Below are 72,089 nucleotides of genomic sequence, written 5' to 3' on the forward strand. Positions count from 1 at the left end.
ATCTTGCTGGAGAATTCCCCTATATAAATTCATGCGATTGCTACTGTTTCATTCTCAATCAAAATTGACATTTTTTTGTACTTCGATAATTAGGAACATGTTTGCACTCCCGTGTTTCTGTTTGCTTAATAAACATTTCATCGGTCAAACCAGGTCAACTTCAACTTCCGGGTCAAATCATCTGCTTTCTAATGCTCTACAGAAAATTCTTTTTGATAATTAGTCAATATTTTCACATTTTATATAGTTTCATATAGTTAATTTTCCAATTAAGGGGTACATCATGTATAATAGCTATAGCCCAGAATTGTGCATTCCAAATGTGTGTAGGATGAAATAAGAGCTATGGTTTTGCCCTTGAGGGAGGCATTCAGTTTAAATCTGGTTTGTTATTTAAATGGTGAAGAGAATAAACATGGTTAACTTTAGATGTTGCATTTGTTGAGAATTTTCTGTCAACAAGTCAACTCTTTCACGGTTAAGCGTTAATATGGCAGTGAACTGCTCGTGGTTCATGTCGCTTGTAAACAAGGAAAACAACTTTCCATCAAACATATCTCGTAAATCTTATGGCTAGAAAAGGAAATTTCTTAATGGTAAGTCCTGTCAATTAACCACTTCGGTTGTCCCAATTGATAATAAAGGTCAAGAATAAGTATGTTCCTCGTCCAAGGGAATTTTTCAAAAGTGATGCAGCAATGCGGTATTCTTCTTTTCTTTTTTAAGGCTCCATTATATTGATTGATATGATTATAGACTGAGAAAAAAATGTTACATTTAAAGTTTTGATATTATGTATACATAATGTATACAAACACCTGATACTTTAAATTCGATTCCATTCAACACAATAAAAATGAAATGGTTAAAGCTGTACATATTCTATGTAACACTGGTGCACTATTGGAATACTAAGCTGATATCGAGATACAGACATTAATACCGTGTATCTAAAACATGTGTTGCATTGATAATATCGTTGTATAAATAAAGGCCAATAAAACGCGAATAAATCATCTGGAAAGAAAAACCCTTCTAATTGATATGAACAAATAGGGCACGCATCAACAAAACATTGTTTTTACAATATGTCAACGACTTAAAACATTCGTATGCCACTGAAAACATTTCGATGAAATAGTAGAAATAAAATTGACAATTTTGCTTTAATAAGTAAATGTCCACATCGTGTCGTTTCAGGGAGTAAATGAAGTCCCACTCCCCCTCTCCCAATGGACGGAAATAGGATGTTGCGTTTGTTGCATTTGCTCACAGTGAGTGTGAGATGTTCAATCTTAATTCGACCATCACGTTGTATTAGTATTTTTTCACATGTTCACTTCAAAGCCAAGTAATTTAGTAAACGATAAAACTTAGCAACTGTGGGTCGGCTAATATTATAAGCTAGTGCCTGTTATGAATGTGAAATTCATATTTAATATTACGGTCTGTGTAAGCAATAATATTGTAGATGAATATCACTGTTTATAGTAGTGTTCTGTTGCGCAGAAGGAAATGTCATGCAAAATAATCATACTACAACGTGCCTGTAGTTTCGTTCCAGTGAGTGTTAACCTAGGGTGCTTTGTACCCATTGTGATTACTATTCAAACTTAATAGAGAAGTGCTGAATGTATGATTAATCTTGCTAGCGATGACTGACTCTTCTTAACTGTCGCTACTTGATGAACATGAACAGTTATTTTTCCCCCATGTTTTTTTTGTGTTAAGCTTGACTACGGTGGAAAAGTATTGCCATCTTGTGCCAGTGTAGTCATGTCAAGGTTCAAATTTACATGATCATAAACGTTTCCCCTCTTAACTATGGCAAGCAGTCGCGGATTCGTAGAAAATAATAATTTTGCTTCCTGTGTTCAAGGGCAAATTTATCTCGTTACTGTTTATTTTTTTGAATAAAAAATCATTGTGATGTGTCAATCATGCGTAAACAATTTATGTTTAATTTGTTTCTCTTTGGTCACGTGACCTGATCAAAAAATGGCGCCGACCATATCTAGACAATAATGATAGCCATGGGATGGGTCACCTGACCATTAAATCGACGTCTTAGTACAACGTAACAAGTGTACGCAAGGTATCTCTGAGGAACTGTGTTGGATCTATCTACTGGAAGTACAACATCTATGTGGCATTCAAACCACGTACGACTCTATGGCACACGTTAGTCTCGCTCACCCAAGGTTAAGACTTTACATGAACAACACTGCGGGGTGATATACAAGGTACCCAGGAGAAGGAACATCGTAAATCTGTGAGGGACATCGGCAGAACTGTAGAAATGGCTTTAGCTGAACACTCACGCAGTTATAATCATAACATCGACTGTGATTCTGTTTCCATTATTGATGATACATTCCCACGTGGTTTCCCGAGGAAGATCAGGGAGGCTATAAACATGAGACGATACAATCCTAGGATCAACAGAGACGGGGGGGGGGGGGGGGGGGCATCGAATTACCTAACATCTACAATCAATTGATCATACCGCCACCTAGTGGTCAGCTAGAACTATGGAATTTGTCATTCTGATGAGGATAGTGTGCCTAGACAGATCGAAAGGCTCAATGCTAAAGAATTTTGAACTGTTTGTGTGATATTGCCTAAATTAGCGTTTTAATTCTTAGTTTTCATTAGTCTCAAATTTGAAATGTCCTGTAGTAAATTCTATGACGTTTAATACAATCAGATGTTCCTTAAAAGTCTTAATAAATACATGTAAATAAATAATAAATAATAAGTTTATTGCCAGAAATTAAAGGTTTACATAGTACTCTAATCTTATCTACAAATGTACAAATATATCAACATTAACCTAACAAGTCAAATGTACCATAAAATAGAACAATGTACAGGATTTCTGGCTAGGGCCACAAAAATAGTTCTTAGGAACTAGTCGAGCTTGAGGCCCCAAAGAAAAACTCATTGTGATTATGCGGTGCGTTGTGTCTGGCTGACAGCTTGGAAATTAATATAAAGTCATTTGACAAAAGAGAATGAAATAAGAACATAAACAATACAAAAATCAATTTGAAAGAAGGTGTTGTTTTAAATGCTGTTTAAAGTCGGTTGTATTACTAGTTTTTTTTTCCAAAGAGTCAGGCAGAGAGTTCTAATGTTTTGTTGCGGTGTATTTGAGGCTATGTTGGTTTATGGAGAGGTTTACTTTTGGAATATAGAAATTGTCGTTCGTGGCAAGTCGTGTTGGGTAGTTGTCGGGCAGTTCGTCAAGGTAGTGATTGATATCATGTACAAAGTAATTATTGTTTAAGTCAAATATAAGTAAACGTGTTTAATTTACAATGCTTGTAGATATCTGAAATGTTGAGTTGCTGGAAAAGAGGAGCGGTGTTGCAACAGAGACCCGAAAACGTGATGAGGCGCACTAGCGTTTTTGGTATTTTGAGAATGTGTAGCAGAAAAGTTGAATACGTGTCCCCCCCCCAAAAAAAAAAAGAAGAAGAAAATCTCAATGCAATAGCAAATGCGTGGTAGTATCATATAATTAAATTACACTTGCTGTTACGCAGCTGAGCAACACTTGTTAATCAAGGATAAGAAGATCGTCTGTGTTAGGTGACGCTCACACTCGATAAGAGTGAAATATAGGTATTCGGATAAGAGGAAAGTGGCATTTTCTTTTCAAGGTGTAACATTCATAGCTTCAAGTGTTGGATTAACTCGCGCTGTCAAATAATGAGTTGTACAAGTCAGTCAGTGTGTCTATATCGTTTTGCACTTTCAAGTTTGGTGGTCAAAAGTATATACTGATTTGCATGAACTTGCTCGGTGAAATGGTTTGAAAAAAAAGACTACTTTATTAATCAATACCACACTCAAAGTTACATTCGTTGATGAAATGAGTTGATACTGATACGGCAGCCATCTTGCTTGTTGTCTGGCCAGTCCTATCTCTTCTGGTCAGATGGCAAATGGATTCTCCTGACATATACCATGTAAACGCCCGACCCCCTTAGCGCCACCACAAGAAACTAATTTAAAACAGTGCACTTTTGTTTTTCCTACAACGTAGCAGCCTTGTGTGACGAGTGTATAATTGGTTACAGGAAATGAAATAATATATTGCAAGTAAATTAGTGATTGAATGTACACTAAAACTGAAATAAAATTCAAGATAATTATATATTGTGACATTCTTAGCTTACTCTAGGGCATTACTATTCATGAGCTTGTGTATGAATATTAAGTAGATTGTGTATGAATATTAAGTAGAAGAATGTATTCATTATCCTTGGCATGTAATTTTAGTGTTGGACTCATAGCAATATCATTTAAGTTAGCAGTGTTTTGTCATGTACTCTGCGGATCTGGTTGTCTTTGCTGGTCATGCCAAACAGCTTTCAACCCGCTGGCATGACCAGAACTAAAATTGGACAATGTTACATTTACCAAATCTACGAAAATGTATGTTAATAAGGATATTTTTAAGGGACCGGTCAGTTTCTTCGGCCAGGGGGTGGATAAGGAGGGGGGGGGTCACCCTGTTTTTGAAATTGGCAGTAGGAGGGGGGGGGGCGTCATGCTGTTTTCAAAATTGTGGATGGGGGGGGGGGGTCATTATGTTTTGGATTGTGATGGAAGAAAAAAAATCCTTTTTCTAAAATGGCATATATCCTTGTCTGAAATGTGGTACATGTAAATATTTGTTATTCTCCCTGTTTCTTCCATGAATTCTTTAGTATTTATTACTTATTAGTTCAAGCAGAACTATAAATATACATATACATGTATTACCTAGCTACCACACTAGTTACCGAACATGTCATGTAAATGCTTGGCTGTTTGACAATCAGTGCTTCACTTATATTGCACTTTGGGGCAAAAGTGAACTTGAAGGTTTCGTAATGGTATTCTTCATAGATAGTTCATAAAAGAAGTTAATCTAAAATGATCCCTACTCGTCACTGTGAACTTGTCAGAAGGGATAAATACACTTTCTATTTTGGACACTATATGTTATTGACACTACAAATCACTACATCTCATCAGATTCCAGTTTCTATTATACACTAGGTATGACCACCTAAAGTTCTCTAACATACCGGTGGCTTTACTATACATGCAATATTAATGCCACTATGCCAATGTTACTGACCCCCTAGCCCCCCCCCCCCCACTACATGAGGTGTACACATCCCAGTCTCAAAGCTCCTCCCCTAACTCTTACTGTCAAGATGCTATCAAACTTAATATTTAAAAAAATATTTTTTTCTTTTTACATGCTGGTGCTGTCTTGAAAAGCTTGGAAATTATTGCCTGAAAGGGCCTGAATAGTCTCAAAATTGACTTTTCAGAATAAAAAACCTCCAGGGCTTCTAGGGGGAGACCCAAGAGATATACATATTCCCTGCTCAAGCTTTCCCATATCTTACACTGTCAAGATGCTATTAAACTCTTTTTGGAATATATTTACCCTATGTAGTAAATAATCATAATTATGATAGTGCTAACCCGGGATCTTATAAAATAGATGCAAGGCAGTCAAGCAGTCCACACTGAGTCATGATCAAAACAATACCTGTCATGTAAATATTGTAGATATATATATGGGGGGGGGGGGGTCATCATGTTTTAGAATTAAGTGAGGGGGGGGGGGTGTCAGCCTGTTTTTGGTTTTAAAGATAGGAGGGTCAGTGACTTTTTGCCGGCCCAATTTAAGAATCCACATCCCCTCAGGCTGAAGAAACTAACCGGTCCCTAAGATAGTAGGTAGTAGTTTATTTGTTATTTACATCACCCCATGACAACATGTACATCAAAACCATCGACTCTGGATCGCCATTTGTCCCTGGAACCCATGTGACAAGCGCCCTCAACATAAACAATCATGTAACGTTTGTTTATTACAACGGGCCATTATTTATTTATTTGTTTACCACTTGATTACCTAAAACACATTTGCTGTAAATTCATCACCATCATATACACATTATTCACGCCCCCCCCTCTCTCTCTCTCTCTCTCTCTCTCTCTCTCTCTCTCTCTCTCTCTCTCTCTCTCTCTCTCTCTCTCTCTCTCTCTCTCTCTCTCTCTCTCTCTCTCTCTCTCTCTCTCTCTCGCCCTCACATGGTGAACACGGAGAAAGAAGCGCTCCTCAGAAACTCTTTGGTTTCGTGGATTCTGTGAGTTATAATTACTTAATTTTGTTTTCTTCATACTGTCTAGACCTTCTGTAAGGTTTTGGCTATGTTTTGAGGCTATTTCTGGCCTATCTTTATTGTGATTACTTCGGATTTCGTTTCTCGGCTGGCTGGGTTGGAAAGCCATACCAATATGGCGTCCGCCCAATCGGCACCTTCGGCTGTTGTTACCGAAGACTTTGAAGTCCTCTTTTCAAACTTGTCAATGAGACATGGCATAAAGATGAATAGTATATATGGATATTCTGTTGATGATTATATTGAAGGTGTTGCTGATTTATTGGGTCCAACTGCTATTCTTGCAGGTTCTAGAATGAACAAAGCTGTTGTTGTCTTTGTAAATAATATTGACCACGTAAATGAAGCGTGTGTAAAAGGAATCAATGTGAAGGACTCCTTTGTACAACCAAGTCCTATGGTCCAACCTGCCACAAAGGTTACTATATCTAACGTTCCGCCTTTTATATCGAATACTCTCCTAGCCGATAAACTCGGAGAATATGGCAAAGTTCTTGAACACTCTTTCAGATATATACCTCTTGGGTGCCGTCGGCAAGATTTGAAACACGTTAGGTCTTTTCGAAGGCAGGTGTATATTATCCTTCACCCTACGTTTAAAAACTTTGAAGGTCTCATTCGTGTGTATCACCGGGGGAAACAATACCCTTTGTATATCTCCACGGACGAAGTGACGTGTTTTCAATGTAAAGGTAAAGGCCACATTCGTAAAAACTGTCCACAAAATAAAAACACAGAAACAGACCAAACTGATAATCAAACACAAAACAACAAGGGTGGTAACGAAAACGGCGACACCATTATTGGTGAAAGCGACGACGATAGTTATTGTAGTATAGCAGGTGATCCACCTGTAAACGACACAAACGACAATGAAAACAGACCCATCGCAGAAAATACTGAAACTTTGATCAAAAAGTATACTTCATATGCTGCCTCACTCAAATCGCAGAATACACCCATTACAACCAACATACGCCCTACAAACACGAATAAAACCATTACTATTGACTCTACATCTGACACAGATGTTCCGATGCCCACACAAAAACATTCACAGCTGCAACCAGAACCGATAAAGCGAACAATTGATAATGTTGATCGCGACAGTGACGACGAAATAAATATTCCATCCAAAAATAAGTTTATGGCTTTCTCAGACGTGGAAAGTGACAGTGAAAACGAAAGTAATTCCAACGAAGTACCATTGACCTCACATAAGAGTAAAACCACGGTTATAGGTTCTGTAAATCCTAACAAAACCGAAATCGGTCTAACTGACCAGTGTCAAAAAAACAATGAAAACGCTCACAACGAGAGTACAGATGATCTGCAATCATCATTGTCACAAAAAACAACCACAAGCGAAACTGAACGTGGCAGTGACTCTGAAGACAGTGACGACAGTTCACAAAATAACGAGTTACAAAACTTTAACGTACACCAACAAACTGATGGAATTCCTTCTCAAGAGAACATCGATATATTCCTCAAAAACATTAAAAGTACTAAAAACCATGTAAAAAGATGTAGGATATTTTGTCCAGACTTTGATAAACTGCTACAAGCTCTGTCTGTTAAACTCCAATCGCCAACAACTGGTAAATCACTCAAACAAAGAATTGGAAAGCTAATGGATAAACTTAGAGTAGATCTGAAAAGTAGAGGTCTTACTTCCTCTTTCTAACGTCCAAACCTTTAATTCATCAATGAAATTCTACACTAAGCTCTGTCAACTTTTTCTAATCTTTATGACCTGTCTTTCAATTCTCACCAGTAACACCCGCGGTTGCAGAGACACACTGAAACGGTTTAATGTTCTTGAAAATCTGAAAAATTCTTATGACAGTGACTGTATCTTTTTACAGGAAACCCACTGCCTTGAACGTGATGAACCATCTTGGAGAATGCTTTGGCGTGGACACATTGAGTTCTCACACTTGACTTCTCAGTCTGGAGGTGTTGCAATGCTCTTTCATCCAAAAACTAGAGTGGAAATTGAACATAAAACTGACCCTATCCCTGGACGTCTCCTCTACGTCTATGCAAAAATAAATAATATTCACTACCATCTTATTAATGTTTATGCACCTAATGACGGTCAGGAGCGCCTTATCTTTTTTAAACACTTGAAAGACCTTCTCCAATCTTTACAAACCTCCCAAGATCCCATCGTTCTAGGAGGGGATTTTAATTGTACCTTGCAACCAAACATTGATCGACATAGTCGGCGTGAACCTCATATTCAGTCATCAAACTATCTGTCTAGATTGGTTAAACGTTTCAGTCTGACAGACTGTTGGGGACAACATCATGAAAAAGATATAAACTACACTTGGCATGGTCATAACGGACATGCACGGTTAGATAGAATCTACATCAATAAACACATGACAAACAGAATACATTCCGCGGTGATAATTCCTGTGACTTATTCGGATCACAACATTGTGAAAGTCTGTATCAGTCAGAACAATATTACGCACAAAAGTGCCAACTGGGCACTGAATACATCCCTTCTACAGGATGAAGTCTATAAAGACATCATACGAAATTTCTGGCAAAAATGGACTGTCAAAAAGGCCGATTTCCCTCATCTACAAAACTGGTGGGACTCCGGAAAACTGCAAATAAAATTATTAACACAACAATACAGTATAGACAAACATAGGAAACAACGTCAAACGAAACAACACTTAATACGTGACCTTACAAACCTTGAAAAAAATCTGTCTTCAGGTAACATAAATACAGCTGATTTCGAACAAAAAAGAACACAATTACACGAACTTCTGAAGGTTGAAAGCAGGGGCGCATGGGTTCGCTCTCGTTTTCAACATGTGAACGAAAATGACAAATCAACACGCTTCTTCTTCGATCTCGAGAGACGTAGAAGTTCAAGAAAAATGATAACACATCTCAAAATGCCAGACGGAACGATATCTGAAGACCCCTCACATATAAAAACAATGGCAAGAGAGTTCTATGAAAATCTCTACTCACCCAATGAAATTGACAATGAAAAAATTGAAACTATACTGACGGGTCTGCCTCAACTTAGTGAGGACAGTAAAGTCGACCTTGATCAGCCAATCACGTTTCAAGAATTGTCGAAATCAGTACGGGCAGTACATAATAATAAAGTGCCCGGCATTGACGGCATTCCATCCGAGTTCTATAAAACGTTTTGGGACATTCTCGGTCAAGACTACTATGAAGTTTTCACTGACTCACTGAACACCGGAAGACTACCCCTTTCTTGTCGCAGAGCACTGATAGTACTTCTTCCCAAAGCTGGAGACAACGGTCTCCTGAAAAACTGGAGACCTGTCTCACTTTTATGTGCCGACTATAAAATTCTGACAAGAACTCTTTCTTTTCGACTAAAACTTGCTCTTAAAGATGTCATTCACTCTGATCAGACTTATTGTATTCCTAACAGATCTATTTTTGATAACATACACCTTGTTCGAGATACTCTAACTTATGCTAATGAGGAACACATACAACTTGCTATAGTTTCACTTGATCAAGAGAAAGCTTTTGATCGTGTTCATCACACATACTTACAACGCACACTACAGGCCTTTGGATTTGGTGAAAACTTTGTTAGATATATCAACACTATTTATAGCGACGCTGAAAGTATTCTTAAAGTAAATCATGAACTTTTGAAACCTTTCAAATTTAGACGTGGTATTAGACAGGGCTGCCCGTTATCAGGACAGATTTATACTTTGTGTATTGAACCACTTTTGCACAATCTGCGCAGTAGTGGCACACTTAAGGGATTCAATGTACCGTGTTCTAACACAAAGAAAAACTTCGTATCTGGTTATGCTGACGACATCAGTGTTTTCGTGACCTCTGATGATGACTTCGCCGGTCTTACTAAATGGCTAGACATATATCAAAATGCGTCAAACGCAAAGATGAACTTCCAAAAATCTAAGGGGTTATGGGCTGGGAAATGGCGGAATAGAGAAGACCGACCACTTGGTCTAGATTGGAACAGTGATGGACTTAAACTGCTTGGGATTTATTTAGGTAATGAACCTGATTATTTGGACAAAAACTGGACAAATATAACTGAAAAAATTGAAAGTACTTTAAAAAGATGGCAACCCTATGCAAGTACCCTCTCGTATAGAGGTAGAACTATTATAATCAACCAACTTGCAGTGTCAAAACTTTGGCATAAAATCCACTGTCTTCAACCACCCCAAAATGTGATAGACTGTTTACAAACACTCTTTGTCAATTTCTTCTGGCAAGGACGACACTGGCTTCCACATCAACAACTGTACCTGCCTGTTCGATCTGGCGGACAAGGACTTGTTCATATTCAAAGTAAAATTGAAACTTTTCGCATGACGCATATACGTAAAATACTTTACTATGAATCTGAACACCCTATGCGAAACTATACAGAATACTTTCTCGGGAAAGTCGCAAATCTCCATTATGGAACTCGAGTGTTTTTACTTGACTTTTCACCTATAAATCTCAATAACCTGCCTCCCTTCCATCAACATATTTTAAAAGTATGGAAGTCTCTCTCACCAGAACGAAATAAAGTCAATCTGACCATATCAGATATTCTTTCAGAACCTCTTTTTCTTAACCCGTGCATTCTCCATGCAATACAAGAAAGACCGCTTTTCTTACAACACTTTGTTGACGGTAAAATTGTCTCGATATGCGACCTTATCAAACTCGATGAAAAACGTATGAAAACATGCCTTGAGATTCAACATCATGTTCCTGTCTACTCCCTTCGATTGCTTCAAAAAACGATTACTTTGATATGGAAGTCAATACCAGTAACATGGACTCAACAAATTGACCTTTTTCTTAGTCAAGATAGTGACAATGACACCCAAGTAGGAAATCCTTCCTTTCCTCATTTTACTATTTCAGACAAAGGAGGCTCAGACTCCGAACAGGTGTATTTCAGTAAACTTTGTCAAAAAGACATCTACCATCTGCTGTGCTTCAAGATGTTCGAAAGTAGATACGCTGACAGGCCAACGACACCATGGCATGATATTTTGTCACTGTCTTCTTCCACAAGACCAAGATTTGAAAGTGTATATTGTGACCCGCTAAGTAGACGAGATGGTGATCTCCAATGGCGATCTCTACATGGTTGCTTAGCAACAAACCATTATCTCCATTGTAGCAAACTACGTGACAGTGCGGCTTGTCAACACTGTGATCAAACAGAAAACCTTGAACATCTGTTTTTAGAGTGTCCTGCAATACTGCCTCTTCAGAGGAAAGTTAATGAATTGATTATGCAAATTCTAAACAGAAATTCAGTTCCATTGGACTGGTACATTCTAGGAGTGCCATTAGGACCTAAATTGGAGCGCCAACGATTTCAACTATGCAACTACCTGATGACAACAGCAAAAATAGCCATTGTACGCTGTCGCATGGAAGAAGGACTGAGCCCGCTTCGACTCTTCGTTGGACGCGTTGGACGCAGAATTACAATTGATTTTAACTACTATAAAATGAATGGACATTTAGATATGTTTAACAAAATTTGGACCATCGAGAACGCTGTTTGTGAGTTAAACGGACACGATAACTTACAATACAATGTGAAACGTTTGTAAGTTAAGCATCTGAAGTTGAACTTTTATGTGACACTTTTGTCTTTTGTTTGATCATTAAGCTTATGTGAAATGTAATTTCGTCTAAAGGAAACTGTAAATAATATGTAATTTTAATAAAGCCTCTTTTCAAAACTCAACTCTCTCTCTCTCTCTCTCTCTCTCTGTTTTTATCTGGTTACATTTTCTCCTCAATCCGAAACAAAGAGCTATATTGAGTTTGAGGTTAGTGTCTGTAGCTCTATGTAAATGTATAGCAGTGGAAGTCAGATTTATTCAGATACAGCAAATGCAATACATTCCAAATACCTTATGGGCAAGGATCATGTCACATATGCTCACTGGAGAAATAACTATGGACAAAGAACATGTGCATTTTACTCATTTAATTCCCAATTTATAGCATAGCAATTACAAACGACATCCAAAATAAAATGGTTCCTCTCAACTTTGAAATCCCATACTTTCAATTTTTAGCGATATCCATACCACAATATACACATCAGTAAATGAAGTAAAGTAAAGAGTAAATGAATCCCTATAACATCCCATGAATCAACCCATAAATTTGATGTCCTCTTTACAACATGTTAGCTCCCTATCAAATATTGAATTCTTCAGTAGCTTGATATATCTATGCATATTTATGGCCAGCTACATGGTTCCTTGTAGAAGTATCGGTACCGTTGTGTTTTGAGTAAACCCAAATAATATCAATAACGCATGCAGATCATCCAAGTCGTCGATTTCTTGGGGAAGACATTTTCTCGGTATGTTTACTGCAGTTAACAGCTGTGTGAAGTAGAAAAAAGCGATGAATAATTAGAAACTGTCTTGTCAAGTATAACCACTCCTGTAGCATCTTGATGTAGGCAAAGGTGTACACTTCTGAAGAGCAAATATACAGCTAAAATGATGTTGGTTTGGTGTTTCACTCACGAGGCATTAATGTTTTGACACATAAATATACATGTTTCTACTCTAGACTGAAAATAACGGAGATACAGCAAATGTAACACATCAAGAGCCTTGTCCAATCACATTCAAAAGCATTGCTATTCTTTCATAGTGAAGTAAAAACATGCTACTAATGAAAACATTACACATGGACTTGATGATTTTAATGGCTTCAATTGTTTATTTTCTAACTGATAATCAACATACGAACTTAACTACTTCTGCATCCTCACTGTGAGCAGCACCTATGTAATTGTTTCTTTTGCGTTAGAAGTTGTCTTAGGGTGTGTATTATATTAAATGTCATATTACAGGAGTGAAACACCAAACCAACATCATTATAGCTGTAATTTTCCAAATATTACATATTTTGTTTCTTTTATATAAAGTATGAAATTTAACAGTTAGGTACGTCCACCTCACAATAATACACTTCACTGAATACTATAAAAAGTGCATTCCTATTAGTCAAACAAAACATTGATTTCGTTCAGACCAGTCATGAATTGAACAGGGCTAATAACTTTTTATATGAAGTAACGAATATCGAGAGATTAAAATGAATATTTAATGTATTTGGAGAATTGACGATCCCCATTTCATATTTATTGAAAGTAATGGGAGGAGGGGGGAGGGAGCATTCAAAGGAGATGGAGCATTCAGTAGAACACATGGAGTGTTTTAATTGAACAAGACAATGCAATGTGTGAATGAATGAATAGACAATACAATATTGACGAAATCATGTGATACATTTAGCAATTTTCAATAAAAATATAATAACATGTACCTCAGCCCAGGAATTCTCCAACTCTCTCCGAACTCAATGACGTCTTTAGTGAATCTTCCATCCCTCATCATGAAGTCGTTCCTACTATTTCCATCAGCATCGCCCAACAGACCACAAACGGCTCCATTATAGCGATGGTCATCCATTTCAGCGAAGAATCTATGTTTGTGACCATTCCACTGTACGGTCAGGTCGATATCATAAGGTCGAACAGTAATCATTTCGCCATCATAGGTTATGTTTACTGTCTTCGATGATGTGATTTCAGTGGATCTACCATTGATCTGGAAAAGGTTCAAACATAGTTTTATTTGATTCGTAGACACTTGTGAAAATACCAGGTAGAAATATGGCTTTTTGAACCATATAATGATAATAATAATACTAATACTAATACTAATACTAATACTACTACTACTACTACTACTACTACTACTACTACTACTACTACTACTACTACTACTACTAATAATAATAATAATGTTGGTTTATATGTAGTGCTTTCTCACTCTGTTAAAGCGCTTTACAATTATTACCCCTTGACCTTTGACCTTTACCGATGACGTATTGTTGCTACAGAAAACAAAAAACTTTGTTTTCCGATTAGTAACTCATGTGTCACCCATTGTGCTTGAAACAAAGAAGACCCTTGCAGTCTATCCGAGATCTGTTCCTTACTTGTCTGTGTCTAGAATGTCAAAACTGGCTCGGGAGAGTGTGCACCGGACTGAGGCATTGTGGGAAATAACGGTTATGTTTTAAAAGTTGTTAACTTCACTCGAAATTAAAACAATGCCCACTTAAGGGAACCTTCACTATTTACAGGGGAAGGTCTGAGAAATCGGGGGGAGGGGGTTCACATTTTACAAACCTGTTCTTGGGGAGGGTCATATATATTTTACATTATAGTATTTGGGGGAGGGTCATATTTTACAATCCGTAGTGTTGTGACCAAACTGAAGATTCAATGATTGTCAATTTGAGTGTTTTGAAATGTAAAAGTGAGATGAGCATTTATTTTTACGAGTATTTAACATGTCAAAGTACAAAGTCATGTATTGTAAGAAAACTGTTTAGTAAAACGATACATTTTATTGAGTGTACCATCTCACCTTAACACTCACACTGTCCGTGAATGTTGTCGTTAAAATATCTCTATATAATTAACAGTTATAATAACCGGTACCATGTTTATCACTCTTTTATTGAAGAAATACATGTATAGCCTTTCAAATCTGTACAGCACATTGACATTCTCCCTCTTCGTTGCAAAATTAAACTCTTACATGAACTGACTCAAGTGATACCAGTGAGTCAGATTAAAGTGACATTGATAATGGCAATACTGAAGGTGAAGGTGATGATGATGACAATGATATCAGGGAACTTTTACAAGTGACCAGATATGGCAGAGTGTGCACAACAATGGAAAGCACTTTTTAGATATTAAATAGACTGTGTATGATTATAATAGAAAGGTAACTAGCCACTTTTTTTTTTACTGTTTGCCACTTTATATGTACAAAATTGCTTTCTAATACAGAGTTAAAATCATTGATTTGTATGTACATGTATACATATAATGGGAAGATTGAGTAACGTTTTGTATATGGAATTGTCATGGGGGGGGGGTAATGTTTTACAAAATTGGACAAAGGGGAGTGTAACATTTTACAAATGGAGAATGGGGAGGGTCATGTTTTACTTAACAGACCACGTGAAGGCTACCTAATATCGAAGCCAGCTATTAGAATCAATAAGAAACTATTGCACCATCCCAGTGAACATCCCGTTTCATTTAAGCCAGTAATGCAAACTTTTATAGCTATCATTTAGACTGGTTGCATGATGCAGCCATGACATTTAACCTCTGTAGATAATAATTCCAGTTACAGCCGTTGTCTATTATAAAACCCATTTACACGCACATGCTACAGCCAGACCTAAAAAAATAAACGTTTTCTCACCAGGACAGTGTTATCTCTATTCAAAGTAATAATTTCTCCACCTATAGTTATAACTACAGTCACCGTTCTTGTCTTAATCTCAGGACCAGGGAGATCACGTGGTTCAAATAATCCAATGATATCGAAGGAAGGGTAATCAACCTTGGAACACACTTTCACGAATGTATACCAACATACACCTTGAAAGTTGTAGTGGCGACCATCAAACGATGTCAAATGAGGATCACCTGTTATGGAACCTTTATAGAGAACAGACATATAGAGTTGCTATATTAGATCGCATTTTGCACCATGTATTACAATAACAGTTTACCTTCTAAAAAACCATACTTAGGGAACCACTTGTTACGTTTTGTTTGTTTTTCTTGTGAGAATTGATAGTATCTGACAACGGCTGGTAACACTATCACTGTGTTACATATTCGGATATTTTATGACTTTTTTGGTGCGCACACACACATATTGACGAGCAATGTGTTTTGACTGTTTTAACACTTTGTTTTTTTCTTTGTTTTTTCTTTCGAAATGTGGATAATTTCGTCACGCCAAACACCTGTTACGAATACTGGCGACATGATGAAATGGTATATCGTGCCATTTTCACATTCTGTTTTATCAAATGAGTGACATGGAACGTAGGTTTCAATGAGCTATCGACTCCAACCTTTAATAAATTATGATAGAGAAATACACATTTATCGTAAACGCCGAAGCACTCTAAACATTGGATGTTAAGGAGTACACAGTAAAGTTACAGTTGTAATGTGGGGGATGACAAATAAGTATTTAACTTGAATTTTTGAATTCATGAAATAACATGTTTGCCTACCTGTAAAGACAATGCAAAGCAGCATATACCAAGTTAATATGTGCAACTCATTAAATTGCAAAAACTAAAAACCAATTTGTAACAGCAATTTTATTGTACTTATAATAACACGTTTTACACATTTCAAAAGGTTTTCCAACTTATTGAGATAATATAAACAAGGTTTTGGTATACGTTCCTTCGCATAAAACATACTAAAGTTGTTTTATTAATTAGACATCCAAAATAAATTCTCATTTGCCATCTTTGTGATCCCTATAAGGTCATGCTTGTGGTCCCAGATAAGACAAATTGAATACTAGACAGCTAAGCTCAACACACATCGGGAGTTCAAAATTGAAAATAAACTAGCATTTTACTGAGAGAGACATGCACTGACTCTTTCGACTTTCTCTTATTTAGAAAAAAAAACTACTCAAGGAAATGTTGGAAAAGAGAACAGAGGTGTAACAGATTTTTAATTTTTTATGACCTTACCGTTGCTGTAGCAACACCTCCTGTCACCGAAACACAGGTCTTCTCTAATAAGATCATTACACTCTTGATCAAGACGTAGACATTTTCCATTCAGACCATGTGGTGGATGTGCTACGCAAGGATCTTTTTTATGAATGAAAGCACAACGGTAATACACGTTATGTTTTTTCTTCAATAAACAATTTGATTAGATTATCACCTTTCAACTAAGTGGACATTCACTATAACAGTTGTATGGATGTATTTACTTTCATTATTGTCGAGAAAGATATTAATATTAGGACGCCATGCTACACGTGAGAACACTAAAACACTCGTACAAATACTCCGAGTACGCCACACGTTTGAAATCATATATCATAGAGGTTTTGTTATGTTTTGTAACACACCTAATCCATTTTTGTTGTTGTGATTTGCCATTATGTGGTCACGTGATATGTAGAATCTATGCACTGTTCCACGCAAATGACGTTTACCGGTCAAGGATTTTCATGATGATGCCTGCATGAGCTTCATTACTAAAAACTAATGAATTATGACGTCATATGACGAATACATATTTTTACTACAGACTAATATGGCGTCATCATCTGCTAGTGTATTCAGACGCTAGCATAAATACTTCATGGCCTTTGCAGTCTTCTGAAGACAAAGCTGTTGTACATGTGTGTAACATCAAACGTCAGTTTCCCTTGGGTTTGTGTGTCATCCCAACACAGACTTTTTCCCTCGAGGCTTCGCCCTCGGGGAAAGTCTGTGTTGGGGGTGACCTACCGTCCCAAAGGGCAACACATATGTTGCCCTCGCGACGATCAGTCAACATGTGCTTAATCCTACACTGCAGGACTACATATGTTATCATATACCGTGTGTAATATTTGACAAAACAATATGGAACACCTCTTACCTACACAACATTGACGACTTGTAGGCCCGGCACACATGCTTGGGTCAGCCGCTGATGGAAAATCGCATGGCTCAACACCTTCCCTAAAACACGTCCCTCTTTGATTGTCACACAATAAATCGTCTGAAAGTACAAAAAGCATATCCAAAGACTTGTTATTTAAGGAGCCTTCAGTAATAATGGAGGGGGGGGTGTCCATGTTTTAGAAACCTGTCCAAGGAGAGAATCATATTTTAGAAATCCGTCCGGGAGGGGGGGGTCACATTTTACGTTGACTCGTATTATGGTCTTCCTGGATTGTACTTGTTACCATATAGTTAGAAGATAAAATTCTTGTAAAATGCACTCTGCACTATTTCAAACAAAGTCTACAATTCTGAGAGAAACAACACACAGCACTTCAAACTAAGGCTCATATTTAGCTAAACTGCATGTAGTTACAATTTACTGTTTTCCACATGCCAAACAAGTCGTAATGACATCTTGTGTAGTTTGGCTGTTTTGGAATATGTCACGTAATGATTTTCAACCAAGTGTACAACTGCGAAACCAGTTTCACAATGGAAGAATCACATCCACACATCAACAAATCTCTCAATTTTGTGCAGTGTTTCGGTATCTGAAACAACTAGAACAGCCTAAACTGACAAAAGAGAAGATTCAGAACCAGAAACAAGCCAGTAACTGTAGTTGGTACTACAGTTGTGACACTGATCGGAACACTCTGTACAGAAATGGTGAATTGAAGAAGCCGAATGTCTCTGATCTTGACATGTACTTAGATGAACACGAGTCAGTAGTAGTGATAACCCTTAGGTTATCAGTATTTTGCTTTGCTGAATGAAAAAAAATGTTGGTGAATAACATCTAAATTTACATATATACTCTTCATTACCTTTGCTTTCCTTCCATACCCTTTCTTTCAATTGGTACATACGTTAATGATGACAACATGCACGTGTCTTTTATACTAACAATTTACACTTCAAATATATAAACACTGGTAAACTGATTGTCGGCAAAAAGAAACATATAACCCATTTCAATTTCAATCTACGTCATGAAGTAAAATTAGACACATTTTACCTGTCATTTCCAAAGAATGTACCAATTCCATATTACTGACTACCACTATGTGAAATTAGAAATGATTCATAATAGCATTGCATGTTCTTACTTTGACCTTCAAAGCAACATTGTACTTCTGGAAAGCCAACGCACACATCGGTAAGATTATCGAACCATGCATTAGTCGTTGTTAAACCAGTTGTATTTACACATATTCCACCCATTCCTCCCTGTGCCTCTGGCAATTCACAACCATCTTCAAAGAGTAAAAAGGAAAGGAGAAGATGAAGAATGTACACAAATGTTAAAGCTTGTGTTATAACTGCTTTGTGTAGTTGTAATGAAGTTTCAGTAGGACAGAATGGTATATCTCACTAGAAACGAGGATTATCTGTCTTGTACGACCTGCAGATAAGTGTAACATTAGGCGAAAAAAAAATTCCGATAACATGGTTTCAAAATAAGGGAGGTGGGTAGGGTCGTGATATAATTTTTTTATTTATCTTATTAATTGTTTAGTTGAGGAACAATGTAATACCACCGCTCACGCTGTTTCCTGGGATATAACAGGGTTCTAATTAAAGTGATATATATGTTTGTGACTGAAACGAATTGTAAAAGAAGCTATCGACTTTAGACAGTGGAGAACAATCATGAACAGGGAACTAATATCTCAACTGCCATCAATTTACAGACATAGTATACTAAGAGTTTTGAAAACTATAACGTTGAATAATTAGAGAATGCATGATCATGGACTCTGAGACCATACTTAGTAATGGAAAATATCTCACAGAGTGAAAGTTTTTGAAAGCATTTGTAATTCACTTCCAAGAAATGATTTGTTTTTGTGAGTAGAAATTTTCATTACTAAATTAGATAATTAAGTCATTGCGTCATGAAGTTTCATAGAAGACAGATTGAAATGGCACATTCCAATACGGAGACAGGAAATCCAATAAGGAGACAGGAAATCCAATAAGGAGACAGGAAATACAATAAGGAAATGGAAATGGAAACCCAATAAGGAGACGGGAAATCCAATAAGGAGACAGGAAATCCAATAAGGAGACAGGAAATCCAATAAGGAAATGGAAATGGAAACCCAATAAGGAGACAGGAAATCCAATAAGGAGACAGGAAATCCAATAAGGAGACAGGAAACTCAATAAGGAAATGGAAATGGAAACCCAATAAGGAGACAGGAAATCCAATAAGGAGACAGGAAATCCAATAAGGAGACAGGAAACCCAATATGGAAATGGAAATGGAAACCCAATAATAAGGAGACAGGAAACCCGATAAGGAGACAGGAAATCCAATAAGGAGACAGGAAACCCAATAAGGAAATGGAAATGGAAACCCAATAATAAGGAGACAGGAAACCCGATAAGGAGACAGGAAATCCAATAAGGAGACAGGAAATCCAATAAGGAGACAGGAAATCCAATAAGGAGACAGGAAACTCAATAAGGAAATGGAAATGGAAACCCAATAAGGAGACAGGAAATCCAATAAGGAGACAGGAAATCCAATAAGGAGACAGGAAACTCAATAAGGAAATGGAAATGGAAACCCAATAAGGAGACAGGAAATCCAATAAGGAGACAGGAAATCCAATAAGGAGACAGGAAATCCAATAAGGAGACAAGAAATCCAATAAGGAAATGGAAATGGAAACCAAATAAGGAGACAGGAAATCCAATAAGGAGACAGGAAATCCAATAAGGAGACAGGAAATCCAATAAGGAGACAGGAAACCCAATAAGGAAATGGAAATGGAAACCCAATAAGGAGACAGGAAATCCAATAAGGAGACAGGAAATCCAATAAGGAGACAGGAAATCCAATAAGGAGACAGGAAACCCAATAAGGAAATGGAAATGGAAACCCAATAATAAGGAGACAGGAAACCCGATATGGAGACAGGAAATCCAATAAGGAGACAGGAAATCCAATAAGGAGACAGGAAACCCAATAAGGAGACAGGAAATACAATAAGGAGACAAGAAATCCAATAAGGAGACAGGAAACCCAATAAGGAGACAGGAAATACAATAAGGAGACAGGAAATCCAATAAGGAGACAGGAAATACAATAAGGAGACAAGAAATCCAATAAGGAGACAGGAAATCCAATAAGGAAATGGAAATGGAAACCCAATAAGGAGACAGGAAATCCAATAAGGAGACAAGAAATCCAATAAGGAGACAGGAAATCCAATAAGGAAATGGAAATGGAAACCCAATAAGGAGACAGGAAATCCAATAAGGAGACAGGAAATCCAATAAGGAGACAGGAAATCCAATAAGGAGACAGGAAATGGAAACCCAATAAGGAGACAGGAAACCCAATAAGGAGACAGGAAACCCAATAAGGAGACAGGAAATCCAATAAGGAGACAGGAAATGGAAATCCAATAAGGAGACAGGAAACCCAATAAGGAAATGGAAATGGAAACCCAATAAGGAGACAGGAAATCCAATAAGGAGACAGGAAATCCAATAAGGAGACAGGAAATCCAATATGGAAATGGAAATGGAAACCCAATAATAAGGAGACAGGAAATCCAATAAGGAGACAGGAAATCCAATATGGAAATGGAAATGGAAACCCAATAAGGAGACAGGAAACCCAATAAGGAGACAGGAAATCCAATAAGGAGACAGGAAACCCAATAAGGAGACAGGAAATCCAATAAGGAGACAGGAAATCCAATAAGGAGACAGGAAATCCAATAAGGAGACAGGAAACCCAATAAGGAGACAGGAAATCCAATAAGGAGACAGGAAATCCAATAAGGAGACAGGAAATCCAATAAGGAGACAGGAAACCCAATAAGGAAATGGAAATGGAAACCCAATAAGGAGACGGGAAACCCAATAAGGAGACGGGAAATCCAATAAGGAGACGGGAAATCCAATAAGGAAATGGAAATGGAAACCCAATAAGGAGACAGGAAATCCAATAAGGAAATGGAAATGGAAACCCAATAAGGAGACAGGGAATCCAATAAAGAGACAGGAAACTCAATAAGGAAATGGAAATGGAAACCCAATAAGGAGACAGGAAACCCAATAAGGAGACAGGGAATCCAATAAGGAGACAGGAAACTCAATAAGGAAATGGAAATGGAAACCCAATAAGGAGACAGGGAATCCAATAAGGAGACAGGAAATGGAAATCCAATAAGGAGACAGGAAATCCAATAAGGAAATGGAAATGGAAACCAAATAAGGAGACAGGAAATCCAATAAGGAGACAGGAAATCCAATAAGGAGACAGGAAACCCAATAAGGAAATGGAAATGGAAACCCAATAAGGAAATGGAATTGGAAACCCAATAAGGAGACAGGAAATACAATAAGGAGACAAGAAATCCAATAAGGAGACAGGAAACCCAATAAGGAAATGGAAATGGAAACCCAATAAGGAGACAGGAAATCCAATAAGGAGACAGGAAATCCAATAAGGAGACAGGAAACTCAATAAGGAAATGGAAATGGAAACCCAATAAGGAGACAGAAAATCCAATAAGGAGACAGGAAATCCAATAAGGAGAAGGAAATCCAATAAGGAATTGGAAACCCAATAAGGAGACAGGAAATCCAATAAGGAGACAGGAAACCCAATAAGGAGACAGGAAATCCAATAAGGAAATGGAAATGGAAACCCAATAAGGAGACGGGAAATCCAATAAGGAGACAGGAAATCCAATAAGGAGACAGGAAATACAATAAGGAGACAGGAAATCCAATAAGGAGACAGGAAACCCAATAAGGAAATGGAAATGGAAACCCAATAAGGAGACAGGAAATCCAATAAGGAGACAGGAAATCCAATAAGGAGACAGGAAATCCAATAAGGAGACAGGAAACCCAATAAGGAGACAGGAAATCCAATAAGGAAATGGAAATGGAAACCCAATAAGGAGACGGGAAATCCAATACGGAGACAGGAAATCCAATAAGGAGACAGGAAATCCAATAAGGAGACAGGAAATCCAATAAGGAAATGGAAATGGAAACCCAATAAGGAGACGGGAAATCCAATACGGAGACAGGAAATCCAATACGGAGACAGGAAATCCAATAAGGAGACAGGAAATCCAATAAGGAAATGGAAATGGAAACCCAATAAGGAGACAGGAAATCCAATAAGGAGAAGGAAATCCAATAAGGAATTGGAAACCCAATAAGGAGACAGGAAATCCAATAAGGAGACAGGAAATCCAATAAGGAAATGGAAATGGAAACCCAATAAGGAGACGGGAAATCCAATACGGAGACAGGAAAATAGATCATTATATTATATTGATTAGGGGTAATTATACTTAGATTTGATATGAGAGTGTGATAAATCCACAGAAAATATGTAGTTTCCTATGAAACCGAATAAGGAAATGAAAAAGGAAACAGGAAACGGGAGCCAACTTCACACACCCATATTTGATCGTAACAACGTGGATACTCCAGAGTAAAATAAACACAAGCGACGATTTGCAGCCTATGGTTAACATTGCAACACAATTTCATTCGTTAGAATAAATTTGAGAATGTGTTTAACGGTGATCATTGAGCAGTACCCTAGTGTCCTGGGCGGAAACCAGAATATTCGGAGAAAAACTGCATTCTTCAATAGGGACAATTTGGGCATAATTTTGGTCATATCTTATATATTGGCATTTCCAGTAGGGATATTTGGAAAGCAGACTACAGTGTTAGGAGGTTATCAACACGGCAATTTCAATTCCACATCTGATATTAGACTATTTAGACTGTCTGTAACACTGATACTAGAATTTTAAGTGAGAATGTAAAGAGTATAGAAAGTCACAATTTTGCTCACAAAATTTAAACTTCAGGAGCAAAAAATTACCCTTAAAAATTTAAACTTCAGGAGCAAATATTGCTCATAGCGTTAACTTCCTAGGCTGTAGTGGTGGCAAGTATAGTCTCGATCCATGATATTCGAAAATTCGAAGTTAAAAATTTCGAATCCTGTTAAATCCTATCCGATAAAAGCTATTTAGATTTCATTTTTTTATAATCGAAATTTGATCTAGATCACTTCTATTTAAAAAAAATTAAAATCATGCCTACAAATAAATTTGTTGATTGCGGAATAGTCACCACTGATATTTGGTTTCCTAGTGATAAACAGAAGGAGACATGGGTACCCGGCGAAAATATTCGTTGTTCGGTAGAATCAAAGTGAGCATCACCCTTCTTACATACAGATCTCAACCTGGTTAATTTTCAAGTAGTATCAGTCACTCTGAATCGGTTCAAACCCAGATTGTAGTGATGTGGCTTACATGTAAATGCTCAGACACCGATAAGTGATCCCGCCTAAGCGTTTAGCAGACCAAATCAGACCAAAACAAAGTAGTCAGAAATCTAAAACCCCTCTATCGTAAAGTGGCCAGATAGTCGAGGATTGAGTATTCAGTTTGGCCTTTTAATTCATAATACAATTTTATCAGGGCTACCTACTTGAAAAATAAATGTGAAACAATGTGCAATAACACACTTTTTACACATTATTAGGATTTTCCGCTGTCAGTATTGAGTTACAAAGACAGACTTGTCCTTTGTTATTTCACATTGATTTTTCAATCAAGAAGCCATGATAAAATTGTTTTGTAAATTAGAACTCCAAAGTAAATACCCTGTCCACATCCATATGGTTACTTTGACTTTTGTTAAGCAGTGTTGCAGATCTATATAAGTGGTGAAGAATTGAAAAGGGGTATCGTATGGAAGGTGGAAGGTGGACATTGAATAAATTGCATGAATTCAGTGAACAAATGACGATAAGAGAAAAATTACTCACCATTATTAGCGGCTCTTTTCCCCATTTCATGTACCTGAAAAATAGAGAGAAAAAAATGCAAAAGTAACATTTACAGGGAACTGAAACAAAAATCATTCTAATTATATTTTCCATTATGGTACCAGAAATGTTAAAACTATATTTGAAACTGCATCACGTCATACCTTGAAATAGACGATCATCGAAAATGATGACCAAAATTATACAAGTACAGATTCTTATACTCACTTCACTGTCGCCATTGACTGGTAGACAGAGAGTAGCCAACACAGCAAACAACACAATATTCAGTGGGAACTTCATTTCTTTCAAGATGTGTGCAGCTCTCGTTGAAATCGTCCTGCCAGAAAACAAAGTAAAAGTATTCAATAATCTTCATTGAATATATACCATTTGAAGACCCCTTAGTCTACCTGTCATTTACATTACACGTTGACAAATTTTAGGCTATCCCATAATTCTGATACTGCTTTCCACCTCCTAAGTTACCACAAAGATGTGATATGTGGAACACGTTGACCGGATTATGATGATACGAGTGACGTGGACAGAAACAGCTGTGATGTTTCTTTAGTGATTGGCAGTTGAGGGCGAAATGGGTTCATTGACATGTGGGACAGCAGCCTATTCTAGTAACCAGTTTAATATTTCATACTGGTATGTCAATGAAAGAGAGAAACGAGTCTACAATATAAAACTATCAAACTGTCAAAGAACAGAAAATTGTTGAGTCTATGTTTTTGTTAACAAGTTATTGTTAGAGTTCTATGAAAACGAACGAATACAAGATAATCTGCATAACTTAGATTGGCCGGGATTTAAATATAGCTGGTACTACTTAAACACCAACTTATATTATCATCCATAACCCCGAATGAAGTTCAACTCAAAGACGAAAATTAGATAATCGTCATTTCCTACGCCTGTCTTGGTGCCGATAGAACGTCGGTCCAGTCTACAAAAACCAAACCTTGTAAAAATGTACACTTCGACATAATTTTACTTTCATGCAACATTGTACATGTACTCAGGATGTGTTGTGATTACCAGTTGATCTGAGATGTAAAAAAAAGATTGAATAGTCGTCAACAACATGTCCTACTACCACAAGCAATTTTGTGATTTATTCACTTTGCAGTGAGCAGAAGAATCTCAAAATGTACATATATCGTAGTACTGCTCGCTAGCGAACCTTCACGATAAGAGGTAGTCAAACCACAATACATTGCATTGAGGAAATCTGTTCCATTAATAATCTTGTTGTATAAATAAAGGAGATTAGTTTATTATTGGGACTGTAAGCAAACACCTCGCATAGAATGTTTACAAAACAGCCCCATATACGAAAGAAAAATATCTGGGTGACAGAAAAGCTGTAGTGCAATAATATCAACTGTACAATATGTGACATTTAAAACATGAATACGCCATTGCAAATCTGTGTTCTCCACAAAATATCACGCGTCTAACCGCTTTTAAAATGTCTTTGATTTTGATGAAGTAGGATTATTATCGATCCATCACATTGAATGTTGTGTTAACTTCCTCCATAACTTCCATTTTAAATAAAAATTTGAAAGAGATTATTGTAATGGAAAATTTTTGGCAGATTTCAGGTTACGAATGTCCAGTGATCTAGTAGTCCAACCAGTACAAACTGATCAGTATTATCTAGTTATCATACCCTTAGGCAATTCTGCAACTTTAAAAGCGACCACAGGTAACATTACACCAAATTAGGTTGCTGACTTTTGTTTGACAACTTTTAGAGTGTACACAGATTCGACGTCTCACTGTCATACTATGAACACAAAACCTAGTAACTTTCCTCAGTATATACTTGCAGCTTAATTAATACCAGATTTGAAATGAATGCCTTCTGTAAAGGCAAAACCATAGATTTATGTTCATACATACATACATACATACATACATACATACATACATGTACATACATGTACATACATACATGCATTATTGGAATTATAATTATTATACATGATGTACCCCTTACTTGGAAAATTAATAATATGAAACTGTATGAAATCTGACCTTGCATACTTAAGATATTACATAATTGTTAAAAATCGTTAAATATGGAAATGGACTATTGAGATTATCAAAACTAAGCAAATAAACTTTAAAATGACACACACATACTTCTCAATGCATGTACTAAATTATCTGGGATTCGTAAGATATAGCTTTATTATTACAAATCATTAATTATGCAAATTATTCAATAAAAGTATACGCTACATTAACAAACTATACACGTCGTATGGGGTTTGTTATGATTAATGCATGTACCGAATTATGTTGAATTTGGAGCATGCATTCCTAAGATATAGCCTAATTACTAAAAACAAATCAATTATGCAAATTAATGTTCATTGAATATTTACCAAAGTCTAATCAGCTCTTGTGTTTAGCATTTGAAAGATGTGTAGCAAGTTTCATTAGAATTGATGCTGCAGGTTTTGAGATATTCTGTCTACAGACAGACATACAAGCAGACAGACAGGCAGATAGGCAGACACACACACACACACACACACACACACAATTATAGACAGCCAGAGGAAAGCATAACATCAAAACTGAAGACGGACAGAGGTTAAAGAAGTATTGTTTATGTTATATCTGAATTGCAACACATGCACATATTATAACACGTATTATTATGTTAACATGTAGCAATTTTAACTTTGTTTGAATATTCAGGACCTGTTCATAATTTGTTCATGTTAACATGACATATGCAGGCTAGCAACAAATATGTCACTCAAACAGCCTTCACCTTGCCTGTCTACAGGCATACATCCATACATAAATAAATCCATAAATAGATCCATCCATCCATCCATCCATCCATCCATCCATCCATACATACATACATACATACATACATACATACATACATACATACATACATACGTGTTACACATGATACGTTGTTGGATATAATCATTGATGATACCTTAAGCTGGGAAAAACAAGTCAACTCTGTATGTAAAAGTATCGCTTTTAAGTTAATTCAACTCAGACGTATTCGCCCCTTTCTAACTAAAAGGGCCATGATGACTTTTTATAATTGTTTTATTCTACCCCATTTTGATTACTGTTCCAACATATGGGGTCACTGTTCCATCAAACTTTTAGTGCGAATTAAGCGACTCCAGAAAGCTGTTGCAAGAGTTCTTTTAGATTGTGATTATAACACTTCTAGTGATGTTTTATTCCGTACATTGAATTGGACACCATTCAGAAAACGGGTTTTATATAATGAGTCAATTTTAATGTATAAAGTACAAAACAATTTAGCACCGGATTATTTGAATGTTTTTAAAAGGATACACAATGTTCATAGTCGGAATACTAGATCTGCTGCCAGGGGAGATTTATACATTCCAAAACATAGAACCGAGTTTTTTAAGAAACGTTTTACCTACAGTGGTGTACAAATATGGAACAGTTTACCACTTGACTTAAAATCATGTCCCTCACTGCAGGCTTTTAAAAGCAAATATAATTTTTCAATTTCAAGTGATTCATAATTTCAGTAGTGTATTGTTGATGTTCGTCTATTTTGTTATTGTACCTATTATATTTTTGCTTCTTTTGTCCTCATTTGATGTGTGCAGTATTTAATGTATATATTGTATATATTGTAATGTTTTTCTCGACACTGTGTGAGAAGAGCCACTGGCTCAACAGTCTATCGAGATTAAATAAAGTCTAATAATAATAATAATAATAATAATAATAATAATACATACATACATACATACATACATACATACATACATACATACATACATACATACATATTTATTTATTTATTTATTTCTTAATTTATGTATTTATTTATTAAGCCGTGTACACAAGAAGTGACATTGGCAAGAATATATATCAAATGAAGAATTCGTGTTCAATTGAAATATTCAATATATCACTGCAACACCTGGCAGTGACACTTGCTAAAGTGTCATCTACAAATGACAAAATGTACTGTTATCAAACTTAAGTAATTGAGATTGTAAACTAAATAAAGTGTCAAAAATTCATCTCTAATATTCTGCCTTTTTTTCAACTTTACATAGTATTGTACAATGAAACTTATCTTCAACACTCGAACTACATAATGTGCGTAATCTATGTTTCCTTTCACTTATATCCAACACTTTTACAACATTTTCAATAACAAAAATTAATAATGGAAAACACCTAATTCACCTAAACATGCATGAATACATGATGTTTTGTTAACTCCAAGACTATATCTGCATGCTTTTATGTGTGTTGATTCAATATCATTCATCGCAGGCTAAGTATTCATTGAATGTGCTAACATCAACTCTACGGAATATGTAGGCACACCAAACTTCAGATCCATATAATAATATCGGTTTGACCAAACAGTCAAAGAGATGCAAGTGCACAGCAGCTGAAGCTCCACTATGTGTATGCAGGACATTGGTGTAAGCAAACAGAGCTCTCAAAGCTTTAGTTTTCAAACGAGTTTACATAATTATCCTTAAATGAAAGTAGCTTATCCACCATAAATAAGTTATTTCATAGATGTGCAATAGCTTCAGTAATATAGAAGTAATGTATCTACCTTTTACAATAAGGAAGTAGTGACGAAAGAGATGCCATTGGTACCCACATTAATGACAACATATGTTACAAACTTATCCTCGACATACATACCAAACTAAAACACATTTGGCTTCCTCAAAATTGGCAGCTCTTTCCTTCATTACAAATGAACCTGGAAGAATGCGCTTGTGGTTAATATATACCTCCCAGTAGAGTCAGAGATTAACAAGACTAATCTCTTACTACCACTAACATTTCTATTAGCCTGCCTTGCACTATTAGCAATATTTACTTTTTTATGATTATAAGATGGAGAAATAACTTTTCTTAACTTATGAAATTAATGAAATTACTCCGTGAATCACAGTCTTTCATTTCAGAAAGGACACTATTCCTATTTGACAAACTCACATTAACAATTTCCCTGTCATGTGGCATATTGCATAATTCTTCCCTAGCATGAGACAAATCTTGTATTGCGGACACCGTGCTACTTTGCAAACTCTGAACAGCACCATCAATAGCAATATATACGATTACTTAACCTACTACAAAAACAGAGTTATCAGTTTTTCCTGTCTTCCTTCATAACCTTGACATTTTCGTAACGGTAGAGGTACTCTTTGTTGACACTGGTAATGCCAAATCTTCACTGAGTTATCAACAGGAGAACCGACAATCTTCATAGGGTACTTATCATTAGCTGAATTACAATATTGAGAATCCTCAAGTAATGTCTCTTCGAACTGGATCATTTCAATGTTCTTTGTAACAACTGATCGTTCAATTCCAGAAATCTCAGTTAATAATTCATTGTCGTGTGACTAGCCATCAAAAGATTCAGTATTATTATTGGAAATCTCAGCAACAGTTTTTTGTTAAATATATGTGACTTCTGCTGCCACAAACTCCCCACTTTCTGAATCATCGTAATTATCAAACGACTTTATCCACAATCTAAGATGTTGTGCACTTTCCTGGACCATAATTGTACCCCTGTTGTAAATGGAAACAGTAATATATGACATCTATTCACCATCCACTTCTTTTTCAACCTAATATCGGGTACCACCACAAACATTAGAGATTATATTACCCAGGCCGTTGGAGTAACTTTTAACACGCTTCTGCCACAAGGTTATATTCGTAGTGGAAAACACTGCATCACATTGAATTTTCCTTGCAACACCATTGAGAATTAAATTCTGTTCTGTAATCAACCGACAGCTTCTCAGTATTAGAACTAAGAATACTATCTTTCAACTTTTTCTTCTTCTTAGATTTACTTAATTTGGCGTCACCAGTCAACTCACCAACGTTATTATTCAACCAGTTTACACTAGACGAACACATGTTCCCATTAGTAGTAATCGGAGCAGCTACTGCAAACAGTTCCGTACATTCAACTGTTGACACAGCAGTATTACGACTACTAACTACATGTACGCGATCAATTCGTATCGACTTTTTCTTCTTTTTCACAAGTGAAGAAAGTGAAGAAAAAACACCATCGAACTCGGAATCACTGTTATAGTATGAATAATCATCAAAAGATTTTGTATGATGGCGAGATCGTTGTGATTTGGTAGAGGAAAACTAGGCAGCAGCCATATTGGATAACGCCGAACGGATAAAAGTTACAAAAAAAATAAAAGTCGTTTTACCATAAAAACGCACGTATATCTTGACAAATACGAACCACAGAAGGTGTCAAGAAACGTTTAAAAAGCACTACATGGTACCATATTGCATAGTCATTGAAAATTTATGTGGAAATCTTCATTCTCACCATACATACATACATACATACATACATACATACATACATACATAAAAATATGAAGAAGTAAAGACATTTGCCAATCAGCTCAGGAGTAGTAAGCCTTATTTGCGTGAGCACATCGTCTGCACATAATAAAAATCGGTGGTTTGCAGAAAAACCTGTTGAATTACAATTTTTGGACTTGTTAGTCCAACTTATGGAATATTCCAATCATAAAATTTGTGCGAGTGCAGTATATTGTTGAAATATTATGACAAACCAGGGAGGTTGATTTTAATTTCATATGAACGTGATGGAGGTTATATTAAGCTTAATATGTTTGGTTTACTTTGCACAACCTTTTTGTCCTGTGTGCCATTAAATGATATCTCTAAAAAATTAAAGTGTCTTTGTTTTGATTTTGGATTTATATTACAATTACTATTTGAATTCCTTGAGTAGGCTAGGGGACATTGGTTCGAATCCTACACTTGTCACATTTCTTTCTTCAATCCAGTCTATTTATATATGTATATATCATATCATATCATATCAGCCATATAGCATACCTTAAGTTGTAATATATTTGCCGTTCCGAAAGTTTGAAAAATAATTATGAACACATATTTAGGACTCCATACGTTAGCAGGAATTAATAAACAATTTATTTTAACTTATTTTACCCAGGTCTTTCCTTCCATATCCACTTAGTTTCTTTAGTACATTCAAACCAACGGAGGTAGGATCGATTAATTGTTCAGTATTATATTCTTTATTACTTTCTTGATGTATGTGTTAGGACTGTATGTGTTTGGAGACTATGTGCAATATATCCAGTTCATTTATTTCTAGTTTTCTTTGTTTGTAGACTTCTACAAATCGCTAATGATATGATTGGAAAGATGTGGAAATATACTTTTATTATGCACCAAGTGAGGCTAAGCAATGGTTCACAGCGAAACGACCAGACACATGTAACAGAATTCGATGCCCATATTTACTCGTTTGCATTTCACTTGTATTGTGGAATATTTGAACAGGAGAGAAATTAAAGCATGAATTTAATTGAGGTAATTGGATAAAGAAACACTGAAATACTACGTTTGTAATGTTACAATGTTATATTGTCTTATCGACGATAGAACGTCTTTATACATTTTAGGGTTTTTTTCATCTGTGCATGAGAATCGCTGGAAAGCTGTGGATAAGGCATAGTGGCAGAGGTTAGACAAGATAATTGTTTATGTAAGAACTAAACTGGTAACACATGCACATATGAAAACAGCGGATTATTGTGCAAGTGTTGAAAATTTACATGCTCTGAAACATAGTAAATTTGTTAGATCATGAGCCGTAATCCAGCGTTTCACTCTTTTTTTGCGATCTTTAGACGGCTAATTCAGATTGTCAGAGTATATGTGTCCACGTCAAATACATGTTAATCTCATTGCGGAATTACATCGTCGGACTGATTTACCTCTTCTGGGGGTTTTTGATGTGATTGACGACGTAGAATTTATCCCCGTGGCGGCGTTTTGTGACTTTTTGGTGAAGCAGTTTCTTTTCAGCACTGATTAAGTTTTCAGTTAAATACATACACACGATGTAATACGTTTGCAAAATGGCGATTAGAATTTACCAAAATAATGACTGAACGTACAGATATCGTTATGGCGTAGATAATATGAGGGTTCGATAAGACTCGTTAGGGTTTTTCCTGGTAACCTGAGAAGTGAAATGTTCATAATATATCACGAATATGATGGCCGAGTGATCATATGAGAGAGACAGAGAGACAGAGACAGAGAGAGAGAGAGAGAGAGAGAGACAGAGAGAGAGACAGAGACAGAGAGAGAGAGAGAGAGAGAGTGAGAGAGAGAGAGAGAGAGAGAGAGGGGGGGGGGGGTAAATTCATTTCCGTGTATGACATTGTAATTTTTTATATTTTTTTTAAACGATTTCGAGATCTGTATTATCCACTAAACGTAAATTTAATCCATATTTTTCCATTTGTATTATTTATTTTAACCACTGAATAACGTGAGTTTTACCTTTAAATAAACCGACCATCTATCTCTGAATGCCAGGTATCACGTCCCTTCTCTGCACTTGCTGTGGCTTACCAATCATGTTCAGGATCTGGGAACGTAACGTCGAATGATATATAACATACCATCTGGGACAATTTGTGAGCGGAATTTTGCATGTGATTTCTAAAAAATCCAATGTAATAATTCGACTGAAATCTTTCTCAATGAACGCCACAGCCATTGTTCAAACTAAGCATGTTACACATCTGAACTTATCGAAATAAACCTGTTTTCTATAGTGACGGAAAGCAATGTAGAACTCTTTTTGATAGATAAGGCTACAGATTGTCTGCAATATGAAATATATAGCTTGAATTTTATAAATGACCCGACATGGAAGATCCGACTTTCATTCAATTTGCATCGGTAAGTGAGGAAACAGTTGAGTGAATCATCAAAGAAATGCCAACAAAACATTGTGAATTGGATATAGTACCAACAACATTAAAAGGAGTTGTTCCACACATTACTAGGTTGATTAATGTATCTCTGCAACAAGCTTGTATTCATGGAAAAGTGGAAGTGTGTAGTGGTTAGGCCGTTGGTAAATAAGATCGGCTTGGACATAATATCAATCGGTTATCACCTGGTGTTCCTATCTAAAGTCTTAAAAAAGATAGGACCAAAACAATTTAATGAACACCGACCAATATCCCGACTACCAGTCAGCTTGCAGCCTTCGACACTTTGGATCACGAGGTATTATTGAACATACTAAAAGAGCAGTGTGGAATAGATGGACAAGCACTAGCGTGGTTTTCCTCTTACTTACGACCTAGAGGCTTGAAAGTATGCGTTGATAACGCTTACTCCGACACTAGAAACATAGATTTTTCTGTTCCACAAGGCACCTGTGCTGGACAGACATTATAGAGTGTGTACGTAAGTACCCTGAAAAATGTCTACCAACACCAATCGACACTACCGGATACGCTGATGACCACGCCGTGCAGTAAAAGGTCTAGAGGAATGTATAAAAGAGGTTAAAATCGAGATGGATGAAAAAAGGTTGAAAGATGAACGACAGTAAAACAGAATTCATATGTTTCGGGTGAAGAGTACACCTACAAAAGGTCGTGTCTGAGGTATTAACAGTAAATGAATGTGACACTGAAAGAGTGCCGGAGATCGGGTATCTTGCTTGGTTCGATCTTGATGAACCAACTGTCAATAAAGAGAAACATCTCTAGAAAGTGTGGAATTGCAGCGGGCAATATACAAAGATTGAAACTGATTAAACTGTATGTGGATATAGATGCAAGAAAAATAGTAGTATCAGGCATGACACTTTCCCATGTGGACTATGCTAACTCTCTATATGCAGGTCTTCCGAAATGCGAACTGAATACACTTCAGTGGATTCAAAATATGGCAGCTCGAACAATTCTAGATAAAAATAGATGGGACAGTGCTACAGCGCGCAAGGTCCAAACAGGCTATGTGCCCACGCTACGGAAGTAGGTTTGCGCATGTGCAACGGAATACGTTTGTTTATCTGGGAGGAGCATTTGGTAAATCCGACCCAGGTAGTTTATCAACATATTAGTGGCAGTTCACGTTCACACATATTGGTTACATGTAGTTCTTGCCAAATCCGAAGAGTCCCTTGTTATATTTTTTTTCAAGTCTAGTGGCAGTGTTTCTGCTACGTTTTTTCCGGTGCGTACGTACGGTTAGACACCCAGTCTGGGTGAAACACGTATTTCTATAAACTTATACATACAAATTATAACCCGAAAAATTATATTTTGAGGGACCTGTTCTAACACGATCCAAACACTATTACACAGTGACAATTTGTTTCATTGAAATTGTAAACTGAAATTCTTGGGTACGAACAAACTTACTTACTTGTATCATCTGTACAAGGTACTAGATTACAGTTGTACATGTACACACTAGCGTCGGCATTTGGTCGATCGTTATCACACCAAAATCGTTAGATAGATGAGAATTTTTTTTTTACAGATTACATGCAGGTCGTGTTTTGACAACATAATCGTGAAAACTTCAAAATTAACTTCACAAGTATCGCACGGGTCAGAGCGGACTAAGCTTTGCACTTCCATACTTACTGTACACTAGGTAGCTAGCTACGTGCGATCTCGAGTTTGGTAGAAATGTCATTGATGTTCCCGCTATTTTCCTTCCGTGTTCTAATTCTTTGAAAGTATCTGTTATGGCTGTTTTATGATTGATTAAACTTGTATTTCCAAACCCAATATCCCATCTCAGAAAACAGTCAATAAAATCGCAAACATGTGCTTCTCCGAGTTATCCCGATGTGTACGAGTACCACCCCAGCTATTTCAAAACAAACGCATAAATGCATACGTCGTGATGGGGTGAGTACGGACTCTTGTTTGGTCTCCGCTCTGTCTCCGTGCGTATGTTTGACTACGATGTCAGTCGATGTCATTTACATGACGAGGATTATTGCTGGATAGTGCCAAAACATATGGAAACGATTTTTGAGAAATCTGGAAAGAATTTAATACGAATTTGAATGAAACAAATAGTTATGATGCCTCCATGATTGTACTTGTAGTCTTGTCAGTTCGCGTTACGTTCACCTCCACAACATGCACAGAGCTAGAGATCGTAGAGAACAGTCGGCAGGTATAGGAACTAGACTATGCAGTGATGTATGATCTATGTGTACAACATAGACAGTTGTCCTTGAAATTTGATGGTCATTACAGAAATAAAAGAGTTGCCAACGTTAGATTTGTTTATGAATTATATCACTCGTTTATCAGTATCAAATGTCGCACTAAATGTTTCAAACATGTCTTGCTTCGGGGTCATCAGAAAATTTAACTGAAAGTATGGGAATTCTTGATCGAAATATATTCAGTCATAAAATCCTCAGGTTTCTGACAATTTCCAATACTTGTTACAAGAAAGGCTGCATTCCAAGAATATTTGGTTAGCTACATGTATTACATCTGATGCCATACACGTGACCGTGCACACACACAATCATTGTCCAGTTTGCACCACATGGTGTGCCTCGCCTCCTGTACACGTACCGTACGTCTATCTTATCTGTCAGTGCTACATTTTGCTTCCTCTCTTCATTTTTCTCAGATTTTAAGAATTTGAAAATAGTTTTTTGTCCGATCGACAAATTTTCTTTCCGCTGAAGTTTAGAAAACATTTAGTTCTACTCTACGTAAACGTCACATTGACCTCACACTTCGCTTCGCGCTTCCTTCAACGTCCGGTCCCTATGAAACTAGTTCGAAGGCTTTCGCTAGCGATAGCGTGGCCAGTCTTGTTTTACCGCGTAATCCTCAAATGTTTTCCAAATAATTATAAATTTATTTCTTTTTTTACACTTTTTGGTATTTTACTTACTATTAGTACTTCTGGGAAACTCATATTTAATTTTCCGACCTTAGAATTTTTTTCAATGGTCGTCAGGTTTTAGTACTTTCCTTAGCCGGTCCCACAACTAAACTGTTGTACGTGGTTATACTTATAAGTTATAGCTGGGCGATGTGACCGGTAGGTAACCGGCTATTATCTACATCACTGCCTACTAGCATGGATGTATTAGATCCATGCTATTAGGTATAGGTACGTCAACGACACAACTACTTGACAGAAAACACTTGTCGCGCGCACAAAAGTTGTATGAAATTGTGATTTTACTAAGGAGTGTAGCAACCCAGAACGTACATAGATCAAACTGAGAAACATTTTTGGTTTCATTTTATGTCATTCTATTTCAGTAACAATGTATCATTTTCACGTACCGTTCGCACATGTGAGCTTGATTTTAGGCAAAATATCGGGCTAACAGAGTGCACACAGACTCTTTTGTTCGCTTGTATTGTTTGCATTCGATATTTGGCATTTCGCACGTTGTTTATTTGCACCATTCACAGTGTCTTATCATGCTTTGTGTAACCTGTAAGCCTAATTGACAACTGGCCAACGGTTTTTACTAGACAAATTTGAAACAAATCTTGGGTCAGTTTGACGGTAAACCTGCTATATTGACTACCAAACTTAGTTAACAACACTGCATGGGCTACCTGTAAATTCAGAATTGAATATAAAATATGTTGTATAATGTTCAATTGTCATCGGAATGAGGCACCGGACTACTTAATATCTATGTTAATTCCCCCCAAGATGAAGCGCGCCGGACTGAGGTCAAGTATCAATTTGGAAAGTTCCTACTATGTTCCTAGAACGGTCCGTAAAACTTTTGAAGACAGGGCATTCGGTGGAACGTGTGACAACTAGACCTGAGAAATGCAGTCACGTATGTAAAGTTTAAACGGAACTCAAAATTCACCTTTACGGTAAATTCTAGAGCGAACAGACACTAGCTATAGTATTGAGAACATTGCTACAGACTATTTCACGTATCGGACTATCAGCTTCATGCATTAAATGGTTTTGTTTACTTCTGTCTTACTTTACATTAGTGCATTATTGTAAAAGCGATATAAATACTGTTGTCGTTGGCATATTGCTATATAAATAAACTAATTCTAATTCTAATTCTGAGGTCAATGTGTAGGTTAAAGGTCATTTTCTTACAGGAAAGCTTGCATGCGATTGTATGTGGTTAATTAGACACTTCAATTTAATTTGAAATGTTCATTCTGACGATGTAGCCTAATTACTGAACTCCCTAATTATGTACACGACTCAGTACAACTAAAGATTACATTAAAAGTCAAACTTTATAGGACATATGCACTTTGTTATCATCAATGTGTGTACCAAATTATATTGAATTTGAAATGTACATAATATATAACCTAATCACTGAAAACTGAAAATCATTAATTATGCAAATGACTGGAATGTTTACCAAATCTCATCAGCTTTCTTTGGGAAAACTATGATAAAGACAGACAGACAGACAGACAGACACGAACGAACGAACAAACAAACAAACAAACAAACAAACAAACAAACAAATAAACAAACAAATAAATAAATAAATAAACAAACAAACAAACAAACAAACAAACAAACAAACAAACAAACAGACAAACAAACACACACACACAAACATCCCATTCCTAAAATGGAACATTTCCTAAAAATGACATGCAATCTTTGTGGTAGGGACTAGAAGCAGTTATATTATACAAAGAAAATCAAATACAATACTCGACATCTCGACAGACATGTTAACCTTTCTGATCGTCTATACAATGCCTGTGCTCGCTTTGATTTAAAGTTTTCCTTAAAACATGACAATGACAAATCATTCTTTTATGAAAATACTGAGCTATTGTCAATGCACCTTAAGTACCAAGCCTGAAAAGCATTCCGTCTTGAACCTTTCGTCATTGCGCTGACCAGCTATCAAGTGTATTTTTGACATATTTTCTACCCCTGGTTTTTGTTGCCTTTTGTGTTTCAAGAATCTACTAAAAATTCCTGTGCCTGTGGAATCCCTAGTCAAGTGTCTGAATGACTACATTGATTGACCTAAAATTTTCATAAGTTTAGTAGATGAAATGATGCACACGGGTAATAATTAACGCACAAGCAGTTGAATTTTAAAAAAAAAGATGTATAGATTCCGATCTGACTATAGGCTGGGTGTGCTAACTTCTGGCATCGGGAAATACTTCGAACGTATCATCTTGCATCACATAATAATAACTATACTGCCAAAATCTTCTGGTCCATTTGCGTACAGTGCCAACCTTTCTGTTGAGGACAGCGTATCCCCAGCACTCAACTCAGTTTCTACTGCCAATAACTTCACATCAGCTAGAAATGCATGATTCATACATGTAACATTTGATAAAATTACACCTCCGAAGTAAAGAAGTTGTCCGATATATGAAGTTGTTTTTCTATGAAAACAAATTTAATATAAATATTAAATATAAGTTTAATTTAAATTTAAATTTACTAACGTCACATCACCGGGTTTTACCACTGCTATTAGAAACAGGGAGATATAGAAGCGAACCAATGGGCGGATATACTTGGTGTATTTTGTGACCAAAATGCTATAGAAAACGAGATTCACTTTATTTTACATTGCGTTCTTACGTAATCATAATTTTTAATCGTAATGCGAACTACATTGACACAGACAATAACACTGAATACATCACACTGATCAGACAATGAGAAAGTAAAGTACTTGGTGAAAATCAGGTTTGGATTACACCAAGATTCATTGAAGCCGCTTTTTTAAGACGGAAAGAAACTTTATATCGGAGTTAATGTTTTCTTTCACACAATTACCTTTTTGCACTGTAAGCTCTCTCTATATTGTTAATGTCGCTTTTTTGTTCAAGGTGGCTTATAACCCCGATGGGCTAGCAGGTCTTTTATTACTTCATGTCACTATGATAAAATAATCTACTACTACTACTGCTGCTGCTACTACTACTACTACTACTACTACTACTACTACTAAATCACCGATGACAACGAATATGTAAAATATAATTAACTGAATCTGGAGCCCAATATAAACAAATTTATTGTCGCCAAAAGATAGTGATCATCACACTTCTTTGAAGAAAACTCAAAATTGTCAATGAATTCTACACTGTCACAGAGAATATTGTACTATATTTTATCTATTACTATCTGATTCAACAACATCACCAGTGATGGACTGGTTTCACTAGAGAGTATCGCAAATTACAAAGAATTACTAGAACGTTAACAGTATTTACCCACGTTACACTAAATATATAATCCCCGATCTATTCGCAAGGCCACATCCATTAGTAAAGATGTCTATTCATCCGCCTAACATACTTTTTTTCTGACATGCGGCATAAAAATATCAAATTATTAAAAATGAAATACGAACGTTACAAGATAAGGTTTATATCTATCTGCAATTTGGATGTCAAATACATACACGAACAAATAAAGCTAGGCAAAAAGTATAATGATTGCATACGTACATGGAACGAAAAAAATTACAAATGAAAACGTGTCCAGAATAAACATATATAACTTATGAATTTGGAATCTTAATCTCAATGCCTTGTAAATATACATTGCAAGTTGTCTTAGGTGATGAGGGTTTTACTGGCCATTAAATGATAGAAAAGTATCTAGCGGCGGACGAGTCCAAATAATACATGGAAGGTATTGCTGTCTTAAAGGAGTACACAAATCACAAATAAACCGAAAATGATACTAGTTTTCAATAAAACCATGGTCGTTCATTGTTTTGCAAAGTTTATTCTGTAAATAATTTCTGTCCCTTCTCCCGGTCAAATGTTAGTCCAAGGTTCACCATCGCTTTCGTGTTCCAGCATTTTAATCTTTGTCAAAATGCTATTATATTAACTGGACAGTTGCTTTCATATTTCACTTATTTAGAATTGTTTCGTTTCATTCAACTGTTGATTATTCACATCCTCAGTTCTCCCTCATCCCCAATTTTCACTTGTCTTTAAACTATTTGAATAATTACGTAGAAAGACAATTTCCAACGCACATGACAATATAACAGTATAATCTCCTGGTATTTTGCATAATGGCGACGTCATGCATGATTCTCCTCATGTCGGCCGTATCCCGCCAAGACGAAAGATGAGGAGGGATACAGACATAAGGGGAATCATGAGTCCGAGGTGGTGTCGCATGAATGAGGAATACTGGGAGATTATTTATTTATTTATCTATAACATTCATAGTCATACTAACTTTTTATGATGATTTTAAATTGAAATGTTTTTCAAAAGGCGAAGGCACTGTCATGAATTTGTAATTACCGTGTTTGGGTTCAGACATGACGCTGTTTATACATGGTGCCAAACACCCAGTCAGAGAATATTTTATTGCAATAGCTGACATGGGGGTCAAGACAATAGTTTAGATGTGCTTTTATAAATTTACGCCATCTAGTTTCAATAGGTATTGCTATGATTTTTTCCTGAGAATAAGAGAGTTTAGTAATGAGGACATCACATTTTAGATAAGACGGACGAATGTCATGACTCTACATGTTCAGTATTTTAAAAGATAGCGTGCCTGGAAAACAATTTTCCTCAAGTCGCCCTTTTGTTTCAAATTCACGGACGTGAGCGTCATTCACGTAATTTACATAATAATAGTCATGTTTAGACAATAGACATATTCCAAGTTTTCCTGTAAATTGATTTGTAGAGTTTAAGGTAGTGGAATGCTGGCCCTGGCCTTGGAGGGAGGCCGCAGGCCGAACTCGGGGTTTTGATAACTAAAGTCTATGTTCCAGTTCATACCACATAATCGTCTCGTATGCAGTATTAATACTAATACTACTGAGTTATAGGTTCAGATCAGTGAAATCACACCATAGACTTTTAGTTAGCGAACAATTTGTCAATGAGGAGAGGTTATTCAAAAGCAGTGACTATTTCTTTGGCCAAATATAAGGAAAGAAATGACAAATGAACGAAAAGTACAGAGAGACTGACTAACGAAAGGGTACCAGGTATTTACGCATAGAACTCGGTGGATACACGGAAAGATTAGTACTGGCATTGTTGAAATACATTGGGAAATCTTCAAAATCACTCTGTCAAAAGTCCTTCAAAAGTCTATCAATTGTTGATTTAAACAGCTCCAATTGACAACAATTTCAATGCCGCGGTGTAACTATCACAAATGTCTGTACATTTTTACGATGTTGTAGACATGTTTACATACGTTAGTGGCTGTACGAAACTCGATGTGTCCAAACGAGATGCATTTGTTCACTGTTTACACTGATGGTGATGATGGTCGATATTCAACAATCCATATTTGTACGCGTGTTTTACTATTTATGGTAGCCACACCAAGTCTACTTGATGTTTTCAAGTTTCAATTTCATGTACATGAAGTACGTGTAGCGTCGTAGCAATGATGTTAAATAATTACACGTTTTTTGCCTGAGACAGAAGGCGATGTCACATACAATTTCTGTGCATGCATGTTACATACGATTTCTGTGCAAAAATTCGGTTATCATTACAAACCTGCCCGACTCCCATGGCCAGTCCAACACGTTGGTGTGTTCATTCAGGACAATACCTTTGGTTCGACCACAGGGTAGTTGCAGTATTTCTCGAGTGGTTGCAAGATTATAGTAATATGTCTTGGTCGAACAAAGTTCTACCTCGGTGTGGAATGGATTCTTCTGACATATATCATACAAACGCCTGGTTAGAAAATCGAGCGCCACCAACAGAATCTGTTTTAAAACCGTGTACGTTTGTTTTTCATATACCTTTAAGGGTTGGACGCAATTTTTCACATATTAGGCCCCCCCCCACCCCATGTACATGTCCAGTAATTGTGTTGTTTTGTTTACATCGCGTATTACGATTAATATGGGTTATTTGCAAATAATAAAATAATATTACATCTGCAGTGAATACACAAGTAACTATCTCTATATGTATTTTAAAATCAACGTGAGCGCTCATTCCTGGCAGCAGTGATAATGAGGGCATACCTATGATTAATCCCAAGATTTGTCATCAGAGGCCTAGTAAAATTTACCTTTACCACAAAGCAGATATGGGAAGTATAAAAGAAGACCTTACCAAGCTCAGTGCGTTCATTCGAATAAACCCACAAGAAGAATCAGTAGTTCAAAAATACATTACATGCAATAATTGATAATCATATACCATCAAAGGTAACATAGACAGAATAAGTCACCATGGATCAATAACAAAGTCAAAAGACTACATAAATGCAAACTAAGGGTCTACAACAGAGCCCGTAAAATCAAAACTGTCGAAGACTGGCAATCATTTAGACGACAAAGAAAGAATAGTACACACAAGGTCACACGATTAATCCACAGGAGATACATCAGAGACTTCTGTGTGGAATCTAAGAAACAATTCATGAAACATCTCAAGAAGGACTCCACTGGTATTCCAGCTTTAAAGGACCAGGGCTAAAGAAAAACATGTCAACAATACCAAAGCTTCAGCCCAGAGGACTTCATCCATCCATAACAAACATTTCTATCTCTACAAAAGGTATTCACAAACTGTTCGAAAACCTCAACCCAAATAAGGCAACTGGACCAGATGGAATATCACCACGTATATTGAAAGAACTCGCCCCAATTTTATCATTTATTTTCTAAACCTCCTTGAATTCGGCCCAACTACCATATGATTGGAAGACTGCAAATATATTACCAATCCTCAAGAAAGGTTAACGCACCAAACTAATTAATTACAGGCCTGTTTCACTAACCTCAGTTTCATGCAAAATACTTGAACTTGTCATATATTCTCACATAATGAATTTCATTGATCAGCATAATATTCTAACCACCCAACAGCATGGATTCAGAAGTGACCACTCCTGTGAAACACAGTCGATACAAACCATCCACGATTTCACCATTTCACTGAATGAACACAACCAAACTGACGTCATTATAATGGATTCCTCAAAAGCATTTTACACTGTACCACACCAACCGGCTTTTTACTCAAATTAACACAATGTGATGTAGATGGTAAAATCAACAAATGGCTCGCTTCATTCCTAAAAGAACATAAACAACGGGTTGTCGTTGGTGGGGATCATTCCACATGGGCAGATATGGAATCAGGCATCCCACAGGGAACAGTACTCGCCTCCCACTGTTGTTTCTCATATATATATATATATATATATATATATATATATATATATATATATATATATATGTTGAGGGTAGAAGAATATCAAGTCGGGTTTTTCGTCTCTACAAGCCTGTTTCGTGAGTAAATCACTCGTCAGGAGATGTTGATGGACAGTCCATCAACATCTCCTGACGAGTGATTTACTCACGAAACAGGCTTGTAGAGACGAAAAACCCGACTTGATTTTCTTCTACCCTCAACATATACTCCGCTCTGCGTGCAGACGTATCGAGCACTGTACTACGGACAAATCTTACCACTGACTTCATATATATATATATATATATATATATATATATATATATATATATATATATATATATATATATATATATATATATATATATATATATATATATATATATATATATCAACAACCTACCTGGAAACCTACGCTGAACTGTACAACTATTCGCAGATGACTGCATAATTTATAGAAACAGCAAAACCTTGTGAATATCAGCAAATTGTTTTCTACACTAGTGATAAAGATTCGAGTTATATGTCGTTTATTTACTTTGGTTGTAGGACACAGGGAACGGCTAGTAGTTTTTTAGTTGGAATTCAAACACACTCGACTGAGTCATGCATCAGTGGAGTTTCACTTGGATCGGTACCAGAAACTCTACCTTTCCGACAACGTTGAAAGAAAATTGATGGCATCAATATAGTGTTAAAACTTGCGGAAGATAACTCACCTTAAGTGTTGGTAGAGTACTGAGATGAAATATGGCGTAGGGTAATAAAGTTTATATGAAAATAGCGTTATGTGTCATCTTGATGTGCCAGTGTCGAGATGAAGTATGGGACACACTAATACAATTTGCATTTAAAAAACATAACCTTTTCGTCTTCTTGATGTGTTAGTATAGAGATGAGGTATAGGGTACAATAATGAGTGGATAAGGAAAAACTTATTATTTTGAGGTTTGGAAAGAAATGTGATAAAGGGAATAACGGATATAGAATATAAGCAGGGAGTAGAAACCATTAACATCTCGGAGGAAATAAAGGAGTGATGAGAGCGGTGAGAAATGTAAACCTGGAGGTAGATATCAACGAATGTTGGCAACACATACGCATCACCGGTACCCCATCCCCACCCTAAGGATAACATCACTTTGCTTGGGATTACCATCATTAACAGATCTCCGTCCGAATCCTTAATACAATAGGTTATCAGATATTCAACTTTGTCAGTCTAACCACACTTAACCAAACAATTAACTTTGCCACTCTAACCACACCTAACCAAACTTTGCAAGTCTGTTTTTGTTCTTGAAAGAACTACACAGTGACAGAAGAGAATGACTATACACATTAATTTCTTGTCATTTGAAACACGTGGTATATTCAAGTAATCTCCATCATAACTCGTCAGAATAGTAATCAAATTCGGATTAAAGGGATGTAACTGCCATACGGCGCCTTTTAATCATAATACTATAATATTAATAGCATAGATGTGAATATACAAAGGTTGTATACCATACCCGCTTACAAATTTTCTGCTTCTCTCTCTCTCTCTCTCTCTCTCTCTCTCTCTCTCTCTCTCTCTCTCTCTCTCTCTCTCTCTCTCTCTCTCTCTCTCTCTCTCTCTCGCGCGCGCGCGCGCGCGCGCTCTCTCTCTCTGCTATTATACTATTACACGAGAGAGAGAGAGAGAGAGAGAGAGAGAGAGAGAGAGAGAGAGAGAGAGAGAGAGAGAGAGAGAGAGAGAGAGAGAGAGAGTAAGCGGGTAAGGTAGAAAACCTATATTGACATCAATACTATTACGATATAATGCTGTATGCATGATGAGAATAGCATACTCCTTTTTTGATCGCAGTCGTCTGCAGCCATAATGGCCACCGAATCCTCATCGTCGATCGCCAGCATAACAATATATGTTCCATGTCGAACGCTAGTAGTTTCCCTGGCTGGGGAAAATGAATAAATGAGATATCCAAAGTCCTAGAAATGTACGAAGTTTACTCAAAATCATCATGTTAGAATGACACAGCACAAACTACAGTATCGTTCTTGGTCCCACAAAATGCAGACACAGTGAGACAGATCATGTACATAAATCCTTCACAAAACAAATCTAACTTCGGACCATTCACAAATTAACTTTCCACTGTACAGACTAAGCAAAACTTATTATATACGCTACACACTATTGACCAATTTATCGTTTAAATATAAATTTAGTGATGTTGTCCTTGACTTCATATCGTGAGATCGTCCTCGTAATCGAAAGAACCAAAAGTGAAATTCGACAGATATTCAGATCCTGTGGCCGATCTCCCTGCACTTCATTTCCATTCCAAAGTCAAGAGCGGTCTGTTTGACCGCAAATCTTAATATACTGCTATAGTAATAAACCACCTCCTGGGGATCGTATTCCCCTTGGTTTTGACCAGTTGACTCCATAGACGCATTCGCCGACGCTAATGTGTATATGTTGTCAACTGGTCAAAAGGGGGCATACCATCCCCAGGGGTGGTTTATTGCAACTGCTATCATTTGGCATTGCTGGCATATTTTCATATATTTGAATATTCAATAGCTCTACAGAAGTATATAAAGTTGCTACAGCTGACACACAAGCTGGCAATACCTGAGTATAGTCACCCATTTATCCATGCAAGTATTTACAACATATTAATTACATTCGGATTCCAGAGATGGTAATGTGCCACCTTTTAAGTATCACACACTAACTTATCAATACGATATATTACATTGGAAAACGAATTATTTGTACAAGTGATAACACTTTGCCTCTTGAAACAGGTACATTTGTTTGAGCAGTCAGTTGATGCTCTAACCTATGAGAATGTTTTTTTTTAAATCTACACGCAAGTTGGCAACAGAGCAAATTAATCACATACCCAGCAGCACACACATATACATATATATACACATAAATACACACACGCATACATACATACATACATACATACATACATACATACAAAAATGTGTAAGGAACTTGTGAGACAGTCCGAATAAATAGATGTAATCCGAAGTTTCGAATAAAAATTCGTTTTAGGTATTTATAGGCAAGACATATTAGGTAAACACCTGAATATATCTGAATGTTATGGCACAGAACTACAACCACGCGTGATAAACGGTTATACGTGTGAAAAGTTCTAATATTCGCACGCACTAAATAGAACCCAATAGAATACGCCTGCATGAAATATAAAATAAGCGTGATTAGACTGGGAATGACGTGAATAATCAGTTAATTCCAAGGGGTTCCAGTGTTCCGAGACGGAAAATGATTTCCTCTTCCTTCAACCTCAACATACATACATACATGATAATAATAATATGGTTTATTGTATTCAAAGGCCTCCGGCCCATATACAAATTATCGTTTCAGTACAAAATATTATATTACATCACACGGTTGCAAATCAAAATAAAATCTCTCTTTTTAAACGCCAATTGAATAAATTTACAAAGTTTGTACAGAACATCTGTGTCCCTAGTCCTCATAATTCGTTGAAATTTAATAATGGTTGGTTCTGACTGGTATTCAAGTGGAAGGTATTCCTTCCTAAGAACGTCATATTGTGAACACACTAAGAGAAAATGAAATTCATCCTCTACTTCACTCGAGTTTCATATCTTACAGACTCTGAGGTGTGGGTCAATATCATGATGTCTTCCCTCCTCGATTGCCAATGAGGTTGATGAGCAGCGAAAACGGGCAAATGCCTGAATACATGTTCTGTTGCAGTTCAAAGTTAGATATTTTTCTGGTTCGAGTATATTTTGAAAGTTATATATGTGCGCAGTTTTGGTTTCTGAGACAGACTGGTACGCCATTGTTGTTTACAGATATCTGACACACGAGTGGTAAATTCATTTATAAACTTTTGCTTGTCGCCGACCTCTTGGGCTAGCCAAACATAACCAAAGCCATAAGAAAATAGCGTGTTCTTTATGGACGTAGCCCAAGTGTGTCTGCCTAACGCGTCTAGTTTATACAGCATCATGTAAGCTTGTTTTGGCAGCCTGTCATCTGGCATTTCAATTAATTTCAGCCAGTAGTTTATGCATCGCTTTACATACATACATACATACATACATACATACATACATACATACATACATAAAGTACCAAATCATCGAACAGCCGAAGTATTATCGAAATAGTAATTAATTTCGGATTTCAGGGATGAAATCTACCATATGGCGCGTTTTATTATCATATAATGTCAATCAACGGATTGCATGACGATTTTATACTCGTATACATACAAAACATATAGTCAATACGCTGGTTGAATGTTTGTTTTTTTATTTATTTTTTAAAGATTTTTTTGCAGTTTTAATTACCATGAATGCTGACAATAAACCACTGCGTGTATAACTTTTTAAACTTTTATAATTTATGAAGCGATGAGAAAAGATATCCGTATTGTGAATGAATTGAACGTGTTGTGGAACTATGTAACTTTTGTCAGAATTAAGACACTTCCATCAACTGAACTGAGCTTTACGTATTTATCAAAACACCATTCTCTGAATATTGACAAATTATTCAATCTCATTAATTATGTAAATTACTCACTAGATTCCATGATATGATTGACAACATCTAATCAGTGCTTGCAATTGTAAAACTGTGGTTTATGACATATCGTGTTCACAGATAGACAGCGACATATTAAGGCACAGTAACATGGGGCGACGCAGTGCACAGATACTTTATTAACTCATGCAAGGGAACATGCTAGGGCACAGCTTAGGGCTTAGTCATTTGTACTTGCTGGAGGGGGAAGTTTGTGTTTCAAAATGGGACTTGAGTATTCTCACTCTGACTCCCAGCTACAGTGATCAAAACCAAACTTTCCTCAGTACAAGGTTCTCAAAATGAAAGGTCACATTTGTTGTAATATATTACTGACCACTCATAAATACTATTACTATGTACCAGAGACTACTTGCACCATTGCGCGCGCATACTAATAGTATAATTGCACTGCAGTGCAATGCCAAAAATATTATTACATACAATTGATATGCAAATGAAACATAATCGTTCGTTCTACGAAAGCATGATTGTGATCGAAAATTGTTGTTTCGGATAACAGAACCCCACGCCGCGCGAGTTCCATTGTGGGTACTCAGGAACATTTGCACTCGTGCTTGCAATGTTTTCTGCTGCACTTTCACTTGCTACATTTGTACGTTCATGAGAGAACATTGCAAGCACTCGTACAAATACACCGAGTACACCACACCACACTTGCACTTGGGGTTCTGTTATATTACACCAATTACTTATTAGAATTGGGATACAGGGAGAGTACATATTTGTAAACACATAGGGGAGCAAGTATCGTCCTCCCGCATTAGATAATTTGACAAATTACATTTGTTCAAGATTTATTTCAGGGCACCAAAAGAACACGGATCTAGTTTTATGTATTTGATGGACATTTCCCAGTAGATGCTTTCCAATTGAAAGTATCCCCCAACTCAACCCCCCCCCATGTGGTATTTCCAAAACGACTCCCCCACGCGCCAAAAACACCGCCATCAGCAGCAGCGACAAATGAACGAGCCCTTAATATAGTCCTCAAAGCCTATCTCTACCTTTACTGTCAGTCATTCAAGAAGTGTCGCATCTGTTTTTGTGTCTAAATCAGCCAGTAACATTTGGTGTCAACGTGTACAGGAAACCACACCCTTGTGGTAACTTAGGGAGTAAAATTTACATCAAACCAATTTATGGCCTGATCATTTGCTGACGTGTGATACAAACTATATGTTGTCTAAAGGGTCTCCGAAACGGTATAAAAATCAAAATTGTCGAGGAAAAATTGATACACACCCAGTACACTTTCTGATAGGGCGCTATACCTATCAAAAGATGTCGAGCTTCCCGCAGATGATTGCCACGTTGGCTGTGATAGTTATCCTCTCTCTACCAGTTGATGGAACGACTAATGTGAGTATCAATATTTATTCATGATAGTATTACATAGCTTGCCATGTAAGTCAATGGCTTTAGATATGTTCACGTTGGGAATATTAAGCTAGTGGCGTAGATCGTTGATCGTATAGTGTCACCCTTTGAAGTGTATATCGGAACAACTGCAGCCATTTACTACAGTCATATCTCGTTCAAATGAATCCAATTTGGATACATCTATATAAATTGTTCTTCTATTAATTCGTATTTTTCAGATATTGACTGAACATCTCATGGAAAAAAGAATGAGTAAGTACTTTCAATAAGCTTAATGAATAAAACACCACATTTAATTAAGATTGTGCATAACCGATTTGACAGAGCTTCTGAAATATAAAGAAACAGAGTTTGAAAGACGGACGTTCAAAATTTACATAACGCTTATTTAAATATAGGTTTGTCAAGATTGATCAGGCATGGCTCCAATGAAAATTCTTTTTTTTTAAAAGTGACATAGACATAGTTATCCAGACCGCTTCTTATCTTTCCACCTGACCAGAATATTTATATCAATTCACCTTTGTTTGAATATTTTAATACCACACTCTCGTTGCCAACGCCTTGTTTATTCCAAATGTCTCCAAAACCGTAGATTTGAAGCAGACGACCCAAAGATCATTCTTATCTGTATCTATTTTACTTGATTGGAAATGTAACATTCATATTCAAGCCTTCTCTGTCCACTTGCAAAGTCTTTAACAAATACTTGACAATTTTACAATATGTGTGAACCTTCAAAGTTTACTCTCCCCCCCCCCCCTCCTCATCACAACAATTTGTGTATTGTTGTATAGTCGAGTCGGTTGATTAAAGTAACATCTTGTTGTGGATTTTGCACTATCATCCGCAGGATGTAAATCCCAAACATCAGAACCATAAAAGAGAAATGGGAGAATTTTGCAACCAAGATTTTCAAAGTAACACTTTCGTCAAGCAATGTCTGACTCACTGTTGTTGATTGTCGTAAATACTAATTACTTACAGTAATTTTGACATAGTCCATGCACTGTATATGAGGGGCATTGTAGGTAATTTATGCAAATGGAGATAATGCAAACTGGCGTCATTGGAAAATTGAAATTTGACTGTTGAGAATACAATTGACAGTAACGATTGACAGTACATGTAAATGTTAATGACGTGAACATATGCAGCTTTTGGTACCTTTAATATACGTAATCCACTTATAAATATTATTTATTACTTAGGCTGACACCAATCTCTTGGGGATTTTGGTCTTATAATCTTCAAGTGTTTTGAATTTGTTATTAAGTTTGAATCAAAAGATAAAATGTGGTCGACTAGTCTCCCAATTCAAGGGAGTAGTGTCGGTAGCACTCAGATGTTATCAACCTGAAATGTGGTCATTCAACAGTGACTAAAAAGAGAGAATGATAGTTATGTGTAAAGATTATTTTCGCAAATCAGACGAGAGGGAACTAAGATTAATTTGCATATATTATATATGCAAATTAATCTTAGTTCCCTCTCGAATGAGGTTACAGGGTACTATATTACTTGTTCAATGTTGAACTTGCATGGCCAATGTAATGCAGGGCACATTCACATGCGGGATTGAAGCCATGTTGTCAAATTTGAGACACTTCAAACAGTACGATAGACTGATAAGATTACAATAGACTCTGCTAGCAAAATGCATTGTTTTCAGGGATCACCATTTACCTTCACAGCGTGTTGGTATTTTCATTGAGACTTTAGGTTTTGGAGATTTTTTAACCAAATTAGATTTGCTAGAGAGTATTCGAACAATCGTGCAATGACTCTTCAAACCCAATCCGTAACCAAAAATTAGCTCCCAAATACAAACCTGTTGCTGGACTACTTCCGAATACAATAAACAATAATTAAGATAAACACTGTCTAATTGCGAAATTTATGGCCGTTTGCAGAAAAAAATAGTACCTTATCAGGAGTACAGCTAGTGCAAGCAGCTTTAATCTAATAGTCAATAGTGGTCGGATTGGTGGTAGCAGGTGACAGTAGTATGTTTGTTTTCTCTCTATGGATCGATATTTATGTACTTTGACAATACAAGACGAGTCTAGCTTCTCTCTTATTTTATACACTGAGGTACACCGAAATGTCTAATAAAAATTGCCGACATTTGTAGTAAACACTATGTAACAAATATCGTAAGCAGCGTATGTCACATACCAAGTTGTTTTATAAGTACATCTCAACCCAGAAAATATCACTCATTTATCATTTGATAGACGAGTAATAAGAGCAAACAAACACCTATCCATTGGAGGAATCCGCCACAAAGAAATCCACCCCTCTAAAGTACCCATTTCCAAGACATTCTTGCCAAAGGCCCACCGGTACTTTTGATCACTCCCTTATCAGATCTAGAGGCTGTATTAGTCAATGGTGTATAAAATTTATACTTTGCTGTGTCACCACTCCTTGAAAAATATACAATAAACATAACAATATGTGCATTTATTTATTTATTTATTTATTTGCTTATTCATTTATTTATTTATTTATTTATTTATTTATTTATTTATTTAATTATTTATTCATTCATTTATGCGTTTGTTCTTTCGTTCGTTCGTTGCGTTCGTTTGTTTGTTTGTTTGTTTGTTTGTTTGTTGGTTGGTTGGTTGGTTCATTCATTTGTTTGTTTGTTTGTCCATTTATTAATTCTTCCACTCCTCCACTCTCACTCACTCGTACATATCCACATACACGTATTCGCTGATTGACTGATAGTTAAACAATTGCTTAATTACTCGATTAATTAGTTTATTCACCTATTAATTTAATGCACATAGAATCCATTTTCGTTTGATGTGATGATTTTACATTCTTGGCTTTCTTATTTAGATAAATCATTTTTTTTATGAATGAAATGAATTACCCCCTTGATGTCATGTGTTATTACAAATGTCGGCAATTACTGCATGTTTTTAATGAAATTTATTACAAGTATCGGCAATTTTCATTACATTTGTTGTTCATAGAAATTATTACAAATGTTGGCGTTATTAACAATCTTGGCGATTATTAAAAATGTCGGTTTTATTACAAATGTTGGCGGTTATTAAAAATGTCGGCGTGAGAATGAGAATGAATTCCTATTTCTGTTTATGGCGTGTCTGAGGTTTATATGTATATACATTTTCAGGTAGGTTATAAGCCAGTAATGCGCATCAGCAGCACTGTTAAATCTGGTCTTTGCGTGTATGTGATTATGAAAAGGTGTCACGATATGGCATATTGTTAATCATTTTAAGATTATTCACATTGTATGTTGCTGCCATTTCCAAACTACTGTCACAGTGGTGTTTATCATCAGTAGCATGAGGTATTCTCTACACAGGGAATCTTCCTCCTCCCTGTAACATCCACATACCCAGGACAGGGTTGTGCACATAGCTGTACCAGCTATGAGTACAGTATCCCTGTAACAGCTCTGGCCAACACACTATGTGTAACATACCTAGACTTGACATGTGTAACTGGTGTACTAACATCAATGTATGGATGATAAGAATAGCAATGCAGCATAGGTTTTAATAACATCCACATCACGTACGCAAGCTTTTCCCCACAGACATGTACCAGCTATGTGACCATAGCTGTAATGTAGGTATTTCCCAAAGCAATGCACGAGCTATATGTCAACATTGCTGTAACAGCGGTATTTCCCACAGCCATGTACTAGCTGTGTGAGCAATGCTGGTCGGATATGAACAAACGGGTTGCTACAGGGTATTATTCCACCATACCAGTAACATGTATGTGCACAACTGTGTGCTAGGTGTGCAGTATACAGCTATGGTACTGCGGTGTGCAAAACAGTCGTGGAACAGAGGTGGTATTCCACATCCATATCATGCAACAGGCATATTTTTTAACAACCATGTACCAATGCTGTGAAAACATTTACCCTGTAAAGGGGCTGTGTGGCACACAGCTGGAACAGAGCTGTGCTCTTCTTCATAGCACTAGGATGTGCCACATCCCAGTGCTAGTATATACAAGATTTCCTGTTTAGAGGTAAAAAAAGTGTCAATTTTGTATACTTGAAAATGTAATGAAAAAACACATTAATAAACAGATTTCGTGTATCATTAGTGATATAAATTGTCTTCCCTGGCCGGTCACATATGCATTGTTGAAATGATGACAGGGTCCCATGCACTTTATATGTACATTACTGTTCATGTTTTCAGCATGAGAGATCTAATCACGACTTCAAAATTTTCAGTGAAAGTGACCGCTCAAACTGGAACTGCACGATAACAGAAGTTATCATTTTCTTCATTTGTACTTGGACTTACTCGACTCATAACCATCGACCTTGCCAAATGAAGTGTCTGGTGTAATAGTTTCCCATACGGCTTGGTTGATTTTGTGGAACATGCCAGTCACTTACAAAACGTCTGATGATTTTGCAGAACATTCAAAGCAAAACATGTGTACAAGTTGTAGACGGTGCATGTGAACAGAATACTTTAATTTAAGACACAAACCTGTTAACTTTCTATGTTTCCACCGAAAACTGAGCGACTGCACAACAGAACGTGTGCCATTGTATTTCCTATCCCTACATTCCCTTTAATTACAACTGTGCTCAGTAAGCTTATTTAGTTGCATTCTATGTAATCACTATGTTTACTTCGGTGACCACGTCGTGAAATATGACTTGTTATATTGGGTGTAAAATGGGATTGCCAGAAGATTGATATGAAAACGTGAAATACGAAAGGTACAGATCTGGATTGTGCAACGTGTTGTGAATGTTATGAGTTAAGTCTTAAGTAAACATTACACAGGGGATTCACTAATTCATGGAACTTCGTTATCTCCCGGGATACTGAACTTGGTCGAATCGGCAAGGATTCGAGCAGCAACTACGTTTGTCTGTTTTCTAGCTGATGCGCGCAATATCCAGGAATATGAACCCAATTTCCTCTGTTCTTGGACTAAAACAAACATAAGAAGCTAAACAATGTATTCAAAATAGGATAAATAATTTCTTATTTAATTTACTTTGATTGAATTGTCACATATCCTATTCGCTCTGGCGTTTTAGTCAATAATTTCTTTTTAATTATTTCCTATATGATTATATTATCCCTCCAGATAGCCCAGAGTGTACAGCAGTCGGAGGAATGTGCCAGAACCAAGATACCAACCCATGCGTATCGCCATCGTACGCTGTTGTTAGCCTGTGTGGTGGACCTGCCAGTCATCAATGCTGTGTAGGTAAGAATTGTTCCATATTCATGTTGTATATAGTAGTCCTACAGTTTTATGCTAATTGTAGTGGTATAATTACAAATATATTTCGTGAGATTTTCTTTTGGTACTGGACCCAGAAACCCTGAAGCCTGTAGTAAATTTAACCAGATTTAAACTGAAAATGCCTTCTGTAAGGGCAGTTTTGAGTTTTTGTTGTTCCTACACATAATAATTGCTGGAATGCAAAAATCGTGGCTTTAGAAATTTAGTACATGATACACCCCTCTATTGGCAAAAAGGTGGGCCAATCTATAAGAAATCTGAAAGGACTTTGTAATATCAATCTAAGTATGCAGTGGAACATGTACTGGGGTAATAGTTTTTTAAATGAAATTATTCAAATTTACATAGATACACATACAAATTGCTTATTGGTATCATTTGAACATAATAATTTTTGTTTAGTATCATTAATCTATAGTTCTTATGCCCACTATTTCGTCTACAAGGTGCATTAATATATTTTAATATTTGTCATTAGAGTGGTCATTCTTTGATGTATTCATTGTATTATCTATATCAAATCTGAATATTATATTAAAATTCCAAACTTGGGAAAGAAAGAAGGAAGCTGCATAAACCGGAGTTGAATGCATTGCATCGACGAATCTGAAAATAAACAGAAAAGCCTGTCTTCATAACGAGTGAAAAAGTCACTGTCGATAGTTTACCACGTACACAACACTAGAGTGTACAAATCAACGGCATAGTATTAGTAAAATTTATACGTATGTGTCCTGACATCATGTTGTACGATCAGCTCAAATTAACAAAACTGACAATTTCATGAATTATGCAAGAAATTTAACTCTACATCAGTAATATTTGATGGCCCATTAAAAGTTAGTTGTCGGAAAATTTGTTCAAATGCCTTCTAGCTATTCACAGTACAGGAAAGCTTGCCATCCACGACTTCAATCGGCCTATGCGATCCCCTAATACATACCCGGGATACACACGTGTTTCCATGGCAATTAATAAACAAAATTCAAACTTGATATATTATATATATATATATAGGAAGTCAGTGGTAAGATTTGTCCGTAGTACAGTGCTCGATACGTCTGCACGCAGAGCGGAGTATATGTTGAGGGTAGAAGAAAATCAAGTCGGGTTTTTCGTCTCTACAAGCCTGTTTCGTGAGTAAATCACTCGTCAGGAGATGTCAACATCTCCTGACGAGTGATTTACTCACGAAACAGGCTTGTAGAGACGAAAAACCCGACTTGATTTTCTTCTACTCTCAACATATATATATATATATATATATATATATATATATATATATATATATGATATATTGATATATATTGATATATTGATATATATTGATATATGTACCTTTAAAACCTCTAGAACAAAACCAGTCAACATCGAAAAATTGGGGGGAAAGTGAGCCAATTCAAGCACTGAGTACAGAGCCCAACGTAGCAACACTTACTTTTCTCATTTGTATTGTCGTGATTATGTTAATAAATCAAAATGCACTATGTTCTGGCAACAAACTCGCTCCACAGTATCGAAAGATTTATATACAATTTTTTTTTTCAGTTTTGATTGAAGAAGAGATCATATGGATTAATATCTTGGCGATTGTCCATAGCTATGGTTTATTGATCATGGCGTGCAACGTTTAGATCATTAGGTCAATATTCAAATTGGGATAGGTCAAACCATAACAAGAGTTCCCAACAGTTTACAGTTGCAGCATGTAATCTGTAAACTAATTTATAGCGAAAACCTAAATTAGCTCATTAATATTCGTTGGACTTGAGCCAGTCGTTACTTTAGGAAATGGCAAGACAGACAGACAGACAGACAGACAAACACACAGACACACACAGACACACACACAAACACAAACACAAACACAAACACAAAGACTTTTCATCCCCAATATAAAGCCTTCCTTACGGAAGGTAAAAGTAACAAATTAGTGGTGAATCATTCATGAACCTATAACTAGGCTATAGTATGCCGTTATAGTTTAGCATGATGGAATTCTGAACTACGTTGTTGCTTGCAAAGGTACGATCTTTGTGAACAGTTGTCAACGTCATCTACTATATATCTGTGTGGTATCTACTTACAGTTTGAATTCTAGGGTTCGACAAAAGATAAAAAATAAGAACACTTTTGTATCGAACTGTTAAATACTTTGAAATGCCACATCCCGTCATCAGTAGTTTTAAAGTGTACAATATTTTCTTAGCCTAAGCATACTTTCAGTACAGTGTTTGCTGTACAAAGCGCTGTGTTTTTAAACTTAACAAAAAGACCTGTTTGAGATACACCTGTAGTCAACTGTGTGTCGTTTCTTATTTCTTATTATAAATACTTGTTGTCCCAACCACTCCTGGACTTCATAAACAATCGGCTTTTATGACTTCAGATGACGTCGACAGTCCGGACACTTGCTTACTCTTGCCAGAGAGGGAGCTGTCCCGTAAAATATTACGGGTGAGGCATAAACAAATAATTGTTTGGTTCCGGTTAGCCGACCCCACGTAGTTTTTCACTGTCGACCCTAAACTTGTCTTTACGTATTCGAGAAAAAAATAATAAAATTGCAAAATTTGTCTCACGAGAAAAAGTAGATGTGGAAACTGACATCAGCTTAAAAAGACAATATAAAACTGTTCTTCTAATCTGTAATGGCTGTACATCTGATAGGAAGACATAAATAACACAGAGAATAATGATAAACCTGATCTAGACACTCACAGATGAAGAAAAAACTATACTAAAATAAAATAAAAAATATACCTACCCCATCTATTCTAGAATTGATCGTAATCGGAAACACACAGTTTTCTTTAATTAGGCATGAATGAAAATAAAAAAATATTATTTTGATGTCGGAGTTGAAAATTAGGGTCAGTCGGGTAATCAGAAATAAGGTCAACCTTAACTCGGAAGACGTTTTGATACTACTATATTACTAAATAGTATGACACTACAATATCAAATATATTCAATGTTGTGTAAGTCTCATGAAATGATTATGTTAAATGTAATTATAAATGTACTGCTGTGTTTCATTCCATTTAAAGATCCTTGTGAGTCAAGTGACCCATATGGGCAGGATGGAAATTGCCAAGATATCAGTGCAGATTGTGATGGTTGGTGTGAGACAGGACTATGTCCAGGACCTGCAAATATACAATGTTGTGTACCGCACGGCGGTAAGACAAATACACAGCCTGAACGACATTAAAGAGTTTCAATGGTTTCACATTGCAACTATCGACACAAATATTTCTAAAGAGGAAAGTTTAGAGAAGCAAAATATATGTGTTCGAAATCACTTATTTTTTTCCCGAGTAAGAACTAGAGGGGGCTATAACAGAGACAGACAGGTGGGCAGACGCACGCAAAGAGAGAGAGAGAGAGAGAGAGAGAGAGAGAGAGAGAGAGAGAGAGAGAGAGAGAGAGAGAGAGAGAGAGAGAGAGAGAGAGAGAGATGGCGTGAAAGACTAGATAGACAAACAAGGTCATAAAAGTTCAAAGAGGACGCATATTTGTGTTTGCCTGCACATTCTTTTTCGTTTCATGCGTTTCCTGCGTTATTCATTTTTCCCGAACATGGTTTGATCTATTAAACTACATGTCGTTTAAATATATTACGTAAAACAACAAATTTTATTATATCAAGGGTAAACTGTTAATGGCATGTTTTGGTTATTAATTTGCTAGGCCAAAATTTCAGCTTTAGTTCTGTAAAACAACCAAACAAAACTGATGGCTATGAGTGTTCTTTGCATTGTAAAGCGCATAGCTTTTGAAATAGAAGAGTGATTTGACATAAATAGAATTGAGTGTGTCAGAGATTTTGATATCAACAAACATGTCCCATAATAAAGATTATAACTTCATTCCGTTGCAGATGACTCAGCTTGTGAAGATGTTGGAGGTGAATGTCGTGACGAGAATAAGGAGCCATGTACAGCACCAAGTGAAGGTATCCTAGGACTTTGCTCTGGTCCAGCCCACTATAGGTGCTGTATAGGTAAGATATAAGTGTGTTTATCTGTGAAATATTAATTTTGATAAATAATGTATTGAGTCCAGCAATGTTTGTAATATTGTAATAATTATTAATAAAGTATATACATATCTTGTACAGTGCTGGTGTTTGTTTTTATATTGAGTTATCTTAGTACCTTGCCCTCTGAATCTGTTTTCATATGCACTCAACTGTAGTATCATATCAGAAAAAGGGGTTAAGAATTATACTATTTCCACAAGTTTTTCCCGTAATATTTGACTATCTAGTATCTAAATTACTACGAAAAGACAAACAGAGAGGAACTGAATGTAATGCTGTGTTTTGTGTTATTATAAGATCCTTGCGAGTCAAGTCCACCATATGGTGAGAATGGAAATTGCCAAGATATCAGTGCAAATTGTGATGGTTGGTGTGAGACAGGACTATGTTCAGGACCTGCGAATATACAATGTTGTATACCACACGGCGGTAAGAAATATGCACAGCTTGGACAACATTAAAAGAGTGTCAATATTTTTTATATAATTAAAAGCACTTATTTTATTTACAGTAAAAAATAGAAGCTAGAACAGACAGACAGACAGACACACACACAGAGAGACAGACAGACAGACAGACAGACAGACAGACAGACACACACACACACACACACACACACACAGAGACAGACACACAGACAGAGAAACAGACGGATTGATACAAGGAAAACAATTTGACAAAAGGCAAGCTCATAGAGGGGCAAACAAAAAGTATGTTTGTATTTTTGCCTATATGTGTTGTGTATTTATTGGAGAAGTTTGCATCTATTCCACACCTGTAAATTCACCACGTTTCTTTGTTTGGCTCTCTAATTCCTGCGTTCCACATCATGAATAGATTTATCAAACTGTATAATAAATAGAATTTGCAATCATTTAAATGTTGTCAAAATAGATTATTGCATGGAAGTCAAATGTAAATATCCTAACAACCAAAATGTTTAAATATATTAGAAAAAAATGAATGTTATTATATCGGAACAACACGGTTCCTGTCATTATTTGGTTGACCTGCTATCATATGCAAATGCTTCGTTTTTCTATTTCTGTCAAATAAATATTGATGGCAATGAACGTTGTTCGCACTTTAGAGGGACATACCTTTTGGAATAGAAGTCTGATTTAATATAAGTAGAATGGGAAGAATCAAGGTGTACAGAATCTATTTTAATGATACCAGAAATGTCAGAGTAAATTTTATAATTTCATTCCCTTGCAGATGACTCACAATGTATAGATGCTGGCGGTGAATGTCAGGACCAAAATAAGGACCCATGTGCAGCACCACTTGAAGCTATCCCAGGACTTTGTTCTGGACCTGCCTACTATATGTGTTGTTTAGGTAAGACTGGGTTTCGTTAATTCATCATAAGTTGGAAATGTAACAAGTAAAATTTCAAGGTATGTAAATTATTTCTGAAAGACAACAAGATAGTAAACTGTTATTCCCCAATATTCTTCTTCGTTTACCCAATGAAAATACGAGTGATTACCTAAGGGCCTTTTGTCACTACAAGCCGCTATACGAGTAGTGGCAACCCTTAGCAGGTCATGAGTATTTTCCGACTGAATGACGAAATATATTGGAGAATCGAATATTTATACCAACGACAGTAAGATATCAAAGACACATGGGAAATGTAATGGCAATTTTGAACGTGTTTACTCATATTTCAAACACAGCAGAACTAGTGACGTAGACGTGCGTTGTCGTGGCATAGAACGACCAGAGTATATATTCCATATTGTTTTACTGATGCATGGTATAAGTTAATTTAAATACTGTGTTCTGTTATATTATAAGATCCTTGCGAGTCAGCTCCGCCATATGGTGTTGGGGGACAGTGTCAGTCTACCAGTCAACTGTGTGATGGTTGGTGTGTGACAGGTCTATGTTCAGGACCTGCGAATGTGCAATGTTGTGTACCCCATGGCGGTAAGACATGTTCACATCACATTCACCACAAAATTGAAGAATTGAATCCAATGGTTATAGATTCTACCTACTGTTCTCAAAAGCAATGTGCAAGGAGGTAGACCCTATATGTATTCAAAATCACCTTTTTAAGATTTTGTACAGACAGAGAGCCTGATTGAATGGAGAACAGAGACACACACAAAGAGATACAGACAGACAGACAGACAGACAGACAGACAGACAGACAGACAGACAACTCAATTTGAAACATGAAAGTTAACTGAATAGAAAGGATCAAAAACATTTTGCGCCTGCCTGCATGCTGGGTGTATTTATTATAGTGGTTTTTACAAATATCACGTGTATCTACTCGCGACACATCGGATAAGCTCATGATCAATATACATTGATCAATATACATCAATATTTTGTCATGTATTTATTATAAATGTTATTTACAGTGTCTAAGGAGACAGACTTGATTAGCAAGTAGCTATTTTCTGGTCTCCTTTTACCTACCTCAAAAATGTATTATTTATTTTATCTACAAATGTAAATTTAATAAGTAGGTAATAAAGAAGATATATATATACATTTCATTTCTTTTCATTTTCCCCTTTTATCACTCCAAACACGATTTCATCTATATAAAGGAATAACATTTGCCATACGTTGCACCATAAGGATTTCTGCATGGAACCCAAGTGTAGATATTCTAGAATCTGTTCATTAATATTTAACCTTTAGATAAAAAAATATTACATATTACACACCAATGTTGTTACATCTACAAACGGCTAGAATGTCCTTTATTTGGTAAATCTGGTATGTAAATATTTTAGTTCTGTAAAAATAATTATTCGTTAATGAGTGTTGTTTGCATTTTGAGGGAATATCTTCAAAAAATAAAAGATTGCTTTAGTTTGAAAAGAATAGAATGCGTTAAAGTGTGTTAAATCCATATCAATATAGATATCCTGTCAAAACGCTCCATTTATTTCCCATGCAGATGACTCACAGTGTACAGATATCGGAGGTGATTGTCACGACCTGAATAAGGACCCATGTCCACCACCAACTGTACCTATCCGAGGACTTTGTTCTGGGCCTAATCATTATAGGTGTTGTGTAGGTAAGACTGGGTTTCTTTTATCCATCAAATTTTAGTCTTGATATACAATGTATTGAGTACCGTAACGTTTTGTAATTTTTTAATGCAGTATACACATAACAGGTAAAGTGAGCCAAATGTGATCGTATGCTGTCGGTACCCCCCTGTATTGTCCTGCCTTTTAAATACTGTTTTGAATAGTTTAACCTTTTGTCTATTACGTGCTCCAAATAAGGACGGGTTACATAAAGTGAACCCTTTTATCTGAAACATATACACCACCACTATATCTCTTAATTTAAAGGGAGGGGTGATTCACATCATTTTCCGAAAACACCAACGACATTTGTTTACTCTGGACACTATTTCTGACATCTGTTATTAATGGACATGATTTATGATCATTTAACCAAAGTATCGCCGAAAAGCAAACTCGTGGGAAACGTAAATTTACTGTTGTGTTTTGTTTTGTTTCATGGAAAGACCCTTGTACGACTGCTCCGCCAAATGGCCCAGGTGGAATCTGCCAACCTCCAGACGCATCCTGTCCTGGTCTCGTTGATGCTACGCTGTGTCTTGGAAATTTGGTGTGTTGCTGTCCTGCAGGTAAGGACATGGAACGGAAAGAATCTGTTGTAATATATCCCAGTTCCCCCTTTTCCCTATATTTGGAATGTGCTTTTTTCTTATGTACTTTTTGACAAAAAAAAACTCGAAGTCGGACTTTCAATGTTTGTAAATCTTAAAAAGATGTATGCAAATAATTTGTTGCTGTTAATGTTGTTTCCATATTTGAAGTCAAGAACTTTTTAATCTGTTGTAAAAGTACTAGTATTGTTGATGAGCGTAAGTAAGTTTTTCACTTTATGAGTGTACATTGTTCACATTATATGTCAACATGGGTTCGATAGTTACTACATTTTTTGTGCCTGCACTTAACTCAGTTTGTTTCATAGTTCACGTAGGCCTACACACGCTTATTGGTAAAGGGGTAAAAATTGCGAGACAGGTAGACCACATATAAAATAAAAGTTCATAGTTCAGCGCTTAGCATACCCTTTTTAATTTCACCAGTTCCCTTAACTAGTTTGGCCTGATACATTTCACTACCTATGCCTAGATTTAGTTTCAAAGTACCATACCCTAAACCTTTGTTCACTGATAGCACGTACTATAAATGCAATAGTCCACTTGGTCGGGAGAGTGGGAATGGGGGTTGTCACTATGGGCAGATTATGAAAATCTTCTAAGTGTTTCCTCCACTCCAATTTAAGAAAGTTTGAACAATATTCCCACTGTGAATTAATTAGTTAAGTTAGGGGTTAAGTAAAACTGCCATCTTCACCAAAGGGATCATATTTGCCGATTGTTCATTTTAAGTCACATTGCATAGCGTATTGGCATCAATTTATTATTGTTCATAATGGATAACAAATGTGTGACGTAAAACTCCATAACCGTTATCCATATTAGAATAATACCGACATAAAAAGAAGTGCGGGTGGTTTTGCGGGCACCATAAGGACATTTGATACGGAAATTAAAGATGTTTTACAGGAACATGTTATTGTACTGACTGATGCAGAATGTCATCTAAATATAACTATCAATGCCCTGTATGTTCACTCTAAGGTGCCGTAAAAGGTGATCCCCACTTAACAACGTTAGATGGTCATCACTACAACTTCCAAGGTATATGCTGGTATACAATAGTTACAATCTGTATCCCTGGTAATTATCCTTTCTTCAACATCATTGGACTATTTGAACCACGTGATCTCCCTGGTCCCGAGATCAAGACCAGAACGGTGACTATAGTTATAATGGTAGACGGTGAATCTGTTACACTACATTCGAATAACACTGTCCTGGTGAGTAAACATTAATATTGTTACACTGTTTGGGACTTAGCTGTTGATATAATATAGACAATGATTATGTAAATTGAACTATTGTCTGAAAAGGTCAATGTCCGTATTCTTAATATTGGTTACTCATCTTCCATGGTAGTATATATAGTTACATAATACATATATTAAAATACAAGAAAATAGGACATGAAACTTTCCACGAGAATAGTCCTTGAAATTAATTGTTATATTCGTAGCCTAATGACGAACCAAATTTACCCAACTACGTTGTATCAAAAATAATCGAAACGGTAGAATTTTCCGTCTTGTTAAGGATGACATGAACTGAGCAAATATTCAAAATTCTTCTAGTTCCTCACCAGGGTACAACATGAGAAAGTGGTATTTTTTGTATTATGTGTGATGCTTGCATGACATTTCATGAAACTGGATTTTATTATTAAACCTTAACAAACGCTTCCCTGAGGCACGACATTATCATAAGTAAAAGGGTGGCGGTATATTCAGAGGGTAAAAATCCGACGTTACCAGGCATTTTTTTTATCCAAGTGACTGATCAAGAGCTGACATGGCGTTACTTTTGAAAAGAAAAATATGTTAAGTATGTTGTTTAGTGTTATAGTAAGGATTACATTGGATGGTCATTATGTTCTGAGCCGATTTTGACTATAATGCTAGCCTCATTTGCATTCTTAATCCAAAGTGAGTCTTAAACGTACAAATGCTATGAAGGGATGTCATTCAGAAAAGTCTTTTAAACAATCTTGCTTAACGCGACCTCTCCAAAATAGAGTAACAGTTAAAGTATTGGTAAAACTTACTTAGAGGGATTCAGTTGTGCATTGGCTAGAAATTATTGGAAATTAACAAGGCTAGAATCTTCTTCTTTGTTGTGGCATATAATCTAGGTAATATAATATGGTGTTGGACTTGTTGTACGTAATAGGAAGCTCTTATAAAGAAAAAACTTAAACTTTATACCCGCAAAGCCCAGCACCCCAATGTTCCTCTTTAAGTGTAAGGTGTGTGGCGTGACATTTACACCGAATATTCAGCCAAGGCATCAATAATCACACGATGTTTTGACCCTTTTTCAGATCAATGGTAAATCCGAGGAAACCACAAAAGCAGAGACAATGACTATAACACATGATGACGACGCGATCACCGTTCGCCTCCACGATGCCGGTCTAACCTTGATCTGGCAAGGTCATGAACACAAATTCTATGCCGAGCTCGAAGATTCACGCTACAATGGAGCACTCTGTGGTCTTTTGGGAAATGCTGATGGAGATAAGACGAACGACTTCCGGAAGAGAGATGGCTTGTTCACTGATGACATCAATGAGTTTGGGGAGAGTTGGAGAGTTCCAGGAAGGAGGTAAGCGTGGAGCTATTTAATTTTCTAATTACAAAATTCCCATTTAATCGGTATCACCTTTACCCAATTCATTCATAAATTATCATATTGAACATGTTTCGAAAATTTCACCAGATTTTCCCTTTTTATAAACATACATACTGTAAAGCTGACGCCAATTCTTTGAATTTTAATTTGTACTTTCTTTTCAACCTTTAACATTCATTTCCATAATTAACTTTGGTCCTGTTCAAATCATAAAGATGATAGAGTGTAAAGGTACATGTGACTGAAACGAATAGTATTTATACTAATAATGTAATCTCTTAGTTTTATTGTGTAAATGGTATTGTAAGGATAGAACTTTTTTTTTCATTTTCATGTCATCACACAATTAAATGTTAACATATTTTGTTATGCATGTATCCTCGTAGTGTATTTTATCATCTCATTGATTAGTTAGGATGATGGACTAGATTAGTCCCTAGTGGACTGTATGTATCCATGGTCCTCACCAGAAGCACACACTATCATTTATAGTAAAACGTTTATTGTAGGTACTATATTATTAGCTATTGTATATTTTAATTTTTATGTTATGTTTTCATTTTCTGGTGAAAGTAGGTTCAGTTCAATTGACATGATTAACAGCTCTTTGTAATGTCATTGACGTAATGTATACGTAACAATATAGTTTATTTGTGACAGTCTATTCTGTATTCAGTACACAAACATTATAAGTTGCCTTGGCCAATATACTACAAGAAATTAAATGTTGTTGTTAATAGACTAATGTATTGCATTTTTTCTGTCACACACAGCTGTCCACTCAAAGTAACACCGCAATAAAATGACTACTTGGAAGACCTACATGCTGTTTGAAATGTTTTATTTTGGTTTACTTGTACATCAAGGAGCTAGGACTTCTACTAGGCATTATTAATCTTTAGAAATGGTGCACAGATCATGCTAATCAAAATGGATATCAAAATGCACAGATTAATTATGTGAAACACCGCCTTTTTAAAGTATCCTGTCGCACATATCTCTTTTCGTTAACACCTGCATATTTGTCTTTGACCCATGGAATATTATGGAGATTCATTAACTCTTTACGGAAGTGTTTAGACAGTTTTGGATAGTGTGGGGCTTGAATATTCAGCTGATATTACATCTATTCACATGGACATCAATGGGAATCTAATGGGAATTATTAATCTTCAGAAATGGTGCACAGATTATTTACTCAAAATAGGGAGCAAAATGTATAAATTAATATGCAGCAGTATCTTACCAAAGTATCTTGGCACAACTAGTTCTTTCCTTCAGCATTTACATGCCTGTCAAATTTATAGTTTGACTCATGGAATGATACAAAATGTATATCAAGGTTTGGAAAAGTGATGGTTAAAGGTGCTGGGTTTCATTATTGATTGGGATCAACAGATTTTGCAGTACAAAATATGTTATGTACTTACTCTTCTAAACAGAAATTAAATGGGGTAGAATGAATTCATTCAATGTCGATGGAGAGAGAGAGAGAGAGAGAGAGAGAGAGAGAGAGAGAGAGAGAGAGAGAGAGAGAGAGAGAGAGAGAGAGAGAGAGAGAGAGAGAGAGAGTGAGTGAGTGAAGTGAAGTGAAGTGAAGTGAAGTGAAGTGAAGTGAAGTGAAGTAATTAAAAATGAACTGCTTTCGCCCAATTTAAAGCAGTTAGGTGTCGCTGTATTTGTATAAACCACAGAGAAAAAAATCATGGTTTCTCATCAAGGAAAAATTAAATTCAAAAGTGATGCCCCGTGACGAGATGTTCTTTGTTTCTTTTTTTTAAAAACTCCATTATTTTGATCAATCTAATCATACACTGAGGACACACGTTCTGATAATTTACACAAGCACCAAGTAGCGATTATGTATATCTATAGATAATGGCTAAATCCGTGCATATTCTATGTAACACTGGTGAATTATTAGAATTTTAAACAAATATTTGGAAAGCATTATGTAAATCAATATTGATATCATGCACACTTCACTACAGGCTCCAGACTGTACTTCCATACACGTGTATTATTAACATTTATATGGTAGGCATAATATCTACCTACCTATTTATTCATTTATTTATATTAATTGAGGGGATTTTCGTGTGGAATTATACATACTTGCTAAATGTCCATTATTACTAAATTGAACATTTATAATACATTCATACAGTAACAAGTACAACTCTTGCCATATGATGCTGGTTTTGACTGTAGTGTCATTTTACAAACGTATAGTATGTAAACATCATCGTGTCGGAACTCATATTTCTACTAATACAACAACTTGGTTTGTCAGTTATAGCGCCCCCTATTCGAAAAAGCCAATTTGACCAATTATATTATACACAATTCACACACACACACAAAACTTCAAACTGATATGAAAAACAAACGTACACCGTTGTAAAACAGATCCGTCTATGGTGGCGCTCGAATGCCATAATCAGACGTTTGCATGATATGTCAGAATAGTCCATTTCTCATCAGAATATGATTTTTCTCGACCAAGTCATACTTCTACAGTCACATTGTCATCCATTCAGAAAACATTGCAGATACTGCGTGGTCGATCCAATCGCATTGTCCTCAACTTGACAACGTGTTTGACCGGAAATTATGATGTTACAGTAACGGGTAGAAAACTGTTGAAAATAGTGGTTTGGTCCAAAAATATGCGAACGTGTGCTCATAAAGTGGGAGACTAAAGTGTATGCAAAGGATTGTTCATGAACACTATCACACAGAATTAGGTGAGAAGCTTTGTTGTTGTATTGATGATTAGAAGATTCCTGCCAAAGCTCAGTCCTGCTGTGATAAAATTTCATTTCTACTTACATCGTTAGCTTACCATTTGAAGGGAAACCTAGAGTGAGTATACTACAACACATTATCCATGATTGGTACAGAAAATTCAGCGAGGTGCGTGATACACATTTATTTATTCAAATGAGTCGAGTCCTACACATAGGGTTCAAATCAGTACAGCCCAAATAGGGACTTGAACATTTTCATATCTAGTGGAAGGCGCTAATTACATCGATATTGTATAAATTATCAAGCTGGAATCTCTACAGCCATTATTACACTATGTGTATAACTGCCCGAATATTTTAATATACACAAAAAATTTCAGACACTTATTGCCATCTATTGTGTTATCATCCGACGTCGGCTGCTACAGGCAATTTGGTATAATTCACTGATTTTCTTTTCAGCTATCTTTTCCTTCAAACAATTCCAAACTCATAGAAAATAGAAAAAAACGTTAAAAAACACGTAGACGAATCATTTATATTAGGAAGCCTTCGGTATTTACATGGGGTCCGAGAGGGCCCGGAGAAATCAGGCTTGGGCTGATATTTCAAATGTAACCCCCCCCCCCCGATTCCGCCGCGGTAATAAGTGGCCTTCCCTTAACCAACCCGGATGGTAGTTATGGGATTTGGAACCAGTGACACCGATGGGATGACAACCCCCCCCCCTCCCCCCCCCAAAAAAAAACAACCAAAAAAACCAAAAAAAAACCCAACAACAACCACCACCACACAATTCAATGTTAGACAATATAATGAGTCAAAGTAAAATGTTACCTCTCTCGACTGCATACCTGGCTTGATAGCAATAGCCCAATTGTTGATGAACAGGCTGGGTTTCGTAAGAAGTACTGCACGTCAGACAACATTTTCATCTTAAGTACAGCTATTTCTAATTACCTAGCTCAAAGCAAAGGGAGGTTGTACATTGCATTCATAGACTTTGAGAAAGCGTTTGATCGCATTGATCATTATAGCTTGTTTTATAAATTAATTAACTGTGGAGTCAAGGGTAAATTATATCGTGTAATACGTTCTATGTATCAGAATGTTAGGGCATGTGTTAGGTCAGCCGGAGGTATAACTGACTTCTTTACATGTAGCTTCGGTGTCCAACAAGGCTCTGTACTATCTCCACTCTTATTCAGTATCTATGTAAACGACTTAGGGGAGTACCTAAGCAATACACATCAATTCTCTGGTGCGCAAATAGGCCTAATTAAGCTTACTTACCTCCTTTTTGCCGATGATCTCACATTTGTTAGTACTTCTAAGATAGGTTTACAACGTTCATTAAACAATTTGCATGAATATTGTTGTAAATGGAAACTAACGGTTAATATCGATAAAACCACAATTATTGTATTTAGAAGGGGTGGAAGTCTAAGAAAATATGAAAAGTGGTTGTACAATGGTCAACGAGTAAAGGTAGTCTCTTTCCAAAGCTATCTTGGTATAATGTTTTCGTGGACTGGCAAATGGTTCCAAGCCCAAAAGGCTTTAAGTGAACAAGCAAATAGAGCTATATACAGTTTGATACGTAACCTACATAGATATGGTACTATACCCGCGAATGTCGCATTGAAAATTTTTGATTGTAAAATTCTGCCAATTCTCCTTTATGGCTCTGAAGTGTGGGGTTTCCATCCTGCTGAAGATACTGAAAAGACTCACAACAAAATATTACGTTACATCCTGCAATTGTACAACAACACCCCCATCGTTGCCATAAGAGGAGAATTGGGAAGAGTTACCTTAAAGGTTTATAGATACTGTAGAATTGTTAAATATTGGTTGAGGATTTTGAAAATGGATGAGGAAAGACTTGTTCGTAGATGTTACAAATTTCATTTAAGTAAAATTGACATAGTTAAATATAATTTTTGGGCTAGAGATGTTAGACATTTACTCCAAAGCTTTGGCTTTGGGGAGGTATGGGATCAACAAGGTGTTGGTGATGAATTGAGATTCCTAAAAATATTTAAACAGAGATGTATTGATATTGATACACAATTATGGTCTGAAAGTGTTAATACGTCTAGAAAACTTGATTGTTATGCTTCATTTAAAAGGGAATTGTCTCTGGAACCTTATTTAACCTCTCTTGATAAACCAATATTCAAACTGATGCTTTGTAGATTTAGAACCTCAACACATAATTTGAAAATCGAAACTGGTCGTTGGAATGATACTCCAAGAGTAGAGAGACTTTGTGAAATGTGTAATTTAAACCAAGTAGAGGATGAATTCCACTTTTTACTTGTATGCCCATTTTATACTTGTATAAGGTCAAAATATATTGCCAATTACTTTCATAATCCCCCACTGCACCACAAATTTGTATTACTTATGTCATCTCGAAAGGTTGACACTCTCAGAAAACTTAGTAGATATATATTTTATGCCACTAAACTTAGAAAAGATAATACTAGAATCTCTGAAACTCAAACGGCCTGATGTTGTCTGGTGATCCGTTCATTTTTGTATATTTAAAGTTTGTATTTTTTGGCCGGTGGCCAACAATACTGAATAAACCATTGATTGATTGATGTTACCTCTCCTTGTCCCATTTTCTAGAATATGGCCCTCCCCTGAGAGCTGATTTGTAAAAGGTGCCCCCTTCCCATCCCTCTTCCGTGTACATAATGAAGGCTCCCTCCATATGACAATAAAATATGTTTGTTAACCCTCAAAAGATATGTAAAGAATATCACTTGGAGAGAATGTATGTTCTGTTGTTGGCTTGATTGCCATCTGAATATCGTTTATGCAGTCCATTGCATTCTATTACATATTGTGTGCAACTTTGCACAGACATATTACAAGGAGCATTTCAGCTGATCAGATGTTGCCAGGGTCATCTTTTTATTGTTATTGTCTTGAATAAGATTGATACTTAAAAAGATTATTTTTGGATTTTTGGATCATCATTGATACTAGTATACATGTACGTGTGTGTGTGTGTGTGTGTGTGTGTGTGTGTGTCTATGCATGCATATATTTAATTTGTATCTATGTGTATGCGGTGGGTCGATGGATATGTGACTGTTACCATTTGTTGTCAGCTTGTGCATGTCAGCTTTATAAATATATAGTTATGAAGAATATTTAAACAACTTACCTCTGCACTCTGTATTTTCCCATATTTAAGCTTATTAGGTACCAGTGCATCACACACCCTGGACAAACAGATACACAATATACACGACAGCATACTGTCGTATTAAGGCAATTCGGAGCAATTCACTTTAATTTTTATAATGTTACAAAAGTATCAACATCAATGTTTCAACGTCTCTGTATTTAATAGCATTAACTAATGACATGCCCGCATTGCTATTTTTATGATGTCATAATGTCTCGCCACAACATATAAATATGCCTCAATCCTGGTTTCATTAAATCCATTGCTAGACTAGTATTTCTCTTGGATGGTTCTTTAACAGCATTTCCAAGTCAAAGTAATCTAATAAATCATCTTTGTCGTGTAAGTATTGTAATGTACAATATCCTGTAATTGACGATTTGTGGATCTCTGCAAAGAAATGAATAGCCTGAATGGACTGTTCACATTCCCTAATTACAAACGGTCCTAATACATACATCAGGAAAGTACTACAGAATGTGATAATATATATTTCTTGCATTTCAACTCTGGGCTTGGGATTTCTAACGCAGTCGATTAATTTAGTTGGTTTCCTCGTCTTTTTAAGCAATTGCAAAATGTCACCAAAATATCAACACCTGTCATATTATTACTAAATCGAAAGGGTAACTATTTAAGCAATACAGAATGCACATATTTTGTAACCAAACTATTTCCTTAAACAAACACATGCAATATTAAATAACAAAGAATATACTATATGCATAAAATCTATCCCGATTTTCAATCGTGCCTGACGAGCAAGTACATACGTATACAGATATA

General features: G+C 36.3%; 2 protein-coding genes across 2 annotated transcripts; both read right to left on the reverse strand.

The window, feature by feature from the left end:
- Positions 1-12,372: 12,372 nt before the first annotated feature.
- Positions 12,373-13,843, reverse strand: LOC144444450 (vitellogenin-like). The gene is made up of 2 exons (XM_078133871.1): positions 13,566-13,843; positions 12,373-12,610 (listed from the first exon to the last, which is right to left on the reverse strand). The coding sequence occupies exons 1-2, from the start codon at positions 13,784-13,786 to the stop codon at positions 12,604-12,606; spliced, it is 228 nt and encodes a 75-aa protein (XP_077989997.1). The 5' UTR covers positions 13,787-13,843; the 3' UTR covers positions 12,373-12,603.
- A 235-nt stretch (positions 13,844-14,078) lies between these two features.
- LOC144444363 (uncharacterized) lies at positions 14,079-25,643 on the reverse strand. The gene is made up of 8 exons (XM_078133776.1): positions 25,570-25,643; positions 24,877-24,988; positions 24,649-24,682; positions 18,923-19,069; positions 17,746-17,868; positions 16,839-16,961; positions 15,533-15,771; positions 14,079-14,138 (listed from the first exon to the last, which is right to left on the reverse strand). The coding sequence occupies exons 1-8, from the start codon at positions 25,641-25,643 to the stop codon at positions 14,079-14,081; spliced, it is 912 nt and encodes a 303-aa protein (XP_077989902.1).
- Positions 25,644-72,089: the final 46,446 nt, after the last annotated feature.

This window comes from Glandiceps talaboti, chromosome 13 (assembly GCF_964340395.1).
Source record: "Glandiceps talaboti chromosome 13, keGlaTala1.1, whole genome shotgun sequence".
Lineage (NCBI taxonomy): Eukaryota > Metazoa > Hemichordata > Enteropneusta > Spengelidae > Glandiceps > Glandiceps talaboti.

Coding starts and splice junctions, on each gene's coding strand:
- LOC144444363 (XM_078133776.1), bottom strand. CDS start 25,643: ATGTCGAAGTGTACATTTTTACAAGGTTTGGTTTTTGTAGACTGGACC. Junction 19,070..24,648: donor GAAAAGAGCCGCTAATAATG/GTGAGTAATTTT, acceptor TACTCTTTGAAG/ATGGTTGTGAATTGCCAGAG. Junction 14,139..15,532: donor ATAGAGATAACACTGTCCTG/GTGAGAAAACGT, acceptor TGTTTTCTGTAG/CAACAATACGTCATCGGTAA.
- LOC144444450 (XM_078133871.1), bottom strand. CDS start 13,786: ATGATTACTGTTCGACCTTATGATATCGACCTGACCGTACAGTGGAAT.